The 72,089-nt window shown below is 39.2% G+C and overlaps 5 protein-coding genes across 10 annotated transcripts in view; 2 read left to right on the top strand and 3 right to left on the bottom strand.

The window, feature by feature from the left end:
- Positions 1-673, top strand: part of LOC113152868 (regulator of G-protein signaling 21-like) — a 3,926-nt gene extending 3,253 nt beyond the window's left edge. The window contains exon 5 of one of the 2 annotated variants that reach the window (XM_026346352.1): positions 1-673. This exon is cut by the window's left edge and continues 1,514 nt beyond it. The gene's annotated coding sequence lies outside the window, so the exon portion shown is untranslated. The other variant, XM_026346351.1, reaches the window with a different exon arrangement.
- Positions 674-8,558: 7,885 nt separating this feature from the next.
- On the top strand, positions 8,559-10,857 carry rgs2 (regulator of G protein signaling 2). Its single transcript, XM_026344006.1, has 5 exons — positions 8,559-8,676; positions 8,761-8,850; positions 9,260-9,321; positions 9,538-9,704; positions 9,882-10,857. The coding sequence occupies exons 1-5, from the start codon at positions 8,618-8,620 to the stop codon at positions 10,068-10,070; spliced, it is 567 nt and encodes a 188-aa protein (XP_026199791.1). The 5' UTR covers positions 8,559-8,617; the 3' UTR covers positions 10,071-10,857.
- A 3,907-nt stretch (positions 10,858-14,764) lies between these two features.
- uchl5 (ubiquitin carboxyl-terminal hydrolase L5) lies at positions 14,765-20,358 on the bottom strand. Its single transcript, XM_026342863.1, has 11 exons — positions 20,159-20,358; positions 19,591-19,654; positions 19,404-19,509; positions 18,470-18,595; positions 18,110-18,171; positions 17,683-17,813; positions 17,362-17,425; positions 17,050-17,152; positions 15,956-16,069; positions 15,691-15,789; positions 14,765-15,151 (listed from the first exon to the last, which is right to left on the bottom strand). Exons 1-11 carry the CDS (start codon positions 20,232-20,234, stop codon positions 15,107-15,109), a joined length of 990 nt encoding a protein of 329 aa, XP_026198648.1. The 5' UTR covers positions 20,235-20,358; the 3' UTR covers positions 14,765-15,106.
- Positions 20,359-20,634: 276 nt separating this feature from the next.
- Positions 20,635-23,685, bottom strand: glrx2 (glutaredoxin 2). Of its 4 annotated transcripts, none has more exons than XM_026344469.2 (4): positions 23,670-23,685; positions 22,570-22,633; positions 21,896-22,072; positions 20,635-21,476 (listed from the first exon to the last, which is right to left on the bottom strand). In XM_026344469.2, the coding sequence occupies exons 2-4, from the start codon at positions 22,630-22,632 to the stop codon at positions 21,312-21,314; spliced, it is 405 nt and encodes a 134-aa protein (XP_026200254.1). In that variant the 5' UTR covers position 22,633; positions 23,670-23,685; the 3' UTR covers positions 20,635-21,311. The 4 variants fall into 4 exon arrangements, with proteins under 4 accessions (XP_026200254.1, XP_026200246.1, XP_026200231.1 ...); XM_026344461.2 differs by lacking the exon at positions 23,670-23,685 and adding an exon at positions 23,582-23,669; XM_026344446.2 differs by lacking the exon at positions 23,670-23,685 and adding an exon at positions 23,458-23,586.
- Positions 23,686-52,667: 28,982 nt separating this feature from the next.
- Positions 52,668-63,276, bottom strand: b3galt2 (UDP-Gal:betaGlcNAc beta 1,3-galactosyltransferase, polypeptide 2). 2 transcript variants are annotated; one of them, XM_026345756.1, is made up of 2 exons: positions 62,446-63,276; positions 52,668-55,065 (listed from the first exon to the last, which is right to left on the bottom strand). In XM_026345756.1, the coding sequence occupies exon 2, from the start codon at positions 54,712-54,714 to the stop codon at positions 53,389-53,391; it is 1,326 nt and encodes a 441-aa protein (XP_026201541.1). In that variant the 5' UTR covers positions 54,715-55,065; positions 62,446-63,276; the 3' UTR covers positions 52,668-53,388. The 2 variants fall into 2 exon arrangements, with proteins under 2 accessions (XP_026201541.1, XP_026201540.1); XM_026345755.1 differs by having other exon boundaries at positions 63,008-63,276.
- Between the last annotated feature and the right edge of the window lie 8,813 nt (positions 63,277-72,089).

Below are 72,089 nucleotides of genomic sequence, written 5' to 3'. Positions count from 1 at the left end.
TTTAGCTTTTCTGCTCTCAAGACTTTTTGTACTTTGCGCTGCGATTACAGTCTCATTGTTTAAAGAAGACAACAACACACTTCCAGTGAAATAGATCTTAAAACATTGCATTAGAAAATGAATGTGATGTTTGCATAATTATTGTCTCTTGTATGTTTAAAACAAATACTCCATGTGCATGCATGGAAACATATAGACTGTGCCAAGTTTTTGTGGGCGTATTTACACTGTTATGGAGATACTAGTGCAGTTGTTGGCAAGGTTTTACACTCCATCCTCCTAAGTGACAAAGGATATATACAGTATACCTTCATAAAATAATGCTCCTGGTCTCTTATATTCAAACATTATCTGCATTTTAACTGAGAAACCTTTACTGCCATTGACAAGAAGATGGACAAACTGAGTATGCATTTGCAGCAAATGCAATAGTCGTTGCACGATAACTAAATATTTAAATACTGACAGAATGATTGTTATCTTTTTGGCTTTGAGTTTCAATTTCCGTTGTCTGAGGGTGATTACGTCAATTTAAAAAATTGTTCTTGTGATATCTGACAAAGGACTTTGGGTTGGCTTGCGGTTTTCTGTCACTCTTTTAAATCCCTGAAAGTTATCTGTTAACTTGAAAATTAAGAGCATGCTTGATTGGTGCTCTTTTAAAAACAGGAAGGACAGGACTTCAAGTTTCCTTTGAAATCAGTCATTGTGAGAAACGAGATTTTCTACGAAATGGAGCACACGGCATAATGAAACAGTGTTCTGTTTCACAGAAGCACTGATAAGCTGTGCTTTTTTCTGTTTATTTTACTTACAGTAATTCAAATGTAATGTTGCTGATAAGTTTCTTGTGGGGATTCACATTAATTAATTAATCAACCAAATTGTGTGTGCCTTGTGATGAGTCAAAGTTAACCAAAATTGAAAACCTTTTATTTTGTTTTGTTTTTCATTCCAACATGTTTGTATGCAACCAGGTACTATTTCTTTCATGCTGTAGAGCATGTTTCACATCTTCTATTACTTAATAGTTCAGAGTTTTCTCACAACATTTCATTTAATTTCACTTCATAATCTATTCGTTGGTCCATCTTCCCCTTTCAAAGAGCCAAATTATGTCGTTAGTATTTAAATAAAAATAATGCAGACATAAAATACAGTTAATCAAATCTGTTATAAATAAGAAAGTATATTAAAGCAAATAAATTATTATTTATTTGCTTTAATATACTATTTACTATTATTCTCCAACTGTGAAATGTAACCGGAGAGAGTTTGATTAGGGACAGGTGTCAACCTTCTTATATCACCTACACAATGAACATCCCAAACCAAACTGAATCCATAAAAACTAAAGACTTGTGATTGAACCTATGTTTTTCGTGTATCATTTCTTCCATCTTAATTTTCTGAAACACTCATACTGTACAACACAATATGTGAAGAAGTATTTGAACAAAGCTTGTTGGGTAATGTTTGGTTTTACTCTATGTGAATGTTACTCTCAGTAAAACACACTAACACACAGTGAGACATTTGAAATACGAGTGAAACAGCCTGATTATGCAGTTTCTATGTTCCTTGCTGGAATGCTGTCCAGCTGAACGGACCTCATTTAAATAGAATAAACTCACAAATCCCGCTGGTGTTAAAGTGCTTCAGTCCCACAGTGCTTCCAAATACGATGTCAAGTAACCTGCTGGAGCAAAGACAAGTGTAGCTGCATCAAATGCTACCAAATACAGCAACAGTCCACACACTCACTAATGGACTCGCCATTCACTAGTTATTTGACGTGTCCACAGCTGCTGCGTCATTCATTCTCTGTTTTAGAGAATTCTATAGTTGAAAGAAAAAGTAATGACGATTATGGTGATTATTATTAATAATAATTATTATTAATGGTGATTTTATGGTTTTCTGGACTCCTGGATATTGTGCAGGTCTAATCCACAGCTACAGGAAGCACTTACTTGATGTCACTGTAGCCAAAGGTGGTTTAACTAGTTACTGAAATTCTGCTTGTTAAACAAGCAGAACTGTATGTTTAATGGGTGTGTTCAATAAAGACATGAAAGTTTATTAGACCACTTGTTAAGTAAATGAGACGCTATAGGCTGCAGACCTTGATAGTGTTGACGTAGTTGTCGGCCTAATGTTTATTCATTTCACTGAGAATCTACTGTAACTCCCTACAGCCCAGCTTTATCATTGGCTGTTGTATAAGTTGAATAACAAATCTGCAGAAATATTGACATTTTCAAAATCTGCACCTCTCTACACCTTTCAGCGGCTCAAAGATTACTTCTAAACAAAACCAAGTGTATAATGCACATTGAGTATTTGACGATACAATAAGAGATGAGATCATTCTCCATGAAAACTAACTGTGTTCACACATACAGAGTCAGATGTCCTTTAGTGCATACACCTCCAGATCTACTGTGCCTCTAAATTCCAGTGATGGTCATTACTTCTCCATCTGCGTAATGCAGAATAACAAAATCAGCTTACTTATTTACATTAAGTGTACATTTGGCATTGTGGCAGACACTTTTACCCAAAGTGACTTACAAGTGTACAGTACAAGGCAAGCAAAAAAATCTAAGTCAAGAAACTTGTCCTTTAAAATGTCCTTCAAAAGGACAGAAATGTCTTAACGTATCTGTATGTATGTGACTTTATGTTAAAAAGGTGACAAAATGCATAGCATGAGCAGCCTGTCAGCAGCAGGAGGTGTTTGAGGACTGTACATCATGTAGGTCATTCGCGTTTGATTCAGAGACCTAGTGTCCACTGTATCGCTACCAATGTTGAGACCAAACCTACAGCTGTGTTTGAGTGCACATGAACTCAGTGACTGACACTGGGAATACTAACAATGCTGGCAATCTGTTTCCCTGTTGTTCCTCTTTTTCATGTCTCTATAACTTGACATAGACACGTGACTTTGAATCTAGAAGCTGCATCGATACGTTTCTCACAGTTGTGTCGGAAAAAATCTCACTGAAGCACAGAAGTAAACAACTTTCTTCCCTTTGCATTCCGAACTTCATATTTCCAAAAAAATGCAGAAACAATAGGGTAAGGTAAGCACATAGGCTGCTGCAGCCATCACGACATTTCCTCCTCTCAAACGTGACTGCACTATCACGTGCAATCATGATTAGACCTGGGATGGGCCTGTCAATGTGCCTACTGCAGGTGATTGAATGCTGTACAATCTGTCTCTGATTAAATTGAAACGAATTGAACTACATTGCTCCCTCTTCCTAATTATGTTTTGTGTTATTAATATACTGTTGGACAGAATTCAATTGGCAAAGAACTACCTCACATGGCCAGAATGCTGTAAAACTAGCTTGCTGTATGTATTTATAATTGCTTGAACCTAATTATTTGTGGGGTGTAACGTACATTTCTACAGATAGACCAGTTCTAATAAATTTAATTTTTACTATCAGTTGAATGAGGTGAGAATTCTTCAATGTCAGCTTGTTTTATAAAAGTGGCTCCTCTGCAGTTCATGACCTGTGTACTTTCTGTGTTGACTCCCATTAAATGTACAAATACACACCCTTACAGTTCTGGAATTTTAGCCCATAAATTTGATGATTAAACATAGGTTCTGACTGCAGTTATCTATACAAACACTCAAGCACAGGCAAATAAAACACTTGACTGAACATTGATGGTGTATTCATGACGGCTTGGCACTGTTGGCTGTTTGACAGAAGACAAAAAAAGGCAAACGTATGAATAAAACAGACTATTGTCTTGATGTCACTTTAATTAATGTAATTTTACTGCATCATTCACAGATAAAACCGAGAAGCATTTGGTTTTATCTGTGAGTAGCTTTGCTGATTATTTATTCTGAATGGACTCATCATAACAGAAGTCAGACACTCCCAGAGCTACCAATGACTAAAGAGACAGAGAAAAGCCAGCTAGCCTTGTTTGTAGTTTAATGGAACTAATCAACGTGTAATGATTACTTGAGGTGGCACCAGAGGAGACGACGAATAGCACTGAACAAAAGTGACTGACCTGATTTCTCCCTGTGTTTCAGTTCAGTTTCAGCCTATTTTATTTTCACCATCAAGAAGATAAAGTGATAATGATATTAATAAAATATTTAATGAACAAACAAATAACCAAATAGTGTGCATGTGAGTGATCATAGGACTGCCAAGTTTCCATTCTAGAGCAGCGTGCTGAACTTTGCATATTCTCATGGCCTTCCGGGAAAACGTTTTTCCTGTAGCTGAATCCTCATATGAGATATGCTGCAGCCTGATACTGTCCCCACAGAGTCAGCAGTCAATGTGACATAGATGCTGCTTGTGCTAATAAAACAGGGCCACATGTAGTTTTTCTGTTTCAACTTGAACTCAGTCTGCATAGAAAACTGGCAAAATACAAATACCTGTACTACCTGCAGTGATGTCATGGGTAACACAACGCATCCATCACCATGGTGATGATGTTGTCATCCCAGCACTGCCTAGGATTGGTGGGGGCAGGAAGATTTAATCTGCTTTTCCTGTTGTAGCCTGTCTGATAGCGTAAAATTCAGGAAAGGGTTCAGTCAAGTCCCAACACAACCTTTCACCTATGCTCGTCGTCAAGGACGATAGTATATACAGCAGGTACTGTACACAGGAGAAGACGAGACCACTGCTTTCTGCTGTATCTGCAGTGGAAAAATAAATTAAAACTGTTTTGTTCTAGCAGGAAATGATACAAAACTTGTGATATCAGAAAATCAATTAAACTCTGATTTTGGAATCACGCTGTAACATAATTAAAACAATGAAAGCCTTCCTTTGTTTCTTTTCTGGGAGCAGTTTATCCACACTTTAATTAGTTTTGTTTGTTTGTTTTCTTGTGCATTACATTGGGGGAAGCAGAGTCAATGAAAAGCACACTCAAGCATAGTGACAATAAAAAACAAATCCTGCACAACTGGCACACACCTTGTAAAAATTACTCCAATACAGTGACTGTGCTGACATTATAACTTTCTCACATGTGAATTAGAGACAATTAACATTTTTGCACACAAATAATTATTAATCGAGGCAGATGGCCGCCCACCCTGAGCCTGGTTCTAATGGAGGTTTCATCCTCTAAAGGGAGTTTTTCCTCTCCACTGTCTCCTGGTGCTTCTCAAGTGGGGTTGTTATATTTTATATATATAAATATATACAGTTATATTTTGTAAAACTGTAAAGTGCCTTGAAATGACTTCTGTTATAATTTAATGCTATACCATTTTCCAATCCATATTAACCTTACTAGTAATGACATTTCATAACAATTAGATTATCTCAGCTTTCCACTTAGTTAATGTTAAAAACATAAATCAGATTTAACCAGATGTTTCATAGCAACCCAGCTCTGATCAGCGTGGAAAGAACTGTGTTGGTTTGCAGAATGCGTGGGCAGAGATCAGGTGCAGCTGTCCTGTTGGGATTTTATCCCACCATTATTAGTGAAACTTTAATCCTGAGTTACAGAGTTTGCTGCCAATATTGAAAGTCGCTTTCTTAGTATTTACTGTGCATTATTTATTTGTTTGCTTTTTTTTTTTTTTTACGTTTTTTAACCTTCTAATTGTTTTGATCTGAGATCATGTGCAGCAGCCAAAGTGGTTCATGAGCCTGTTTTCTACTTTTTTATATGTACTATACTGTATATTTACACAGTGTGTGTCAGTGTCCCACTTTATTATGTACAATCTAATCTAATACCAAGCAGCTCTACTTTTACATGGTTCGAGTTTTTGTTGTCACATAATTCTACTACTTGGTTATTATTGAGGTGATAGTGGGTGGTCAGTGGACATCTATAAATAAAATATATTAAAATGTGAATAAACATATAATAAGAACAAAAATAAATAAGGGGCCAAACCATTAAAATGTTAAAAATTCATGCCTGTGACCTTTAACTTCCTTAATATTGATAGAATTAGCCACTTGGGATATGTGCAGCTAAGCCAGAAAGGCCCATGGACAGGTTAAGAGGGCAGCCAGGCTTTCTGAATACCAAAACTTCCACAAAGAGAACAAACTCTGTAAGTCAGTGCTGGGAATCACCTTCTGCGTAAGGCCCTCTGGACAGACCTCATGCCTCAGTGGAAACTTGGCTCTGCTCTTCATCCACTTCTAAACAGACGGCTACTTACACACAGTCTGCACATCATAATAAACACACGAGGCGAACACCATGTTTACCCCCGTAGATCGCCAAACTGGTGCAACGGAGAGAGGGAGGTTAGTGATAGTCACAACACAACACAGCAGGTGACGCAGATGCGTTATAGGGCAGAGCATCTAGAACAAAATGTGATTATTCTTTACATGCCGAATGTGTGTCCTGTTCCTCAACAGAAATACCCTTTTAGTGTTTCTGGGATATGAGGTAGATATCGTCCCATATTGTTCCTGGAATAAGGTCTTCACTTTACTGCTTACTTGCTCTTACAGAGACTTTCAGTATTATGTGATTTTTAGATAAGGTGCAGCTTCTTTAGGTAACGTGTTACTGTGCTGCAAATGCTTTTACACCTATCATATATGTTTGACTCATTACTTTGCAGTTTGCTGATTTAAACATTATAATACATAGTATGCTCTCCTGGCCCCTTGCTATCAAAACATATTATTTTAATCTGTATGTTTCTTTTGCCAATTGAGTGTCATTAAAACTACCTGTAACAAAAGTGATGGAATGGAAACATGAGAGGGATGACGCATAAAAAAACTGCACCTACCGGTTTAGCTGATTACGCATTTGATTCATCTGATACTGTCATACAGTACATCTGCTATGGAAAGCAGTGGAGTGTTTGCCTATTGCACAAATGTCCTGAGCACAAGGCCACATGCATGACATCTGACATGTCTAGGTAATGAAACTGATCACCTCAGATTTAATCAATATGAACTCATCTATGATCAATGCAAGCTGGCAGTTAGTTTTTCTCTTACCTACTGGCTTAGCAAACATTTGCTGATTGAGACTGGATATGAGAGTCATAGTAGCACAGAATTCATTATACAGATGTAGGTGAGGCTAAATGTGCATTATAAACCTTGTTGAGTTATTATTAGCCCTATTTCTATGTCTCTTTCGGTGTTGACACTAAAGCTACCCCTTAGTGTCAGCATAAGATGCATGGGTATGTCAACTGAGTACAGTAATAAACCAGCGGTTTGATACGTATATTAAGACTAAAGTGTGTGCAGGAAGAAGTCGGGGCAGTTCGATGAGTTAACAACAAACAGGACTTTCCCACAGAACATCAAAGTTGGAGTCCAGTTTGGGACATTGTGTGTTGTAACAACAACAACAAATGGTTCCAGGAAGTACTTATTTCATCTATTAGTTTAACCTAACTGGCATCACATTGTGATGCTCCCAGGACATTAATTAATGACGCCAAAGGACGGACAAAGCGTCAGAATTTGATGCAGTGATGGAAGCAACATTACCTGATGCTCTGAAAATGAGAAGAACGTGTTTGAGGAACCTAAGAAGAATCAACCAATCCTGCAGCACAGTGAAGAACAAAACTTGGATTAACCAGGTGTCTGCAGCCTTCCTGTCATAAAACAGCTACAGTATAGCAGAGTCAGCGACATGCTAGTGCTGCTCCGAGCTCGTTTTGTTTGAAAGACACAAAGAAAAAATATTATAGATTTATAATATTAGATGATACAGTTAAAACACTCCACATCAGCTACTGTATACATGAGTATTATTGACCTACAAAACATGATGGTTGTACAGTTGCTACTGTCCAAATGACAAACCGGTTCAAACAAGATTCATTTAGCTTTTAATATAAACTGAAGTTAATTTCAGTGGGGTGGAAAACAATGCGTCTGCCCACAGTGCTATTTTTAAACATCTTATCTAGGAAAGAGACGACTGCACCATCGTCTTTGTGCCAAGCTATCATTTCTTGACGTGCCATCATAACAGAAGTAATAGTTCATTGATCCACACCCTGTGTGAGTAGTTCATTAAATATGAACATTAGAGGAAATGTGTTAAAGTGAAAATGAATCAACTGTACATCACTGAACTGTGCATGTGCAGCTCTTCGGCATGTGCTGCTTTTTTTTTTTTTTTGGCTCAACATGCTGCATGTGATGTTTTGCATTTCTTTCCAAACTGTGAAATACTGAATGCATCTGTATACAAATCATAGCACAGGTGCAATTTAGTTACAGCTACAGAAAAAGAAAAGCTCTGTTACTCCCTGGTAAAATTTTATTTTAAGAATAGGGGCAGTGAGTCTGTCATAAACGTCACATCTTGAACTTACGTTTAAAAATGGAAGCCAACAAGAATACGCAAGGAGGAAATGTTTATGTAGAGAGAGCCTATCGCTGCCTCGGGCTCTTGAAGTCATACCAGGGCAAGTCTGGTGTTTAAACAGGAGGAGCCAATCGCATTAAAGAGCTGTCATTCCAGACCCGCCTCCTGCCTGTCACGCTCTGGATCTCACACACTGGAGAGAAACTATAAAGTTGTATGACAAGTCAAGAGCAGAGCAGATTAAACTATGAGAGGGAGCCTTGCTGGTGTGTCATCCTAAAGCATGGCGTTCACAGACTGCATGACACCCACTGACCTGTCCGGAGAGAGGAAGGGGATGATGTAAGTCCACGTGTTTGGTTCTTTTGTCAGTCCCTTTTTTTAAAGAAGTCATTTTACTGATGACTGAACTCTCCTTTTTAACAGGAGGAAAAATTGGAGAAACAGGATCAGATTTCTGCTGAAGACAAATCCTTCCAAGTCGATATTACACCTAATGCAAAACAGAGCCTACAGGTAAGGTGCTGCCTTTTATTATTATTAAATGTATGGGCATGTCACGATAGTTGATTTAGTATGAAAGTGGGATTACACTGTCTCTATTATACAGAATAATATACATTTAACTTTTTTAATGTAATTGTGGCAGATATAATTCAAACTAATTTATCAACTAACTATAATTAAATAAAACATCTAATTCTAAATGAAATGTCCAAGACTATATGACATGGTCTAACAGCAAATCACCATTATAAGTGAATTAATGGGATCTTAATTCTAGTTTTTGTATCAACACCCGACTTTTGAACATCCACTTGGGGATTTTGTTACTTTTGCTACTTGAAACTCATTCAAATGCAGATTCGTTGTCGTTTTTTGTGCTGAAATCACCTCTAATGTGATCTCTGTTTCTACCCCTCAGGCCAAGTGCTGATGACGTAAACCAATGGGCGCAGTCGCTTGACAAACTACTCAGTCATAAACGTAAGTCTTGTACCATCCCTGTAAAATTACGTAAAGGAGTCTCAAAGGTCACCTGGTAACTATGTACCAAATGAAGGTAGTTTATTGGCCTCAGTAAAATTAAGGCTGCAACAGCCTTACACTTACTTTACCTTAATTTAATGAATGAATGTGTCCCAGTGCTTATTTTACCTGCCTTGTCTATAACACCTCTCTCTCTCTCTTATTGTCCTGCAGATGGCAAAATTGTCTTTTGTGTTTTCCTGAAGTCTGAGTTCTGTGAAGAGAACATTGAGTTTTGGACTGCCTGTGAGGATTTCAAGACCCTGACATCGCACAAACAGCGGGCTTCCAAGGCCGACAGCATTTACGAGGAGTTCATTAAAAGTGAAGCTCCTAAAGAGGTAACAGCAAACACATGCCTTCATAGCAGTTCCAGTAAATTCAAATACACAAGCGACTTTTCTAAGAGCTGATTACATTCACAATTCAGCGACCTTCAGCTTGATGAAAACACAACATAGTCTTTATTAAAAAATGGATGTCAAAGACTCATTCTGGATTTTTCTCTGTGCCCACAGATAAACTTGGATTACCACACTAGAAATGCTATCATCCAGAGCCTCCATGAGCCGACTGCAACTACCTTCGTGGCAGCTCAGAGGAAAGTTTACAGCCTGATGGAGAACAACTCCTACCCGAGGTTTATCCACTCTGACCTCTACAAAGAACTGTGTGCTGCTGCCAGGGGAGAGGGCAAGCACATTTAGTCCTAGTCAAACTAGACACCCACTCCTGGAGTCATTTGTTTACCACTGTGACTGAGTGAATAGAACACTGATAGTGTTTTATTCCAGGCACTGCCTCGGGATAATAGACCTGAATGCAAATCCTGAGCATAAACATTAACGGCAAGTGTGGAAAATGTAAAACTGAAGCCATTTTTAGTCTGGCCTTCTAACTAATCATCCCCATTCCATTGGAGGGATGATTAGGCTGCACGCTATATGCTGCTGCCAGCAGCACACAAAGCAGTTTGACTAAATGGGACCAAGGTTACATTTTCTCCACCGGGCCAGTACCTGAGCTTTCTTTACTGTGCTAATAGAATTTAATGTTATGAGCAATGATGCAGTTTGCTAAAATGCTCTTGAAGTGCAATAGCATTCAAAGCTGAGAGGACTGCTGATGTTACACTGTATATCTTACTGACAATGCTGTCTGAGTGTATATTCTGTGATGCTATCTACTTGAAATTTGTAGAGCTGTATAAATATTTTTTGTTGCTTAAAGTTTGCACAAAGTGTAAATTTGAATTTTAAATAATGTTTTACACATTTTCCACTGTGACAACACTATAATGTAAATGTAAATAGTATATATTACTATGATATTGTATGATGTGTACTGTTAATTTAAATTGGAGGCAGCTGGACTGTTAAGATTATTATTCTTCAATGCAACAGTGTCTGTGATGTGTTTATTTCCAAATTCAATGGAAACATTTTTGAGGTTCACAGTTCAATGGAAACAACATGTGTAAAAGAAATTATACAATTATTAAAATTATTATTATTATTTAAAATTATTATTATTACTATTTTTTAACAGCATCAAAGATACAACTATTAAAGTTACTGTCAATTCACTTTTCGAATGTCTACATCACAGGTGAATACTAAACAAACATTAACTTCAACCAGTGGTCACATGGGGACAACCTGTGAGCATGAATTGACATTTCATCATTTCATCTACTGCAGTCTTCACCAAATGGAGCTAATTAGCTCATTTTTGAGCTGCTAAATGTGTTAGCAACTGCAGAAGCTCTGTGCTGTTTTGAGCACTACAGCAATAGATTTATTGGGGCTGCCAATTGGAGCTGGAAACTATGCTGATGAGAGTGGTGAGAGTAAATCAGAGCAGTAAAGCTGTGGGCCATAAAAACAAAACAATAAGCTGAAAAGCCCTAAAACTCTCAAGTACAACTAAGGACAATGACTGAGTTATGTCATGTCAGTAAGCACTTTTCACATACAGTGGCAAGAAAAAGTATGTGAACCTTCTGGGTTTCATGGTTTTCTGCATTAATTTGTTATCATATATGACAATATATAATGTGCCTAAAATGATAACAAAACAATTCTGATCCTTTAACTCTTTGCTGAGTACAACCATAAAACACTCAAAGTGCTTGTGGAAAAAGTATGTGAACCCTTGGACTTAATAACTGGTTTCGTTTTCTCCCATTCATCCCGGCAGAACTGCTTTAGCTCTGTCATATTCTTTGGACATCTCGTGTGTGGCTCTCTTCAAGTTGTCCCATAGCATCTCTGTTGGGTTGAGGTCTAGGCTCTGATTTGGCCACTCATTTTCTGAGGCCATTCTGTTGTGGACGTTCTCTGGCGTTTTGGGTCATTGTCCTGTAGCATCAGCCAACTTCTATAGAGTTTCAGCTGATGTACAGACATTCTCACATTATACAGAAGAATTTTTTGATACACTTTCATTCATTTCAAATTCATCTCCCCCCCAATCACTGCAAGCCAGCCAGGCCCTGATGTAGCAAAGCACCCTTTGTCTTCTTGTGCAGAGCAAACTCAAAAGGTTTGTGTTTTTTGTCATTTAATGTAGCTCTAGTCCACTCCTCCAAACTAATTTTACCAAGACTCCAGGTCTGCTAGCACCTGATCCCAGTTAGCTTCTTTGAGGTAATTACTCCAAGGGTTCACATATTTTTTCCACTAGCAATATGATGTTGTTGTCAATAAAGACATGAAATATCAGAAATTGTTTTGTGTTATTATGTTAGGTACATTATATTTGTTAATACTTAGATGAAGATCAGATCATGTTTTATGACAAACTAATGCAAAAGGAAGGTCAACATACTTTTGTCTTGCCACTTTACATGGAATCGTTCAAATGTTTTGAAAAATATTATATTTATATATTTTGAGCAGGCACCACAGAAGTGTCTAATGCCTAAGATAGTTTGCTATGGTGTGGCTCAGACAATCCAAAGATTCCTCATTTATAAGGTATACTTTACAACTCACGTGTATTTTCTACTCTTTAGTACTTATCTGCGTCGAAGTGTGAAATGGTTTAAGATGAATGATATGTATTTCCGGTATGCAATTTAGCAAAAGGATATGATAACTGCTGTACATCCTGAGGGCAAACTCATTTTCAGAGCCAATATGATGCATGCTAAGTTGCAGATCAAAAACAACATTCCTCATCTTATTACATTCCTCTGAGCAGCTGATGGGATCAAATAATAATACTACGAAGGCTCACATTTCTAGTTTTAAGCGCAGAAAAAGAGAGAACTCCTGCGACTGACAGCAGAGAGTGTCCTCTGTCGGCTGTATGTCTGCTCTCTGATACAGAGCCTGCTTCCAGCCGTGAACTCATGGCTGAGCTGACAGTGGCCAGACACCCGGACGTTGCTCCTGTCAGGCTGACAGCTCTGGCTCTCTCCACAGATCTACTGTCGAGGTGTAATGAGATCATCTTTTACACCAAAAGCTTGCAACAACCATATACTCAGCTGGCCTAGAGGTTGGACAAATAGATCTGTGATCTGAACATGAATGGGTTCTTTTGTTAGCATAATAATGCCATTTTAGTCCACACGGCTCAGTGGATGGTCATGTTGGTTTGAGTTCCACCACTCTGATCCAGACTGAGACAACTATTAACGCTGAACTTTTAATGTAAAGTAGTGTTATTGCCTCAAAATTTGCATTTGTCCAATGCCTGCAAAGCTAGTGTCACCCCTATCAGCCATCTGTAGCTTTGTGTTTACTGCTAATTAGCAAATATTTAAATGCTAAAGAGCTCAATCAAAATAGGGACCAAGGTAACTATTCCTCCAAATCTTTCATATCTTAGCATCAATGTGAGCACTCCAGCGTTAGCATTTAGCTCTGAAATACGCTGTGCCTATAGGTGGAGCCTCACAGAGCTTCTGACATGGCTGCAGACTCCAGGTTCTGTTTGGATTCTCAAGCCCTCATAGGCTCATTATATATGAACTGTTTACTTTTGAAACGGTCCCTTCTGCACCTACTGCATCTCTGCTAGTTGGACGAGGTGGAATTTAATTTATTGGCTCCAGCTTTTAAGCTTTGTCACTTTTCAGTTTTATACGCTGTAATTGTGAAATTGTTTACTCTGGGTTCTGGACTACTGGCCAAACAAAAAACAATTTCAAGACATCTAGGGTTCTTTTCCCAGACATTTTTCGTAGACTAAATGATTAATAAGAGAAAAATAATTGCCAGCAAACACAATTATTAATTTCAGCCTGAATGCTTTCAAGAACTGCTCCTTGTCTAGGTAAGGAACCGCTGCTTTTATGGGCCTCTAAATCCCTTTCAGACACTGCGTGTGATAACAAGCTGTACAAATAAACTTTCCTTGACCTTCAAAGTAAGCCTGCGCAGCACACATTCCATTACACAGCAATCTTTTGACTATTTTTAAGACTCTTTTGTAGATTGTTTTTGTAGCATCTGCACTGCAGATCAAATGAGCATGATCCTATGATGAGTGGCACATGTGGACACAAAGCAGTATTTAGTATGTTCGATGACACGTATGTAAACTGAGTTATTCATGAACGCTCTGTAGATCTGGAGCACTGTCGCTCTGAAAACTTTGTTTGCTCATCCAAGGGTCCTGACATCACACGGGTCAATAAAACAGACATTATTCTCTCTCTATGAACGGGCAGTATATCTTCTGGGTTTTTATTTGTTGCCATGAAGGATCTTGGCAACAGACGACTGGGATCAGATCCAAAGAGTACTTAAGGTGTGTATGTAAACACTGGAGCTAAAAATAGAAAGGGCCACATTCTACTTTGCTTGGCAAACTGCAGATAACATCAGACAACACAGGTCTTTAGACACACATCGTGTTCAAGCCTAACCAGTAAGTCAGCTAAGTACGGCTTCTTTGTGTAGTGCAAGACTTAAATTGATTTACACGACAAATCGCTTCACATTCCCGTGTTTGAAACATCAATATATTGCTACAGAAAGTTATCCAAAAAATACACGCGCCACTAAATTAATGGCAGTCCTTTCTTAATATTACACTTATAAGGGCTTGGCAGCTTTTCAGTTGCTCTCATCAGGTCAACAGTTCAACGCACAGAAATAAATGTTAGATTGTGGAATGGGTTTTTAAAGACTCAGTATTAATCTTGCCAAACTGTTTTTGCAGCTTCACTAATAATTCATGATGCTCAAAAATTGCTTAGCAGGTGGAGTTTTGTAAGGTACTATAAATAATCTTCATAATTCCTCTGCTTCCCCAGTAGGTGGAGGCAAACGTCCACAACAAAGTCTGACAATTAAATAAGTTTACGTGAGTGAAATAGAATGAAATAGCATAAACTTGACTAACACACTGAATAAAAGTTCATTTGCAAATTTCACAGTGACACCAATCCATTCACAAACATCTAAATATTTTATTATGAAAATAAGAGAACATACTTTGAGCACATCTTTCCTTCTATCATGCATTAGAGCTGATGGACACACATGGGTAGGGTATTTTGGCCGGACAGTCCCTCTGCTACACTTGCAGTGCAGTTCTTAATGTCTCAATGGTTCACAGGATGCCACAGTGAGGAAGTGCTGAAGACCATCCATGGTCATTAATATGAATATGACAGATGATGTACAGTATCTGTGTGTGGCTCACTGATGAAAGACTGACTGTGGGTTTCAGGATGTGTTGTGTGTGTGATTAGAGGCTTCTCTTTTGAAGTGTTTGTTGTTGTCGTTCACTTGGTCTCCTGGGCTTTTTTGGCGCTCTGTTTCTCCTTTGCCTGGTGAAACAATCCCAGAGTCAATGTCGATAGTGTCTGGAGTTCAGACATTTGTACAGAACATTACAGCTTCTGACATGTTCTCAACTACTCTATTATTCGATCCTGAAACTATTTTGTTTTAATATTGATCATTAGCAGATTTACACACAACTAAAGTATTCTAAAACAAAATTAACTTGACATACAGTCATATTCCTCGACTAGGCAACATGCCAGCAAGACAGTTTGCCATCTAGTGGAGAGAACAAACATTGAACTTCTGTTTTCCATCAACAGCATTTTATTAGAATTATATATATAATTATGTTTAATTACTTTGCTTCACATTGACCAACGCCTATCTTTATTTATCCTTCAATATTTAAATGTCTAGCTGGTAGCACATAAATATCTAATTAAAAATAAAAGGAATGTATACAGGAGGTAGAACAAGGTTTCAAAAAGGTATTTAAATATGCCCAGACCCGTGTTCAGTGCAAGTAAATAGTGCTGTGGAATTTCACAGAAAAAATAAATAAATAAATAAATAAAAATACCTTCTCCACCAAAGGTATTAACTGCTGGTACTCTGCCAGAGTCTTCAGTAGCTCCATGATGAAAGGAAGATAGTTGTGCTTTCGCCGAATGTTTTCAATCTGTAAGAACACACATAAAGCCAAGAAGTGACAGGAAAAACTGGTTTAGATTAATGTGGTGGTCGGGAGGAAATGTACTAAACCTCTAGGACTGAACTGCATTTAATGGGAACATATGTCTCAAGAAATACAGCAACAGAGAATCCAGTGCTGAGGAAAAACCCACCTTATATCTTTTAAGTTTCTGATTTTCCTCTTCAATAAGGAGCTGGTACTTGGCAATTTCTGACTGGATGGAGCTGAGAAACGTGCTGCTCTGGTCTGTGTCCATTGGTTCATCCTAGCAACAAAAAGGAAAAACAGCTTTTTATATATCAAGAATAAATCCTAACCAGTTTGCAGCAATTTCCTCTAAAAAAAAAAAAAAAAAAAAAGCCAGTGTTGATTTAAATGCTAGCTGTGTTGCATGACACTATGGAGAAATTCAAGTTGTTTTCACTGTTGACTTAATGTAAAATTTTGATTTTTAATATTATTTTATTGAATTTTTAATTTAAATATTTTTAAAAGTAAAATCTTTTTATTAAAAAGTGCTTCTTAAACAGTGATAATCACTTACATTTTTTAAAGGCAGGATGCATGTTCTTGTTTTTGCTGACCTCCAGTGGTTGACGATTTTACTACAACAATGCAGATGTGTACTCAAGGTGTGACTAGTGTACAGTACCATGAAAGTACTGTTAGGTGTGGTTGTTACTAATTACATGCCTGACAGCTCACACTAATGATGCTTTCATATGTGGCAACAGACTAAATTTTGAACCAGCCTGACTTGAAGTTACTTTTGAAGTCACTGCTTGAGGAATAGAAGATGAGATAAAACCTACCATTCAATGTTCTATTTCTGTAAAACATTCACAGACCTACTGTATATTTTTATATACTCCTGAAAACCTGTGAAACTTCTAAATATAAGTCATTCTCTCATTTGTTTTAAATATGACAATAACTTGTATAATCCCGGTCTGTTCCCTGTTCATATAGCTGAGCAACCTCTCGAGAATATTCCAACTCAGTGTCATTTTCTAAGTGTTCCAACTCGATGCATGATTCATTCCGTCATATTTCACCAAAAATGAAGCATGTATCCGACACATTATGTACTCGACAAATATGACAGACATGATAAATAGATCAGTAAATGTCTCAAACCACACCATTGTTATTTTTTATACTTGCACTCACCATAGCCATCTCTCACTTACAAAAGCAAAATAATAAATTATTCTTTCATGTCTGCACTCTTCTGCTGCCACTCACCTCAGTAAGCTGAGTCTGGAGCTCTGAGATTTTCCTCTCATATATCATCTTTCTGTCTGAGACAATCGCCATTAGGTTGAAGCGGATCTCTCCTTCACTATACCTGAAGAGAGAAACAATACAAGTTAAGTGACTACAGATACGCTGTGTTAGCAAATCAGATATAGTTCAGCTAGAATAACATGTACACAGTACACAGATAGAAAATACCTGCATAATAAACCTCAACATACAGAGAACAGACTGTGTTTTTAAGAAAAGTAAAGGGTTAAATTGAAAGTGTGTAATAAATGTAGAAAAAAAATTCTGTACTTCTGTATCCTCTTCTCAATAACTGGGCGCACAGCACTGATCCAGTCATCCTGGTTGCATGCACCTGGTGGAAAAAAACAAATACACACACACAAAAAAAAAAAAAACACAACACAATATTTAAAAATACTGTAGCTGTCCATGTATACACCTAGTCCAAACACGCAACACAAAACAACCAGTTTTAATGGAAATGGGCCGTGGCCAAAAAGACAAAACCCAGTTGCGCACAAAACGGCCTCACAGTGAGAAACTATAAACAGCAAAACTTTGTGCTGAAATAAATAATAATAAAAAATCTAATTGCATTTTTCCGTTTACCCAGATCAATTGGTCCCTCTCGAAGTCCATCCAGCTCGTATAGTCTGCCATTTACAGGAACATAGCTCACAAAGTGAAAGGCATCTTCGTCCTTTGCTGATGATTTTGCATCAAATTCAAACATCTGTTGTCTGCATATGTAAATACACAATTAAAAGATTGGAATTAAAAATAAATACCATTTATCACACTGAAAATAAATATGTTAGTGTTCATACTGTATTAAAACAGAGTAACTATGCAAGATGCCGAAGTGCTACACATTGGCGCATTTGCCATATATGAAATTAATCAGAATGAATGAAAAAATTAACCAGAATGACATGTGCCTAATCCACAAAAGCAGAGTGAAATGAGGAGTTAAAAATAGCATAGAGCCAATCAAACAGAGCTTCTGCAGATGGATATAATATGAGCAGGGGCTTACCTTGCAAAGCTGTTGTGAACTTGTCGGATCACTTCAGAGTTGCTGAGAGCCAAACCTTTCATCTGAGGAGAGCAGGAGATGCAGAATCGTAATACTGACTGTATAATCCCTCGACAAATGAGCAGCAATATCATGAATGGCTAAATGAACCGAATACTAACTATCCTACAAACCTTAGCGAACTATCAGCATTTCATAAAGTACAGTCCATAATATTACAGTTACTAAACAGAAGGATTTTATTGGTGCAGCTACATCTTGACAAACTACAGAAAAATAACCAGGGGAATAGACAGGTAAATTCACAAACTAATACACACCATCTAAAATAGAATAAATTAAAAAATACCACGAACTTACAGCAGCGTCAAAACTCTGTGAAAACTCTCTGAACTCTGTCAGTGTGTCTCCAAGCAACAAGTCAGAATGGGAGCAGTTGAGCAGAACACTGACTATCGCTTGGGTAGCACAGGCATTGTTAATGACCTAAAAATACAGGGAAGAAAAGTAATTAATAATACTGTTATGTGTGTAAGAGCAAGCACCACACAACACAACTGTTTAGTGACCAATGAGATTTCAGACGTTGCAACCAATTTGTAACCACAGATTTGTAGTTCTGTGTAATTGCAAATAGCATTTAAAATCTAAAGTCAGTACACTTAAACCTAATATATAATATATAACATACAATATTATAATATCCTTTATGTCATAGCCCAGTCAATAAATGACCACAGCAACTCATTATCTACTTAATTATTCAACTTGGCCAAACAACTCTGCCTTAGATATTAATTATTTGTAGGTAGTTGGGTCTCTCTTTTTATTATGGGCTGTAAAGTTACCATGTCATGTTCCCATAGTTGATAAAATACAGTGAGAAAACAATTAAAGCCGATTAACTGATTAGTCGACCAACAGAAAAATAACTTGCAACTATTTGCTAACAGATTAACTTGAAACAAATTCATTTTTCATTTATAATTTCAACAGAATATTTCATAAATTCAGGAGACTGTTACGCAGCTGTCCTGTAAACATTTAGCTACCAAGGCACCCCTTCTTTTAAAAAATAAACAACAATTAAAATAAATTAAGTTAAATGCATCAGGAAAGACATGCATGCATAAAGGAGCCAACTTTAAACTGAGGTGCAGATAGAGGTTGAAACCAATTCTGGCAATTCATTGTCAGTGCCATTTATACCAATGTTGTTGGGCAAAAATATGGTAGTGTCCTACTACTATTAAATATTCCATGTTGCAGACTTGCATAAAAACAACAAACTTACTTGTTTTGCAAAAAAGATGTGATCAAGTCTTGAATCCTGGACAATTGATCCTGCTGGCTCTTCACCTGGCTGCCACTTGAACAGGAAAATCAACCCATGCACTGGTCTGAAATAGAACAGATCAATTAAAAAATGTCTGTCTTTGGAGGAAGCATGGGAGGTAATGAAGTCGGATTTATGCACATACTTCAAGTTGTCAAAGTTCTCTGGCTCCATGCTCCATATCTCCTCAACCTGGGCTCCTTTGCAGCCTGACAATGACAAGTAAAGCATCAAATATCCATTCACACTTGTAATAACTGTGTCAGTAAGGTCTGTCTGGACCGTAATCAATGCTACCCATGTGAGCAGCTACTTGTAGGTAAGAATGCAGAATAAAACATATCAAATGTCTTCATCAGTAGTAGTCGTAGTAATGTTTGTTTACACGCGCCGTTGTTTTGAACGCTGAGTAATGCTAGCTAGTTAGCATGTCTAATTAAGTTAGCTATGACTGCTCAATTACTAGCTGCATATAAACTTTTTTTTTAATACAACGTGTGGGTGGCTGTTGACACAGCATAACCTTCCTTATATCTTTGGTTTAATCCCCATAGCATGTTTTCTGTTTGCACAGGATGTCAATACCTGCTAATCGTTTGCTAATTTGGTTAGAAGTTACCGTTAGCTTGGAGCAGCTAGCTAGCTCCGTGTAGCCGCATTAACGTTACATTGAATGAGCAGCTAGCGTTAAGCTATCGCTACGAGCCACTCACCAAACCCTTTTATCAGCTCCGTGAACACTCCAGGGTCGCTCTCCATCAGACACCATTCTCCTGCGCTTCCGGCCATTGTCTGCAATGTTGTTTATTCAATCTACTGTGAACATATACAAGATGCTAATATCCTAGCTTAGCAGCACGCCCGCTAGTCTGGCTAATTTAACTGGAGTGACCTCATCGTGATGCGGTGCGATGTGGACAGAGTGAGTGCGTAGTTTCCTTCGCAGCGCACACCGCAGGGAGGCAGCGCACATGGGACAATTCATAAAAACCCAAACTTTAGCCAACACACTACACACCAACACTATACACATCGACCTCATCTAAGACATTCATGACAATCAGAGTTCTCATTACGAAGGATTGCGTCTTACGGTTTTAAACTAATACCCGCCCTGCTGGGAAAAAGAGGGACACGAGCGGGATAAAAAACGAAGCACCCTTCTATAAACACTTGCAGACAGCGGACGTTCATTCATATTCATTCATTTTAATCATTATAAATATACATTCAAGGCATTAACAACAACTTAAGATGGCTTTGGCATTAAACATACGTCCATCAATCTGAATATTGATAACACTGATTCCTCATCCATTCATTCATTTAGAAACCACCTTCCTAATATAACAGAAATTCAAACATAACTACTGATAAACTCTAGATATGCTGCAATAAAAATGCTTTAGCAAGTAAAAAAAAATACAAAATAATGATATCTTTCACATACAGTCTATGCAAATAATGTAAGATTCCTCAATAAGGTATACCATTCAAACAAAACATGCTAGTCATACAAAAATCTGTCCTTGGTCTAAACTTACAAGATATGGAAAATGAATAAAGGTAAATACAATATTCTACAGGGATATACAGTTTCATGATGTGAACATCAGTGTCATGAGAACTCTTACTTATCCACCATACAGAAATATGAGAAGTAGTTCCACTATTGACCGGTTTTGTTTAAAAGACAACAGCTTTAATAAAGCATCATCCCTGGATAAAATGTCTGTATCCCAAACATCAGGTATCCAATGCACATTCATAAATAAACAACATATCTGCACAATGTATAAATTGCCTCATGAGATCAAGAAAATATTTAATAAATACAGGGTTTAAAAAAACTAAAAGAACGGTTAGTCATTTGGCAGATTCAAACTGTCCGCTGCCAGAGCCTTCAGAGCTGGTCGCAGCACAGCAGGAGGCACACTGTTCGATAAGGGGCACCAACTTGCCCTGCTGATGTAACTGCTTGGTATCAGAGCCACCCCCAATGCAGTTTCCGTTAATGAAGACTCTCGGCACCTGAACACACAAATCACATAACAATAATAGCAAAGTTAGCATGAGTCAGGGAAGAAAAATCTTCTTTTATGGTAGTGTTTTTGAAAGTGCTCTTTTTTCAGTGCAGTTGTCTATTTTACTAACAGTGTGTCTGTAATGAAATTAAATGCCATATTTTTACCGGTAAAAGAGATTAGAGATTACAGTCCAGTTCTCTGGTCTTTATCTTGATTCAGATTTAGCTATTTTGAGTTAACACAAAGACATAATTCTTGGCTGCAGCCCTAACAATAACACAAGTCAAGTCAAACTAAATTTAACTGCAAAGCAGGGCTGCCAGAACAAACAAGCTGTCAGACATCCTTGTATTGATTCTTTTTTATCAGATGCTAAAATTACAGACTGCAAAGTTACTTCTGATCCCAATATACAACACTTACTGTTCTGGCACCGGTCATCTGAGCTAAAGCCTCTTGCAGTCTCCTTCCATCAGTGTGTTCATCCAGTTCAATAACTTTGTAGGTTGCACCAATTTCATTGAACACATTCTTGGCCATTTTGCAGTAAGGGCAGGTGGTCTTGGAAAATATCACCACACAGTTCTGTGACACCACCTCCTGCAAGGTGAGGTAACAATAAGATTAAAATTAATATCAGTAGAACACATAAACAGCCTGAACAGACTGTATAGCTCTCAAATGGCATGCTCGACAAACTGACTGAAGATGCATAAAATATAACAACTGACAGAGTCATATACTACATACTTTCTACATTATATATTTTCTAAAAGCTACAATTTAATGTTAATCTTTATCTCTTTAAATAGAAAATGTAGACTTGCTAAATAATCACATTGTGCTAAGGGTCAATATTATTCAACCCCCTGAATAGAATTTCTCTTAAGAGTATAAGACCATACATTTTGAGGACTGTAGTAAACACTGGGAAGTCAAAACGTGGATTTAGACATACTTGAGATTTTTAATTTTGATAACAAATAGAAAATTTATAAGAAAGAAAGGTGTAACTACATTATAAAGGCATCCACAGCACGCTAGTGGAGAGTCTGACACACTGACTGCGAGTAACTGACCTTTACATCTCTGCTTACCTGAACATACTGTACACAGGCTGTGCTCGACAGACCTCCAGTGGACGATGTATAATTCCCCATTCTGAAAAAAGAAATATTTTAAGGAGCATGAAGCAGATGAACCTTTACATTAAGATCTACTAACTGTAATCTGACACACACAACAAGGATTAAAATGTCTAGGCACAAAAATTAACCTTCGAAACGTGGAGATATAGCAGGAAGAGACGACTTGAAGATTAATAAGTAGAATCAGAACAATATCTAACTGAACGACTACTGCTGGTCTGAAAATAACGTTAGCGTTGCACATTTTGACATCCATTGTTATAATGTTAGTCCTCACTGCTTCTTTTTGTAAATAGCGTCTTTTCGTTCCTTGTAACGTCGGGTGTACAAGTCAACAAAGGCGTATGTGCTCGGTAATCCGGGATTAGGATTGGGAGTACACACGCTCTGCACTGCCACTGCTAATTAGCTTCACCAAACTCCATTGAAGATTTCCGGCAATATCAACATGGCGGGCTAATGGGAAACCACACAATGATTCGTATCAGAGCGGGTACAGTTAATAAACCCTGATCAATGTATTGTAAATTCGGTGTGCATTAAAAAAACCTGCCACTGCGTGTCTCGATTTAATTTTGTTTACTGTAATTGCTTCACTACAGCCAAACAGTGATGATTTGGTGACATGCAAAGGTAACGTTAACCTTTCCCTTTTTCAACATATTGGAAAGAAATGATGTCCAGTGATACTGCATTATTTACTGCCACTAACGAAACCACTGGGGGTTTGTTTCATAACGGTGTGTGACTGACTGACTGACTGATTGATTGATTGACTAGCTAGCCTGCTGTGCTGTTAGAGTTTACAGTCAAGCTAGCGGGAAGGTGTAGAATGACCTTCGGTAGCCGGTCCATGCCACCCGGGGAAGACATCCAGCTCGGGAAAACATAGAGAAGAAAGAATATACAGCCAAGAAGGTAAACGAGCTTTTATCCCGAATGAAACATGAGGTTAACCTACAAGTCATTCTGAAGTTCCACTGCGCCCTGCCTGTTACTGTTCGTTTGCTTTAGTCCCTCATTTCCACTGTTTATGCCTGAAAACCTACCTTGTGACAACCGGAAGTAGATCTGACGCAAGTTACGGAGTGAACGTACCGTTCACGTCAACACGTACTGCCCACAAGAACGTGTCAACGTGATTACGTCTTGGATGCGTCCACAGCCTGAGTTACACAGATTGGTGGATTCCAGGAAGGGGAGGAGCCTAACAAGAGGCGTGAATTGACAGCAAAATTAAAAATATTGATAAATGTTGTTGACTTAAGCAGAAAACAACCTGCTCTGATTTCATTTCTTTTATTACTAGAAGCTAAAATCTATTCTAATCAATAGCGTTGTATGATTTCAATATATATTTTCATTGTTGACTTGGTGAATGTCTTTAAATGCACAGGAACTGCTACAGACTAAAACTGGTACTTATCACAAATACATCTGTGCAGTACTGAGGAGGTGTATACTACATTCCACATATTTCAAATAAGATAAGATTATTAAGTTGTCCCTGATTTATTTATATATGTATGAATTTTGACAATGCTCAGAAGTGTGTTCCAAGAGATACCAGTGGAACTCCAGTAATCAGTATAGATAGCATTCTTCTTGCACCATACTCACAGCACAGACACAAATGTGGTACAAATGCTAAATATTTCTTTCGTCATCCTCCAAAGGGTTTTGTTTCTCCTCCCTCTGCAAATGCAAGTGAAAATGCAGTTAGGTTCAAAATTAGCTGTTTCCAGTATACTATGTTAGCCCAGAATAGGCTCACAGGGTAGGGAATCAATCACAAATCAAAATACATGTGATGAGGCAGCATAAGAGTGCTTCACTTCAAATACTTTTTGTTTTGTTTTTTAAAGCTAAGAGGAGAAATGCATCATTTCAGAATTGATTCACACCATCAAAAAGATCTGCAGTTTTGCCCTGGAGTGGGTAATACAAAGCCAGAAATGTTACAAAAGACTGGAAAATAGTGTTAGGATTCAAATACCTCCTCATAACAGATAACAATCAAGAAGGATTTGAGAAGTCAGCGTGACTGCCCAGATGATCTCTACAACCTCAGTAATAATGGTTAGATTGACCTTTGGTCACACCTTTCTTTCTTTTTACTTCAAATAAAATGTAAGTGCTTCCCTCTGGGAAAACGTATTATCCATAACCTGCACGTGTTTAGATTGCACTTCTCCTCGTGCACATATTATTATCAAACATTTCCAATGGATGGATAGGGGGAAAGGGGAAAAACAAATTTTAACTGGCTGCTGAAATGGTTGCTATAACAATGGACATCACTTCTTACTCACAGGCATACAATCTGAATAGATTCATGTTGTCCTGTTGGACTAATTACTCACCACAGAGGCTCATATTTTAGCTCACATTGGTTTAATAGCTGACATTTATTTATTCATTGTATTTTCAGATGCAAACACAGGAATAGCAGCTAAAAATACTTTTTTGACGTTGTTAGACAAAGGATACAGTAATTGGAATTTTAAAAAGCATAATTCATGTCCCATTTCAGGCCCAGTTAGGAAAATGTGTCCATCTCCCCTCATGTAAAACATGTTGGTAATGAGGCATGGAAAAACATTTCAGGCTGCAGTGAAATTCTGACATGTGGAACTGGCAATTGTTGACAAACTGTTGGTGGATGTATTCACTCTACTGAGTTCCACAGAGCCATCAGATAAATGCCACAGCTGCAGCTTCCTGACATAGATGTATGTACTTCATATGCTGTGAGAAACAAATTTACATAGGTTCATGTAATGTGCCTCTCCTCTTATCTAATTGTGTGATAATGGTGAATGTGCTTTGTTCATTTAACATGAAGGACACGGTGTACATACACAATTATCAGTTCCTGCATCAGTAGAACAGGATCATTAACTTAAGAAACAGGACATTATTTAGAAAATGGACTCTGTATTGTTTGCTGTGTATAATTTGTCTTTAGAGAAGAATGAGCAGCCATTAGTGTGATCTATGTCACACATCTCAATGACATTAGGCGTCTGATGCTTCACTTTGACAAATTAGAGCCAGCGTGGGGTGAGTTGTTGACATTAGCGTTTCTGGTTTAACATTTGTCTGTGACACAAATCTGCAAGACATAAATAAATTAAGTCGATGAACATATTGTGAATGTTTTAGGGTTTTTTTCATCATGGTGAAGTGAAAATCGAACTTATCCCAGCTCTATATTGCAGAACACAGATCAGTAATTCAGTGATTTTGCCAGTTATCCAGTAGAACTGTGATGTGTCAATGTGAGCAGCAATGTTAACCAGTTTAGCTGTTGAGGGTACTTGAAGCGTTTTGGAATCACTGTACTGATACTCATAGGGTAAGTGTGTATTTTAGAAGTTAGAGTAGATCTAACTCACATCTCATATCTAACACTTGACTCCAGTTAGCATTTATTAATGTTATTAATCGCAGTTCACAATATGGACAAGAACAATACAGTGATTTGTGTGTTTATATATAAAGAGTTCACTCGCAGTACTTTTCCTCTTCCGTTGGATTTCACACAACAGAGTTTTAGTTTTTGTATAGTTCTCTGCAAAGTAAAATGCCAACCATCACAGAGAGGGGAGGAAGCAGGCGTAACAGTGTATGTTTTCAGATAAATTCCCTTGGAAGGCTCTCACAGTGTTGCACTCCTCTCTCACTTCCACCCAGCTGTCCAATCTCAGCAGGAAGTGAGTGTGATTCCAGAAAGTTACAGAAATTGTCAGACTCTGTGCTTCCTAATTTAGAGAGGAAGAGGGATTTCTGGAGCTTTTCCATCAGATTTAATGAGTATGCAAATGTCTTCTAATGTGTGAGAAGTCAGCATTATAATAAAGATTTCCCACCACTGTCTGACACGTTCCTGCTGTCCTTCTTTTCATTCCTGTCGACTGTACAAGCATTAACATATTTATCTTTTGATTGACAAGCTGATTAGGATTTTCTTTTTAGGCAGAATGAAAGTCACATTCTTTCATGAGTCACACCTATTGTTTGCAAAATGATGATCTTTTGATTAAATTTTACCTGCTTTGAAAAATGTCAAATTGTAATCATTGGCTTAGATTTATTTCTGTCATCCCAACGTTCAAGCGGAGAAAGTGAGGGGATTTCTCAGTTGTTTGCTTCCCCAGATACCCCGCACATGATTGTATTTTCTCTACAGTTTACAGTTGCTTCAGGCCAAGCAGCCTGATACTAAAGAAAAATCTAAATTGTGCTCTCAATTGATCAAAGCGTAGCTCTTGGCTGTAGCTTGATTGAGTGTTGTGGAGTTTCTGCTTAACAGGCAATTGGCAAAGTGTATAATAACTCATTTTTAGTCAGTTCATCAATAAACTAACACTAAAATCTATACCACTTACCATGCGGATAAGTAAAGTGTGTGTGTGTCACTGTGATTTTTCACTCCATGTGAAATTCAGTCTGGAAAGGAGCTGGAGCTGAAGCCAGGTTTCCTATTTTTATTTATTGAGAAAACTGTCAGTCAGAGGTTGTTGCAGTCAGAATGGCCTGGGTTGATTCCAAGTCTCCTTAAGACAAGGTCCAGAGGGGTCGAGACAGAGCCAACGCCGTCGCCCGAGAAATTAAGGGCTTAATTTTCAAGAGAGCTCATAAAAAGTGTGCTGAACGTTTGTATTTTCCTCCAGATATAAAGATCCTAATCAACTCTACATTGATTTTTGTTCATAGACTCTGAATTGTATTCTCCATAGCTAATTTGTTTTAGTTTTATGGCCACTATTGTACTCTGTGGTTGATGTATTTAAAAATAAATAGTGAGATAAACATACTTCCTGCCTAGAACCTTAACCCCTACATAGTAAAAACTCCAGTTTATACCTGGATAAATGTGTCTGCCAAATGACTAAATGTAAAAGAAGTCTTGATATGTGATGGGTCTTTTTTTCTCTAGTGACCAAAAATCAATTCAAGTGTCCAAACATGGACATTTTTATTAAAGATAGGAGCTTTTGAATGGTTTATGTTCAAAAGCATGGATCCATTAAAATACTAAACTAATTTAACCAACATACTTAACTCAAAAAACCTTTAATGAACAAATTAAGTACAGATTAAAATGAGTAAGCTCAACCGACCCCTATCCACTCACCACCAGTTAATACATTAATTACAAAGATCTGGAAACCTTCAGCTATCAGTTTATTATAAAGATATATAAGATGCAAAAACTGGACATCTTAAAATCAACTTTGCAAATACACTAATCAGCAAAATATTTATGCCTTTTCCTTGTGTGTATTGTTACTGTGAGTCATGTAGCCAAATTAAGTTACAGGATCATTCACATAATGCAGGTCAATAAAGATTTTTATCTACTCAAATTGAACTGTAATCATAGAAACTCTTGTTCGGTGACAGTAAGGATGTTGTCAGAGCCAACAGGGTTCAAGTAACAAACTGAGATCATGTTTCCTGATTTCTCTTTGATTTGTTTGCTCTCAGACAGTTTAATTTCACATCAAACAGCTTAAAGAACTAAAGAAAAAAAAATCTATGTATCAGTTTTGATGGACCAAGCCTAATTCTGCTGCAGGCCAAGGGCATTTTTCTGGCTCTGCACTATTGTTGACTGCTTATCCAACCACTGCCCTCGGAGGCAGAGTCGCCTCCCAGTGCAAAACAACAGATACTATGGCTGCAATATATTTCTCAGACAGAACAATTTATGGCACCATCACTATTAATCATTGCCGTGGAAAGAACGATTGCCTAACTCATCCGGAGCCCCCATAGAAATGTAATTCTCCCTCTGCCTCGAGTGCTTATAGGGGTTAGCTGCAGATGCATTTTGCCCAAGCTCGGGCTCGGTCCTACACTGGCATGGCAATAAGCTGTGTTGATTTAATATCCGTTTGCTGCATGCATTTTCTTGGACATGTAATCAGTCCACAAGGTTCTGCAAGAGGCCATCATGAATCTCGTCGGCTGTACTGTTACCCTCCACCCCTCCATCCACCCTCTCTACCCCCCCAGCAGACAATCACTAGCTCACCAGCAGGACATGGCAGATCCAGCAGCCATTTCTGATTATACTCATGGCTCAGGTTGCTGATTGGCTGTCAGGATGCATGCCGTTTGTTTTCTTTGTTTAGTTTTTTCTCTTTGGTTTTCATGGGTTTCTGTGGTGAGGCATTGTTTTCAGACGTTCTGTCAAAATGATTGAGTTGATGATGGTTTGACATAAAATAAAAAATGTGCTCAAAAAGTATTTGGATGGAAGTGCGAGGGTATCGAAAAGAAGGAAACATATGTGGCATTTACTTAGGTGACAGGCAGATGTTATGATCTAAAGTGGCAGAATTTGTCTTTCGTCTCACAAGCCTGAAGCTCACATGTTGCTGTGTGTTTAGACTGATCATGTAATTCATACAGTTAGCGCTAAGTGGCCAGTTTCATCACATGGCTGAGTCTTTAATGTTCCATCCACACATTATCCAAACTGCTTGTCCTCTTGTGGACAAACTGGAGCTTATCCTAGCTGTCACTGGGCAAAAGGCAGGGACAAATAACCATTCACAACGATGGGCACTTCAACCTTAACCCCCTAATCCAACCTGCATGTCTTTGGATCGTGGGAGGAAGCTGAAGTACCCGAGAAAACCCGCGCAGACACTTTGCTCAGTTTGTCCATGCTAGGTTGGGAATTATGGGGAATCACTAAAATAAATGTAACAATAGGAATAACTTCAACAGGCTTAAAAATGCTAAATGTTATGACTGATGGTTTTATGTGCTTATGTTCTTTCTTTTAAACTCTAATAAGAATCAGTCAGTCTCATCAGACGTGGTTTTCAAAAACACCTTATTAATTATGAATAGCAGGTAATAACCTCAAAACAGAGACAAGGTGAAATTTGTTTCAATGAGCGTGTGCTCTCAGTAGCTTCAGTTACAGTTTTACAGCCAACCGATAGCATAGCATTAAGAAAGTAAAGCTGAGCACTTGTGCAAAATAACAGTTCAAAGTTCGATTTTCATTTTAAAGAAATCCACCATGTTGTCATCGAGATGAAGGATTACACCGAAGAACATCAGAAAGGTTTGTCTTCAGTTCTATTTGTAGGCTTTAAATGAATTCTGTGCTCTTCACCTTCTCATGTGTCATGTGTAGTTTTTAAAATTTATCTGTTGAAAGATTGGACATGGTTCATGTCAGCAGAGACGGGAGGTACTATTGACGGTGACATTTGTTTTAGGGAAGGTTACGACAACGTGTCAAGCCAGTACTCTCCTGGCTGCTGTCAACATGAATTGCTGTTTTTGTTGTTGTCGAGGGGACGGATGGAGGGACCGCGGTTGACACAAATTGGATTGGTGACATGTCAGGTTAGTGTTTAGAAGTCTAAGAAGGACAGGTCCCAATGCTTTTAACTGTTTGTATGTATGGGAGAGAGAGGCTGTGTGTGTGTAGCTGGTGTGTAAGGGGTTGGGGGTGTCTCCTTGTTATTCAGGATGGCCAGTCTGTGTTTCTGTGATAGGAGAGGCGGACACCAGTTGTTTCAGTGGCTCGAGGTGTCGGAAGAGATTTCACAGCTCCTTGAGCACAGTAATCCTGGAGCTCTTGATACAAGATGGCAAATAAAATGGCCCCCTGGAAGATGCTGAAACACTTAGTGAACCCTGCTCCCACTGATCTATGTCGCTCCGCAACGTGAGGCGCTCGTGTTTCCTACAAATAAGGTCAACAACACCAAACTACAGAGTGTTATTTTCTCTCAACTGATGAAAAACATTCACATTTTTAATCACACACTGCTACAAGCTGCGCATTAAAATGCTAATGCATGAATACAATAATTAAATGTTAAATTAGCTTGATGTGCTGCAATTTCTCACTTTGCTGCTTTTATGTTTAATTGACAAATCAAAGTGTTGGGTATCAAAAACACATTATTCAGGTCTGACATACGTATTTGTTTTAAGGTGAGTGAAAACATTAAAAGGTATTAAAGCTTTACAACCTTTTCTTTTCCTACACTTGATTGATATTTTAATAATGTACAGACCGAGTACGTGTTATAAAAATCTTAATGGCTTTGAGAAATGTTTGACAGACTAATTCATTCCTTTGATATGTTACACACATTTCCATTCAAATTAAACAGCTCTGATGTTCCTTGGTAGAACCAGTGTTTTTGACCTCTGTGCTATCAGACCAGAGAACACAAGCTGTATTGTGTAATTCCGAGTTTACACTGAAGAGGGCAGAGTTGCTTTGTTGTACTGCTTAACAGCAGGAATGCAGCGACAAACCTGACACAGAACCTTTAAGTCGTGGAGGGATCTAAACCAATGAGAGGTGAAAGATGTTTGCAGCACAAACACCTGACTCTTCTGTTGCATTTGTAGAAAACAGTCCTGTTCCTACAATCAGCAGTAATTCATATCGGATTAATATTACAATACATGTCTCCTGCATAGTTCAGATCTAACCTCAGAGTTGTACGTACAAACTCAGAATTAACAAGACAATTACTGATACAATCATGTAGTGCAGAGTATTACCACTCAGTGGGGGGAAATGCAACATTTATCTCTAATAATCCTCAACCCAGAGGCTCAGTAGGCCAAGGTAGATAAGTAAACGGCCTGTCGCCGCTGCAGTTCCCATGTGGGTGGCCTGCAGCAATCACAGACGACGTCCTGTTGGCTGTGGAAGCTGGCGATCCATCTTCCCCCCAACTCTCCCTTCTTCTCCTTCTTCTTCTTCTTTTTCTCTTGGTCTCTATCTTTTTAAAGAATCCTTCCAGTCCAGTTTTATCAGCTGACTTCAGAGCCCCCGAGCAGAGTGCCAGGTCTCTATGTGTTGCTTTATCTGGAGCAGGAATTACGTTGACCTTGCGGCAACTTAAACACTTTATCAGAAGCACAATAATCTTCTTCAGGGGGAAGCGAATCAGCGAAAAATAAAATAAAATAAATAAATAGAGGAGTTATGGGCCAGTGGGTTTCCATGTTGGCCCTGTGGGGGTTTTAGTGCAATGAGGCGGCAAGTATAAAATATGCTCTTTCTAGCAGCCATTTTATTCATCCAACACATTAATAATTAGTATGTTACATATAGGAGAAGTTAAGTACTGGAAAATAATGGTTATGTCATTATTATGCATGTTATTTATTCCTTTTGAAGAGACGATGTGTGACTGACAGCGGAGCCTTTCATGTTGCCACAGAACTGTGCCTGTGTTATTTTTACATGTGGTGTTGAGAGAGGCAGTTTTTTTTTTTTACAGCAGGATTACAAGCATTTGATCAGAACGAGTGGTCGACAGTGTCTGTTCCTAGACTGTAAAATTTATTTTCACTTTTCAAAAAGATTTTGTTTTGTTACATGTCCTCTGATAATAAGCCGCTCCCTGATTCATCTCTGAGACAGAGCTGCTCAACAGCATTTCATTAATCACTATCTTCACTATCTGTCCGTCCTGATGTTGCACTGACAGTTTTTGTTTCCGTTTGGGCTACAAAATTAAATGATTCTGGATTCGATGGAGGACACAGTGTGGAAAAGACTACGGCTGAAACAAGCAATACAACTGAATATTCAACAATCTAAAATACATCTCTAAAGTGAAACAGTGCCTTCATCTTTTTTCCTCAAATGACTTTTACCCACTGTAGACGTAGGGGACACCAGGTGCTTTCCAGGAATCTTTTCTGTAGTTTTCTTTGAGGAAAATAATTAGTTCCAAGCTCCAACTAATTATTTACATGATTTAAACAGTGAAACACAGGCAGCACCGTAGCACTGCGGAGCTTCTGAGTTCCTGCAAATGAAAGTCTATATGTAGAACCGGGTTAAACTTGTGATGTGCTCACCTGTGTATCTGCCACCTCTAGTCCAATTTGAGCTCCAACAGATGCAAGCACCCAGCCCAGGATACACAGACAGAGAGTATTGTTATGGTTGGACACATGGAAATAGGAAACATTTTCTGCTGCTTTACAATTGCAGTTTCAAAAAAATGTAACTTCAGTCTCATAGCTGCAGACTAGACTTTTTATGTTAAGTCTCTGCTAACTCAATTAAGAGCAGTCCTCGTAGTCTAGAGATTAACTGATTTAGTAAAAATGACAAATTATAAAGGAGAACATAAAATAATTTGAAGCTACATCATGATTGTAGTATTAAGTGTTTGTGGTTGGATTGGGCCTAAATAATGTAAAATGTAGCTTAGAAAAATGTTCTGATCCTTACAGACATCTGGATAACAGAAGAACTGAATAGTAAGACATTCTAGTGGTTTCTGATGCCTGGTTACAGGCGGTACTTTCAAGCTGATTTAAAACAATGGAATAAATGTTGGTACAGAAGGCAACATATTCTGGGTTTTAGTCCTTAGTTCTCAACAATGTTTGATCCCACACCTCCCACAATGTAACTGAGAGGCTTTTGAATCCTCCCATCCTGGTAAATGCCCGTGAATTTTAAAGTTAAAGCAGGTAAAATCAATATATTTATAACCACAATGTATCAAACAATGCTATAAAAATAATAATGTCAAATAGGTTTGCTTTTTGATGAGCCCATAAAGAACGTTTCCCTCCAACTACGCAGCTCCTCTAGGGTTTACAAAGATATTCATGAATAAACTCTTCAAAGAGGCTGGTAAACAGTTAGACTGTGTGCTGGCTCTCCACCACACACACTGAGGAGCTTCCAGCTGGACAGTGGTGCACGTTCAGCCAGAGCACGGAGATCATTTCTTCCAGAAGGTACTGAACTTCACAAGGTCTTAAATATTACGAGTGGGGGACTGAAACTGAAACTGACTGTCTGTCACTCAAAAACTAATAATTCAGCATCAATGTCTAATACACAGCTGTGTGATCTATCATTACTATTATTTGCATTGTTAACTTACTGTTTTTCATCGTTATCACATCTTGTATATATCAATATATCCAACTTTCTGGCCATCATCATCATCATCATCATCATCATCATCACCACTGCTGTTCATCATATGCTGTATCTTCTCACAGATTTCTTTATTCATCTAGTGGATGGGTTCCATAGTTGTATTTATGTTTATGTGCGTTTTTATTTCCTTTTTTCTTTCTTTTCGAGCAGAGAGCAGCTGTAACAAGGCAAAGCAATTTCCCCTTGGGATTAATACAATTCTGTGAATCTTGAATTCCACACAGTGACTCTGTAAGAGGGGCATAAATATGCTTCTAATTACTGTCAAAGCTCTGCCAGACTCCCCGACTTTCCAGAGGACAGAGCACAAGAGTAGACTTAGTAGCCACCAGAGACATTATGCATCCTCATGGCAAGTAAACTAGTCTTTAATAATGTAAAATCTGTGAAGTGATCCTTTAGCAAAGAAACAGGTTGCACATTTTATGTAATTGATTTTTATTCTATATCTATGTGGGTTACAACCGATAGTTCATACACTGTGAACATCCACACAATCATCAGTGAGCAGCCGTTCGAAATTGAGCATGAAAGTGTGCAGTGCGACAGTGTCGCCTCGCAGACGTGGCCAAAGACAAATCATTCTTCATGCTGTTTTCTTTGATCCTTCCTTCTGCATATTAGTGTGAGCCCCTGTGTGTGTATATGAACTGTTTTCTCACCCACCACGCCGTCACTTTCCATCCTCTGCTGCTGCTTCTTCTCCATCATTAATATTCTCTTTCTCTCACAGCATAACTTAGGAAATCAATCACCGGTTGCCATGGCAATGAAACCACCCATGCAGGTGTATGCGTTAGCGCGACACTTCCACCGTGTGCAGTGTGTGTTTGTCGTACACTGGCTGTACCTGCTTCTCACCAGTCAGAGGGCTGAGGCCTCCGCTGGTGATGCCGCTCCCCTGCACTGCCCTTGCATTCGGAGTGGCTTTGACAGCTGTCTAGTTGAGATGCTCTCACCTGCCACACTTGGCTTCCTCTCAGCTCTGTGCAGAATAATGACCAAATTCAAAGGAAAAAGAAAATACACATAGAGCTGTCAGCTTTGTTTTGTTTCTCTCTAGTTAAAGGCACTCTTTGTGTGAAGGCTATTTACTGAAATAGCTCTAAAATGTTCGCAAGACTTGAATAAAAGATGCTTCTCAGTGGAAGAGTGTGTCATTGTAAAACAAGGTTTTTGCTGATGTCACTCCTTCAGTCTGTGGAGTTTAAAGTGAACACTGCAAAAAGAAGCTGGGAGGTTATACGTCTCTCTCCCAGAGGCATGATGCTAATTGTAGTCACACAGCTCCTGTGTGGCCGTATTGTTTACACAATATAATCTGTTTTTCAGCCGAACTAATTCAGTTGAGAAGAAATTGGAATCTTAACGTATTCCATGTTTGTGTGATTCTTCCTCTTTCTTTCATCTCGACTCTCCGTTTGTTCTCCTCCTCTGTCATTCTTCCTCCAGATTTCACACGTTTACTTATCTCTCTCCCGTCCCATTTAATTTTTTTCCTGCTACCTTTGCCTTTCTCTACAACGCCACTAACCTCCAACCCCCCCTCCACTTCCCTTCTGTCCTTTGCAGCTCCTTGATTTCTCTGTTTTCCCCTCCCTTCGACTTTCCCAGTGACGACTGATTATAAAAAGACAGAGTGGATAATTAGAATAAACAATGAACAGCGGTGCTCCCTCTTCCAAACAGTTGCCTTTATTATCTCTCCAGAGTGGGAATGGTGAACAGTAGTTAACAGTTGTGCATCACATGCATAAGTTGACCTTGTGAGAGAAAGGTTGCTGTGGTAATGAGAATGAGTGTCCAGTGAGAAAGAAAGAGGCCTGGCAAAGACGGACTGCATCATATTCATCAGGCCTCAGGATGTATTACACCGACTGGCTTCCAACTAAATTAATCATGTTTTCTAATTGCAGGGGGCACCAGAGGAAGGTGATCATCGGGAAATATGAGCCAAACACCAAGTAACACCAGGAACTGATGTGAGTGAAAACAGAATGGAAAATGGGCAGTGAAATGAAACGGCAAAATTGGCAGCATGACCCAATTTTATTGTTTGAAATCTTTGGGTCAATTAACTTAATTGGAGAAAATTGAGCATGTGAAGCAGCTTGTTGGTAGATAAATTAGAGATTAAAATCCCACCAGTTCTTTTCTTGATGCTTGCGGCTCTGCGATTAGTTATTAATCTGCTGAAATCCTCATGGATTTATTCAGAAGTAGAGTCCAGCAGAGTTTTCAAAGAGGACAATTTAACTTCCCATTGACTTTTGCATGTTTTTAATATGACTTGGAAACGTAGAGAACCCTGTAACATTCTCAGAGGCAGCTTGGGGAAAGGAGGAAGTGAAAAAAAGGAAATATAAATAAATAAAAACAAAAAACTCCTAGACGGCAGACACAGTCTTTTGTTCCTCAAGACAAGCAAGATTGATGCTCCAACCCTCCAGAGGGTAATATCGCCCAGACCAGGAACCAGCCAACCTTGAATTCCTGCATCACTTTTGAAAGTTGTGCCTTTGGTGTAGCAGAAGCAGCAGCTGCAGTTGCACTTCATAAAATGTTACAGTGGATGGATCGCCAGTGAAGGATGTACTGAATAAAGAGTCTTTAGAGGCTGAACAGGCTGTTCGCCGACACATCAAAATCTCTCAAAACTCACAGAAAATGAGCACAAATCGTTGGGTCTGTTTACTTGAACACTTTGTGTCTTTTATTTTGTGAATTCTAAACCTGAAGACGCTTCTCTACACGTGTCTAATAGTCACAAATGAGCCACAGATTTAAATACACATTACACACTTTTTTATCATGTAAAATAGGAGCGAGTGCAAAAAAAAAAAACTGCCAGCAGAATGAGATCACTTCTTATTTTTTTCTGTTTTCCAGCCCTTTTAGAGAGATTTCTTGAATTAATCTTGCTGATAATGAAAAGTGCAGCTCTGTCCACGAGCCATTTCTTGAGTTCAAGAGGAACAGGATATGGATCTTAATTTTAAGAAGTGCTATGTGGTGTGTACTGTATTAAACAGTCTGTTCGGTCTGTGACCTTGAGGGTTATTCTCACTCCTCTGTTCACAAGGTCCATTTTCAGAGCTATGAACCACATTGTATGGTCTTAAAGGAGGAAACCACTATATTAATTCCAGTTAAGAAGTGAATATAGTGAAAACATAATAGTGATTTTTTTATTTAGATTATAGAAGTTCATTTAGTGAGAAAATAATTTAATATGTGAAACTTGGATCAGAGAATAGCTGGGCATTGTAACTTGATAAATTACATAAATCACCGTCCTAAATTTATACCATGAAGTAACCGTCACATCTGGTAACAAGACAAGGCTAAACATAAGTTACCTACAGTATGTGTAATTGCTGATGTATTTCAAATATACTCAGAGTCTTTACTTTGAGTGATGCCCTCCTTCAACCTATCTTCATGACCTTTTATCTACAAAGTCATGTGGCTGGCCTCAGGATGCTTGCCATCTATAAAAGCAACTGGGTGAATATTCCTCTTCCTCGTTGCCTTACACACCTCAGCCGAGACTGTAAGTGCCATAAAACATGTTTAAAGACTCCATTTATCAATTTGCTGCTACAGTGCAGGAGCCTGGTGTCCCTGAAGATTGTATGTAGTTTTCTCTCTGTGTGTTAATTTAGGGCATTTATTAACAAGCGTGGTCACATTGTTGGTGACCGCGTCTACATTTCAGGTTGCTAATACTTGTTGAATAAACCGGCTAAATCAGGTGACCTCATTTCCTCACAGTGTCTTCCCAGCAACTCCCTGTTCACAGTGCATCATTGGCCCAGGTAGGGGCGATGTCCAGCATACGTGCATTGTGGTTCACATGCACGTTTGTTATGAACACCTTTGCATTGAAATATTAAATAGTGCCACACTAATATTCTGTGTAGAAGACTTTCAGGTACGTTTGAGATAAAAGTAAATGATCATATTCTGGGAATGTTTTTGTTCTTTATGACCTACAGAATGTTTTTGGAGGATATAGAAAGTAGAATTCATCTCAAACTGTTTCTATTAAGACATATGCTCACCACAGCCATACATCTACCTGTATGACTGTGTTGCAGAGGTCTGATTGTATTGAAAAGACGATCATGATGCACGCAGCTGTTTCATGTGTACAAGGAGTTTTGGATGGAGATACCAGCATTTAAATAAATGGGAAAAATGTATATAACATTTCTTCTGTCAGGCTGGGTCTCACTTTCAGGATCAAGTTAGTAATTCTGGATGTTCTAATCCAGGATAAGGTTTTGTCGATTCTCCAAACCCACTTGAATTAGAAAAGCTGGATTTTATCATCTTTAAATATCGATTATCTTTAATAAATCGTAATCAGCAAGTAAAGGGGCAAAGAGAGAGAGAGAGAGATCAAGCAAAACAGCAATACTGAAACCAAATTTTTCTATCTGTTCAAACATCAACACAAAAGTCTGTGCAAAAGAATGTGCACAATATTGGTTATGTTTTGTAACCTCAGTTCCACGAGAATCATTTAAAGATTGTGTTTTTACATACATTGACTCCAAAAGTAAAGACAAGTACAAACACAAACAATAAGAACCTGGTAACAAGGTAAATGTAGACTTAGTTGTGGAGAACAGTTGCTGCCAATATCATACTAAACCTGGGCTCGAGAGTTTGTGGATATGCTGCCATGATAATATGCTCAACTTGGCTTTGGAAGCACCAACACATCTGGGATCATGTGAAATCATCAATAATATTATCCAGTTAACCAGCAGCAGGACAATAACTGGGATATAATTGCTTTTTGTGCGATTACCTTTTGGCAGATTAGTTGTTGTAAAATGAAAATAGAAAGAAAAGCAAAACACAAATAAAGGAATTTTTGTGATTTCAGCAAATAAAGCAGCCAAAATATTGTGGAATGTAAGTGTGCTGAACTGGAAACCTGCTCTTATCACAACTGCAAGAATCACCCTGGGGTGTACAGTACGTTACCAAAATGAAGAAACAATCTCAGTGGGCCAGACAGATACAAGTTCACAACACAGTTGTACAAGTTTGTATAACAGTGTTCTCCACCGTGCACTAACACACACACAAACCCTGTCATTCCTCCTCAGCAAAATCAAAAAACATTCAGCAGCATAAACATTAGTATGAATTGAGTAAAATGAACAGATGATGTGCTTCTTCCATAGATTCTACTCTACACAATACAGTAGGTGAATTAATAGCAATATAACAGCTATGTGGCTGATCTGTGCCCCATCACACAGTCAGGTCTTGATTGATATTAAAGAGGTAATCGCTCACATAGCAGTCCTGGAATTCAAGATAAATATGAGGAAGAGCAACTTCATAAAATGGCATAGCATGTAGTACTTTTGGTATTGCTGCTCATTATATCAGTGTCTCTCACATCTGACAGGATAATGAAGTTCCTGACTCTATCATCAGCGCATTTCACATAGGCAGGCGGGCAGAATTAGCCCAGATTCAGAGGTTGTTGGGTATAATTTCAGCAGCAGTACCTGTTATTCCCTTGGGTCTTTTCCATGCTGAACCACTGTAGAGGTGCTGAATGATTTTAATCTCCATCCAAAACTGAAGCTTTGGGTGACACAATCATGAGAGCATGTTCTCCTCCCCCAACTTTGCTTCGGAAAGGGTTCTTGATGTCAGTAGTGAGACGGGTCAAGTAGGAAACCGCATTGTATGACAGTGTGTGTTGTAAGAAGATCATTCCAGGAAGTGGTAATGCAATAATTTAACTAAAACTTACCCTGAAAATGTTGATGTTTGACGTGTGACTGTTTTTACAAAGGATCAGACAGGCAGCTGACATTGAGAAGTGACGCTTCCCGAAGCATCAACTGGCGACGCCAAAGGCCACCTTTGTGTCTGTACTTGGACAAAGCGTCATTATTTAACATTGAGGGACAAGAACATGTCGGTCTTGCTGTGATTTCAAAGTCGCTGGATCCTGTAAAATGCTTTATTCAACTTGTTCTTTTCTTCAGTCACTACTGGACTTTCACTTCCATCATAGAGTAGCAAGACGGCCTCCTGGTGTCTCAGTTCATTAAGGGTGCATTGACCAACACCACCAAGGCAGACCTCTGGTCCACCACACTAGCATACTGAGGGTGTGGCACATAATGGTTGTCAGAATTGCAATATGTAGCACAGAACAGTTGAAAATGAGCACAAACACCTGTTTTGGCTCGTTATCTTACTTTACTGTGTTTACATATTTCACTTCCTGCTACTAAATCCAATCTATTTCTCATTTACAGAACATGCATGTATCTGTGAACTACAATCTTCGCAATAATAATGACTGAAATAAAATATACAACTAAACCAATCAACTAAATCAAAAATCTGGATAAGACGGAGAGGTAGTTTGCAGCATTTTATAGGTTTAAAGCTAATAGTCACACAAGGCAATTTGCATTGCAAAATGGCATCCAGAGGAAGCTGTTAAGAAATTTTCATCCTCATTACCCAGAAATGAAGTGAGGTGATAAGTCAGTCAGTAAACTGCACACAGCGCACAGATAATTACTAAAGCAGCTGGTCTGTGATGCCTGATTATAAAAAGATAACTTGAGCATGATTACAGAAATATCCAATGTTGTGACAGTCCCACTTTTTTTTTTTTTTTTAGGAGGAAGCATATTGTCGTCACTGTTGAGTAGAAAGTTTAGTTTCTTTCTGTCATTTACATAAATTTTCCTGCCAGTGAATGTATTTTAAGTGAATTTGTCTAAATCTAAGTTTTTTATTCACTTCACCTAAACATACATGTGACTATGCAGTTCGCCCTGAAGTATAAACATCACTCTATATTACTTGCTGGTGAGTGATACAGGTTTGGAGCCTGGGTTGATTGATGTCCAGGCCACCATAGGGAAGGGAAGCTGCCAGGAAGAAGAGAGTGGGTGTGTGAGGCCTGTAAAACCTGGACAATACAAGGTTACACTTCCATTAGCACCAGAGTTTTGAATTTGATATGACCAGCCAGAGGGAAACAGCAGATAGAGCTGAAGACGGAATCACACTGTACAGAGAAAGCAGAGCTACTTATTCTTACAGCAGCCACTTTGAGGACTTTTAATCATAAATGTAAAACACTCATTTAAACGCTGCCTGTTTATGTTTGAGTTTAAAGCACTTGTTCTTTAGTTGAATATTTAATTATGTTTCTACCACATCAAATTTGTGTAAAATTATATTTGTCTACTTTAAACATTACATTTAAATGTATTAAATGTACATACAAAACGTATCAGTTTGATCAAACTTGACACATTATTAGGCTAAAACTAGTTATAACCACTATTTGAACTAATACAAAAAATTAGTTCCTCAGAGCTAAATTAGTTTAATGCAGATTAAACATTACTTCAGTGTAATGATATAACATAAATAATAGTATGTTACTGCTATACAGTGAGTAATTAAAACTCTAGGTCTCAGCTACACATTGCAAAAAACTGGAAAAAGATGTGGATGTGAGAGGAAGTTGGTCAGTTTGACATCCCCTGACCAGAGAAAAATAAAGAGTGACACACCTATTTCACAAAAGGCTCTTTTGAGGTGTAGGAGCAGGCAGTGTGGTGGAGGATGATGGAGGTCCCCACCATTTTAATTTGAGCTGTTGGCTCCAGTCCCAGTGATGACCGAAGCTGAAGCTCACAGAGACGTTTAGTTACTCATTAAAGTGAGCTGTACGGTGATCAGCCTCTCTCTAGTATCTAAAACCAATTTATTAGCATGAAACATATTTAGATCAATTTATTTATTCATGTTGCATCAAATCAGAACTAAAATAACCATTGCGGTACCAAAAGTGAGGGCTGAGAGGCAGCACCTTAACTAGCTCTGTTAATAGATCTTGTCCTAATGTACTAGTGATGAGAAGCCAGACTTCCTATTTCTGTGCCCAATTTGTTTAAGTGTTGTGTAAAGTTGATTTGATTTGTTTTTGCTGGATAATATGTGAAATGAGATCTGTGATTTAAATGATACACAACAAAGCACATTTGAGCATCTGTGTCGCAAATGCATCTAAATAAGCAAACCGCATCATGATATCCACGTCCCCCCTTAACATAATTCTCTTATTCCTGTTGAACTCACTTTGCCAGGTGACTAGCAACTTCCAGAACGTATTTGTGAGTTTGTTTCTGCTGTTTCTTTCTTTGTTTTTGTTTTTTTAATCAGGGATAATCATTATAAATGAGACTGCTCAAAAAGTATTTGCATTTGTTTCTATAGAAAACAGAGGCAAGAAAACTCTATGTCTCGGTCAGGCCATTTAGAAAAACGGGTAACATTTTCTAATGTATATCCTAATGTGTTTTTGATGTTCCAATTTTTAATTTTAGTTAATTTAAGTTTTATTCTGCAGTTTTGTTTTCATTGATCCAGCCACTGTTGGATCTTCTCTCACTGTGATTGTTGTAAAATCAATAACCACTTTGGTATTTTTCTCAACAGTGGATGATTTTATTGTCATATCTGCCTTAATATAGAAAAATAGAGTGAAATACTTAGTGTTTCTTTAAACTGTAATGGAAAACAGACTGAAAAACAAGTGCCTGACATGTATCTCATTGACGTAGGTTATTTTATGGTGATCATTAGAGGGAGTTCCAATGATCTTAGTTCTAAAATGGAAACCAACACTGCCATTTGGTCCGAGGGTGTTTACTTTACCAGCCCAGTGCAAAGTATTGGAAAATACAATAATTACTGCTTATCTGTGTTGCACGGTGATCTGAGTTAAATAGGTGTTGAATTTTACCTTACATCATACTAGGTATTTACACGAGTTGTACCAGCCAGATAACTCTGTGTCCATGACACTGGAAAGTTGCATGTTAGGTTTATTGGTGACTCCACCTTTCGCACAAAGATAACTAGGATAGGCTCCAGCACTCCTGTGACCCTTAAGAGGAAATACGGTGATGATTTTTTGTTTAGTTTCTTTCTTTCACTTTTTTCAAACCATTTTCAACAGGTTTATCTTCTCAGCTCTTTGTGCCAGAGTGTTTGTTCCTGTATTTAAACCTCCTGAATGCACAAGTACCACTTCCTGTTCTCCAACAGGTCCCATGGGGTTGGCTAATCTAACAGCTTGTCCAAATGTGTGTTTATTTACTCAATACACACCGGTTCAGTGGCTTTGTCAGGTTTCTCATTTATTTACATGCTGCAGTCCCTAGACCATTTTTAAATATTTGTTTATGTGTGTGTTTTGACCCAAATCTGCCCTTGTTTAAGCTTAATCAAGCTCAATTATCTCCTGAGGATTTCTTCGTACTGTGGTCAAATGAGAATAGACCTTTCTTACTGCAGACATTTGACAAATACAGGTGTAGCAAATAAAAATATATTTTTTTTCCAGTTGGTGCACCTTGTGTTTACTTTTCCTCCAAATGAAGGGCACATTTTAACCTCATTTCCAAAAGCGTAGCAAAAGAAAATGCAAATTAGGAGACGTACACTACTCTACTACGACATTACTAAAGTTGGGCACTTTGAGATAAATGTGTTGGCCACAGGTGTCATTCAGTCATTGCAGGATGGCAGGAGCTGACAAGAAGACTATAACATTTTTAATGTTAGGTGAAACAAAAGATTGATATAATTCTGTCTATCAGAACAATTGACTTTATTTCATTGGTCAATCACCACAAGTCTCACTCAGAATCATGGACCCATGACCAGAAACGTGACCTCTACTCTGTCAGAGAGAATAGCATGCTAATTAAAACCAGAAAGCAAGAAAAGCCTCAGATATGTTGTTTGTATCAAACTGTCCATTTTAGGAGGTGAGAAGTGGGACTTATAACTGCTTCAATTTCAAGGCTGCCACTTTTATTTACCCCCCCTGTGCTGTTATCTTGATTCCTGCATTTTGTTTTAATGAAACGCTGGATGTTCCAAGTTAGTGCACAGCATCAATCACCTCAATTAGGCAAGAGGGAGCTGCAGTTACAGACTGCCTTCTTTATTCTTCTGTGTGCATAGGGGATGCTTAGAGATTCCTTTAAAATAACGTGAACTTGAAAATGCTCTCTATCTTGGTGCCGTATAGCCAGTTATTTTGCATATATATTCTCATTTTTATAGTTTATTCACTTGCAAGGTTGGAGCTGTTAAATTCCTTCTTTTCTCTTTTGCTACTGTTAACCAAGGCCACTCAGCAGATATGAGCCCAATGTAAGATTGTCAGACCTGTCGGCCATCTGTAAAGAGCCTTGTCACATCCTCTTCTCTCAGCCATATATCTAGCACTGCTTCAAATGGCTGCATACTCTCCTGTGTTCCATCCAGCCGTCAGTATTCAGTAACAAGGTTTCATGAAGGTCTCATGAAGGAGACAGCAGAGATTCTACTGTAGGGTTTCTGGATGAAATGTGAGAGTAAATGAGGATTGAGGTGTGTGTGTGTGTGTGTGTGTGTGTGTGTGTTGAAAGACATGAAAAATGCTGCCAAGCTGTTGTCAGGATTAGGAGAGAGTCTTGCAGCCTATTGGCAGTGTTGGCTGCCAACACTTTTGATCACTGGATCATTTGACACAGATACGCTGTATAATGTTATAAATGTGAAATGCAGAAGAGGTGATTTAAATGACACGTTCTTTTCAGTTGTTATCTTAATCTTGGATTACATTCATGTGTTGAGACACAGATGCATACAAAGAAAAGGCTTAAGATTTTTGGAAAATACAAGTATGTACATTGTTGCCAAGAGTTAGGATGAGAAGATCATTACTACTTGTAAACCATGAGACGGTAGCTTAGCTTAGCATAAAGGCACAAAGTAGGAAGGCCTACATTTGCAAAGGTAACAAACTGTGCCAAACTGCAGCTTATAGCTCACATAACTACCAAGTTATCTATTGTTTATTTAAACTGTAACCAAACAACCGTTGACAACCAAAGTGCATAAGTGACAACTGACTGTATTGTTGCCTGGCAACCAATGGGAAATTGAAGTCTGCCTTATATTTAATTGACAGATATGAACTAATGCGAATCTTTTTATCTACCCCTCATCATGAAAGATGATAGGCATGTTTTTCCAAACTCTTTCTTCGCATCATCAGTGAAGTATTTCTACTGAAGTACTTAAAGGTACACTGTGTAAAATGTGAAATAGTATATTTTTATGTATTTAAATATATATTTTTTACTTAAATAGTATATTTCACAATCTACAATTTGCTTTAATATAACATAGATGCACAATTAGGTCTGCATCCTCCAGACTTCTGCATGTCCACATTGTTCTTTTTCTCTTTTTCATCTAGTGTCATTGTAGAATCACATAAATAATGCCATGTGTCCCTTATTCATCAACACTGAGGATACAGCCATCTTGTTTAAAAAACCTTTATTAGAACACTGCACAAACCAACCAGGGGCTCTGTGCCAACGTTCAGTGCGAGCTCTCTACACATGTATGAACTCCCTACCCGTAAGGCTGAGCCCAGCCACCCTACAGAGGAAACTCATTTATTATTTGTGTATTCTGTATTATTGTGTTATCACTGTGTTATTGTGTAGTCTTGGTGATTACAGTTAAGCTGTATAGAAAGATAATAATAGGCTGAACATTCTGGCAGTCCAAGCTTTGACCAGACTTCAGTACCGTTTGCCAAAATCATAGAAAATTGTAGTAGAAGTATCACCAGATGTTAATCAAACTACGATTTTTGGAATAAGGCTGAGTATAATTTGAAAAACTAATTTTGCGTTTGTCTTATACAATGTTGCTGGACATGATGTAATTCATCCCCAGCTCAGAATAGGCTCTGTATTTCCCATCATTGTGTTGCATCCACTCAATAATCAGGCAGATTTCAGAAGTGTGCTGGTGTTGTTGAATATTAATTCTAGTTAGATTTTATGTATATCAAATTCAGACACATCTGCATGCTGTATACTCCAGGTCCCACACTGAAAAGGTTTAGGGAAAAACACTGCTAGATCTGGCTAATTGAAATGGGACCCATGCCACAGTTCCCAAATGTGTATCACTAGAAATTTGCCTGAAGCATCAAGAAGGACTGTTACAAAGCAGGACTTCTGTTTTCCACTTTACTGGATGACACCTCTGAAAGTCTCCAGGAAAAAGCATTTTGTCAGGCTTATATTTTACTGGCACATAACCCTGTAACCCTACTAATGCACTCTTGGCCTGCGATTTGTTCTCGTTTGTCATCACTGAGAGTGCAAGAGTAAACACCACACTGAAACATGAGCCCAGCAGAGGTGGAGAAGCTGCTGTGGCTGCTGCCCTCCACAACCTCCACTGAAGGAGAGGGCCAACAGCACTGAGGAGAGACAATTAGTACCAACCTCATTGATTTGTGCAGATGAATGCACTTTTTAAAATAAGAGCCTTCATTTTATTTTTGTTTGCGAGCAGCAGTACACCCTTGAAAGGTGTTTAACCATCCCCAGTGTAAAAGCCGTACTTTCCAGTGGCCAGCAGGATTTGCTTCTACACTAATATAATAAAGAGCACTCAGTTGCTTATAGAAGCTTGGAAAGGAAAAAGCCTGAGTCTATATCATCTTATCATGGTAATACTGCACCACCTTTTTCACTTGTCACCATCTGTGGTGCGAATCATTTATTGCTGTGGTGTTTCTGCACTACTTCTGGCAGCCAGAGATCACCTGTCAATCAATATGCGCTACTGCACTGTGAGCTTTCTTTTTCTAGATGCTCACTTTTGACGAAGTATAACTTTTATTTGCCAACGCTGTTATTATGCAAGAGCTCTGTTTATTTTGAACAAAAAAGAGACATTAAACCTGCCACTGCACGTACACAGAAGAATTATTCTCCAGGGGATTACAGGATGGATCATATCATATTCTATAGTATTAGAAACTCCAGCATATTTAAAATGAAACAATGACATTTGGGTTCTGATTTTCAGCTTCAATTTCACTGCATTTCTAATCAAAATATTATTATTAATAAATTATGTATAAAGTGTAGTTATTTTGAACAGGTGTAGGCCTTTTTTCAAAGATCCAGAAGTGTACTAAAAATGTATAGATTCAACGTAATGGAAAAATGTGCCTAAGTACCCATCATCCCCTTCACTCAGACTGATGTGGGGACATTGATGTTAATGGGCATAAATGAAGACGGCTCCAAATTTCAGCAGGATTGTCTAATTTTTCTAGAAACAAAGACATCTGCAATCAGCATGATTTTAAATATTTCATAGCCACATTAATATTCCATACATGCTTTAAATAAATTCATGTTTAATATCGTGTCAAATGCTTTGCAGTAAGGGACTGTTTGAAGTCTCCATCCTGCAGACATCAGCAGACTCTACTACATCAGTGCAGCATTTGCTTGTACTGCAACTGTCTTTATTTTCTATTGTACTTGTTTCTGGTTCTTTTGGCCTTTAGTGCATGATTCATTTAACTGAGATCAAATAAGTAACCTGGATAGTTGAAAACTTTCCACTGTTCAGACCTAAAAAAAATCCTCTTTGCAAACTTTCGATTGTGTTCAGGATCGTCTGCTGCATTGTCCTGCAAAGGGCCCACAAGTCCCCAAAGCTGAGCATCAGCACTTTGGCACCAGCTGGTGTTGTAATGTGCCACTGCCCTCATACTTTCAGTTCATACTGCACTGTAAGCGAGTGTAGCTGCGAACTTGTATGATTTAGCCCATATGAAATTCTGCATTTTGCTTCCCTAATGATAAACATTTAAAATTAAAATGGACGTCTAGATGTGCCCATGCCCACACACAGTGAAGAAATCCGACCTCACAATATTGTACTGCATTGTTGTGACCCTCACAGCCTGTATATGGGTTATCCATTATATAACAAGAGCCAGCTTCCCTTGTAACTGCTCTGTGTGGCTAGTGGCCAGAGTGCCATACAAATAGCACCGCACACCATCAGAGGGCCCTTCAAAGTGCTAACAGGGTTGGATTTGTTTATCTGAGCCCTGGCAGGTTGGATGTCCAGCAGTTCTTCTGCATTGTGGAGTGTCACTGTCAAATTACATTTATAAATAGACTTTGGCTCAATGCTGGCACCACCCCATCATTGAGTCCTTGAGTCTTGGCTGGAATCTGCCATCTGTCTGAAAGTGTTAGGGAGTTGTGCTTCAGCTGGTAGGACACAGAAGATGTTGCCCGCTTCCTGTAGTAATGACTGAAAGGGATTTGTGTTATGATGTAAGTGGAATCTTAAACCCTTGCAAAACAAGTTCTCTCTTTTAATGATAAAGGATGGACTGCTGTTTGCTTCAGTTGGGCAGTAACAGTCGAAACGAGTGAGGGATTTAGAGTTTTTGATTTCACAGCCAAACTGTGTAAGAAATTCTCCAGATTTGAACTATTTTACCACCAAATTATTCTATAATCCCTGAATTCTTGCTGCTGCTCATTTGTTTTGAAACGTGATGTTGATTTTGATTATGGACCAGAGCTCAGAGCTGGAGCTGCAGCTTCTCTGTCTCCTGTAGGTCACGTTTAACAGATGGTTCAAGTCCTGTTTAGTCAGAGGCAGAGTTGGAGGTTACTCTTAAGCTAGGATTTAGTTAGCAGGTGTTACGTAAATCATATCAATATGTTCTGAAAACATTTTAACATGATGTAGAGCTAACACACATGTTATTTCTAGCTGAGCTGTAGCAGTTTTTACTTTTACTAAGCTAATGTTACCTTTTAGCCTTGTTTAGTCTGCTGATTGGATTTATCTGTTGCTGTGTGGGATACCAAATTAAATTACCAAGATGTCAGTTCATCTAAATTACATTCATTTTCAATCACAGGAGACAGTAGGGGGGTTGGTAAGTCAATTTAGTTGCTAATCAAGGTTAGCCTAACGCCACTCATCTCTTACTTTACAGGACCAGAGTTGTTACTGTGGCTTAGTTTTAAAAAGTCTTGAAGTTAGACGCGTTTTAATCATGGAAACTGTGGGCCAGTGTTTTCAAATACCAAACAAATACATACAAATCTGATTCTGGCCTGGCATTTTCTGTGCTCTAAAATATTTATTTCCCTGGTGCAGAAATAAACTGATGTTTTTCGAGTTATTTATCATTTTCTTTGTCACATTCAGTCACCTAAAACGTCCATTAGTATTCATCAGTTATTCTCAGAGAAATATATTAGTCAGGTTCCAGGCCTGGCAGTTATGGAAAGGTCAGGAGATTTGTCTCTTCCTCAAGTGTATTTTCTCTTCTCTGGCGTCTGAGGAACAGAGAGCTGTGATGTTAAAACTGGGCCACAGCATCTACTCCATCACGGCAGACATCTCAATCCGTTTCCACTGTTAGCCTTTTATACCACATTTACAGCAGCACAGGTTTTCAATACTGATCAGTCACTGCTCCTTTTCTGTTCATTCATCACGAGCTCCTTCCTGCTATTTTTCTCTTTGTACTTCATCCTTTTCTCTTTCACCTGTACAGCCGCCTGGCCTCACTCCCTGCTTTCTTACACTTCATCCTGCAATGCTTCTTCCTCTCCCCAGTAGCAGACTAGTCTATCTATCTCCTGCTCCGCTTTTTCCCCTCACCTCTTTTTTCCCCCCGCTCTGTTTTCCTCCCCCACCTTCCTTCGTTTTCATCATTTGTTGAAGGGTTGAGTGCGGCCGGATGCTGGTAATCTGCTGGGCTGATTGCATAGGGCATGCATGAGTGATACCAAACCTTGTTCCCAATATCCTCTCACTTTGAGTCATGACTTTAATCATTACTAATGGAGGGTGATGAATATCTGGGAGCAGCTGAGAATTTCATGAATTGCACCAGGCTACAGTATAAGGGCCTTTGAGAAGGGAGTTGGATTTCTTTTTTTTTTCTGTGTGGTTACTACCCATGTACCAGGTAGTACTATATCAAATATTTCTTGTAACTGTTCATTAAAACTAATAAGTTACTTTCTAAGGTGGTCACTGTTCTTTTACTTTTGCATTACTCTTTATTAGTGTCCCAATAAACTAAGATGAAATTTTAAGCATAGTCACCAAAATACACATCTATACATTTATAATTTAAAGAAAAGTATGTACTCCTGCACAGCTCGGTAGATGAAGGAGTTATTGTTACATGTAATGGCCACACTACTGCTGCTTCACCTTCCTGTTCTGTTTTTCTGTGGGTGTCCAGCACCTGTTAGTGTAACATGTGGGATGTTGAGATTGTCCAGAATGAAATAATGTGTCAAAAACTGTGATTAATATCACAGATATCCTAGAGTCTTCATAAAATATGAATTATATATGATGATATGGCAGCAACATGGATCAAATAATGCAAAACTGAGGTTGAATTATTGACTTAAATTGACAAAGTCTATGGGCTTTGTCAAGGTCTATGTTAGCTCAGATACGAAAGGTTCAGTTTAATTTAGTAGGTTGAACTGTGAGCCCACTGCGATGTTTCATAAAATTCAGTTTCATTCCATTCAATTGTGTGTTTTTGGTCATAGGAAAAGATATGAAAACCTTAGTGCTCTGCAATGTGCACTGAGCATATTCCAACTGCACAATAAAATTGTCGAATAAAATCATTGTTGACTCAGTTTGTAACTGTGTTGTATTTCACAGGTTTACTTAGTGGTGATGAAGAGTGCTTGTAATTTGAGTTTCCCACTGAGAGTCTGTCTTTGGTAAGACATCATGTTCAGGCTGTTGAAGGATGCCCTGTGCCCTGAAACAGGTGGCGTTGCATAAAAAAATAAAAAAATAAATCCTGAATGACAGACTAGACTGTTTTGAATTCAGTGTAAAGCAGACACTGGCCCTTTTTTACCTTTTTGTACTTCAGCACTAACACTGCCACAAATGAATGAACAACAGTTAATTGGTGAATTAAGAATGTTCAAAATGTTTCCACCCACAAATAACACAGGAGCTTGTCCAACCAACACCACCTTCTGTCTTTCATTCCCACCTCTTCTATATAACATCTCATCCTTTTACTTAATTTGATTAAATTTGCACCGTACTCTCAGAATGTACTTTTCACCATCACTGTAAATCAAAAGATGCGTGCTTTTGGGGCTGCTGGGTATGTCTGTGAAAAATGTACTTTTCAGTTTGACAGCATGCTTCTCCTGCATCTCTGTTTTTGTATGTGTACCACAGTAGTTCTACACCGTCACACCGCTCTCCAAGGGACCGGGGGAAATATACCAACACTGTAGGGATTTCTTTCAACAATATTTTTGACATTTAAAGAATAATATTCTCAAGACTCAACCAAGAGTTGCTGAAGGTCATGTCATTGACAAAGACTGTGACAGAAATAATATACAACTAGATCCTTTAGTTGTTTCCATAGGTAGATCTAACAGAAAAGAAGAAACATCTTAGCTATTTGCGTTATCTTGCAGGAGACAGTTTGCTTCCATACTTAGCATAGTGGTAAATATGGGAAGTTGAACTGTTGAACTGAGCTTGATATTATGGCCTACATTCTTACAGGAGTAAGCACAAAGTAACAAAGCTGTTGTCTCTGTGGCACCAGCATCAAATAATCTCTATGCCACTATGCAGTTTATCTGAGATGAACATCTAGATATTCTCTCTGTCCGCTGTCTTCACCATTTCAGATTCCTCCTCCCTTATGATGTTTCTGTTTAGTGATTAGCAGCTTAAAAGGCGCCATTGTGTGAACAATACCTATTTTACAGCTCCCTAAACAGAATCGCTCTAACGTACACCGTGCATGATTAAAATGAGACTGACAGATGTGTAGTGAAGCCTGTGAAAAAAAAAAAAAGTGCAGCAGCCCCTGCTCTCCATTAGTTTAATTACATTACCTTAATCTGATATAGGCTATTTCAAGTCATCACCCAATTTTATGTGCTCTTTTTGTTGGTGGCCCAGAGCAATGGAGTGTGTATTTATTTATTACCTCTCTCCACCCCAGCATGCACACACACACACACACACACACACACACACACACACACACACACACACACACACTCTCTTGTGCAGGTTGAAGGTTCAGTTCCATCTGGAGTAACACTGGCAGCCTTTCAAATCATATGCATTCATTTTTAATTAAAATCTAAATTTAGGTATTTTGCTGCAGAATATTTTATATTCCCTGGGGACACTGAAGGGTTTACGATGTTTAATTCATTCCTCATCACTCAGCCTTGAGATTGCTTGTCTTCATTGTTTCTACCTCACCTGAACTTATCTGAATGTTTTTACTTTTTTCTATTTGAATGTTAATGCTTTTCTCCAAGGTCCATTAAATACAATATTACCTTTTATTAAGTCTCAGTGGTTATGGTTGTAGAAAATATACATTATTTGCCTGGATCGTTCAGAGTTATGTTTTTAGATGGTATGATTGTTGAGTAACACCACAACCACCGGTGGTCATACATGGGAAATTATAAAGAAAAGGAGTTTCAGAATAAGAGAGTTCCACAAAGGTGTTTGTCATGTCATGAAAGCACCCTGCACTGGGTTGCAATAATTAATACTTATTAACTTGAATACATACTTGGAGAAATATTGTGTTTCTGTGTCAATCAAAGTATCAGTTAACCAAAAGGTAGCATTACACTTCTAAATGTATATGTGTTATGTGTTATTTTTATGAATTATAATTTAAAATCTTCCCAGTTTACATTATTTTAAACTTTCAGGTCAGACATGTCGACCATTTATTATTATTACCTTTACTTCTCAGTCAACATGAGTAAGTCTGTGCAACATTAATACCTGCCAGTTAGTGGGTGTAAATATTTAGAATCACCTAATTTATCTATAACTAGTTTAGGAACACATATTTCAGATATGATGTTTTGTGATTACTGTTCACTGCACCCTGAATTGTGCACAAACAAAAGATTTCATCATAACAACTTTATAAAATGGAATATTTTTTAATAATTAAAGTATAAGTCCACTGAGCTTCCGCAGACGTACTGAAATACCTCCGATTCCTACAAGCTGCCAATGATCAACTGTTCTATATCATGTTTAATGAAAGATCACCAAAAGAATACACACACCACTACAAACAAAATGAATTTAGCACATTTAATTGTTAATTGATTCAAGTGCAGAGTCATACTCAATGTAAAGCTTTAAAAAATACAATCTCAGTCAACTCTGGAGTGATTCTGAGTGGTTTCATGTTGATTTTTTTAAAAATAAAATACAGAATATGACAGATAAACCTTTTCTTCTGCTGTATTGTAATCAGTTATGTTTGATAAATCTAAAGTAAACGCTGAGAAACAGGGCAGCATAACTGGTCAACGTCAAAGATACTTTCATTCATATTTAGGTAGTGTAACTTTTGACATAATACATGTACATTTCCCGTTATTAGTGTAAACACAATTGTGTCTTTTTTTCCCTTTTTAGATTTGTAGAGTGCGACATACTGTACTATCCTTTAGAGGACTACCCTCATATTAACTGTAGCATAAATTACCACCTTTCCATTGTCACCTGAATGATCATAAACACCACTCTTAGCTAGCAGCACTTCATGTGCATGCCTTACATCACACAGACACGTCCTCTGCTCTCCCATTTAGAAATAGCTCGACGAGTTTACAATACATAACATTTTTTTCTCAAATTAAAAAAATAGTTTGGATCATCAACTGTACACAATACCAAAATCAATGTGCTTTTTTCCATATAGTGTTTAGTGCTGAGTTCAACATGCCTCCACCAGCTGTAGTTACAGTGTGCCCATCGCCCCTTTTTGAGGTGGGTGGTAGTCACAGGATGCATCACGGAGGCCTCTCTCCATGAAACCTTCGGTGTCTGTACCTGCCGTTCTTTTCCTTGGTCATGTTGATACAGGCATTGTGCTTGTTGCTCTGTAAGTGATTCCAATATTTGATAAGTTCATTAGGGTGGAACTGATGTGATGTGATCAGGTGACTGTACTTACAACTAGAGTAAGACACCCGCCAGTGGTTGAAAAGGAACTCGTTGGGCGGGGGCACTGGGTCGATGCGCAGCTTTGCCAGGCAGATCCCCACATATACATCCTCCAAATGCAGCCTGCGTATGCTGAGAGAGGCCTGGTAGATCAGCTCAGCCATGTCCCCTGAGAACACATACCCAGTGCCTGAGCAAAATATTGGGTAGCGCTCACTTGGGTACAGCTCTGGAGGCATGTACCACTTACTGTCCTTGTTTCGGTTTGGTGCATAGCCACGCATCAGGTAGCCAGTGAAGTACCGTTGCTTGGGAGGCAGCTCGGGCTTCAGAAGCTTTTGGATGAGATACTCGGTGTTGACAAACATGTCGCTATCTGTCTTCATCACATAGGAGGTGTGTGGGCAATAAGTGGCCACCCAGTTCATGCCCATCAGAGTTTTGATGGTCAAGTTGTAGTAAGTGTCCTGATAGTCCTGTTGGATGATGTCGTGGTGAACTCGACTCTCTTCTTCTATGCTGTTCTGGAGGAAGGTGTCTGAGCTTTTTCCTGTGCCGAGCAGGAAAAGACGAACAAACCCCAGGCCCATTGCAACGCTCTCATTGCCCCATGTTTGACGAATGGCGTTGCGTGCCTCTGCCTGTCCAGGTTCTGCAGCGATGAGAAGAATGAGGAATGGGGTGCCGTCCCTGCACTTGAAGGGCTCATTCAAGATGTAGCGGTATGGCTGAGCGCTAAGACGCCCTCCCACACCCATCTCCTTTTGTAAACTGTTGTTAGTGCTCATGGAATCCCCGAGTCCCATTACACCCATCCTGCCTCCTCCTACACCACCCCCTCCTACTGCTTCTCCTGCTGCCCCTTCCACTTGCTGAGAGCTGAGATTGAGCAGTGGCTTTGGTGCTACATACCCCGTCTCCCTCCACAGGCTCCTCAGGGAGCTGTTCTGGCTGGTTTCTCCCTTGGGGCTGCGAAAGCCCCTTATTGTGTAGGTCAGCGGGTTTTCCCGAGGCCCACTGCGTCCTGGCAACCAGTCCTGATGGCTGAAAAATAAGAACAGGGTGAAGAGCACAGCCAGTGAGAGGAGGCCAGCCACATGGGTCCGAAAGAGCGAACGCTTGACGGTCCAGGTCATCTTGATGGGACAGTAATGCCGCCGTCTCCACTGCATGGTGCAGATCGGGGTCGCAGGAGGGTGCTGCTGCTGCTCGAGAATGGGCGGCGGCGGTCACACACAGTCACCTCAAACATGTGGTTGCCAACAATCAGAGGGTTATCTGAGCTGGCAGATGGGTTGGAGTGAGCCTCCTGGTGGAGTGAGGGGGACGTTTGTGCCCCCCAGTGCAGCTTTGAGCAGGGTTAAAAGGGCTCCTGGTAGAGCTAGGAAGGCGATGATTCTCTAGCCATGGAGGCTTCCCCTGGCTGTTCTTTGGCACTGTAGACAAAGACTGGGTTGTGCTCTATGTCTTGTCTTCTTCAGGATATAATAAGGGTCACCTCCTCTGTGTTTACTCTCTCTAATCTGAAAAAGAGAAAATAGAAATAGAGAAAACATTCTTGGCAGAGATCCAAAAAGCACCTCCTATTCCTTGGCACTGAGCCACCTGTCAATTGTCTGAGTTGCAGATGTGGTTTTTCATCCTACTTGTGGGAAGAACTGAACTTATTTCTTAATCATTTTGTTTACAGTTGGCTTTGACACAAAATAACTATGAATTAATTTCTTCCAGATGCAAAAATAACAATTAGACTTTACTGTCAATGCAGTGGTTACTGTGGTAAATTACTCTTTTGGTAAGGTGACTTAACATTTTGAAAACGAGAAGCTGAATCGATATGACAGCATTGTAGCCTTTTTGATTGGACAGGGTGCTAGAACACAGCAGGCTCTGGGGATCTGGCCATTTGAGAAAAGAAAATGGGAAGGAATAGCGTTGCAAGCATGTCAGTGGCAGAAGGGAAGACTAGTGCTGTAATAATTACTGTGCATACAGTGCATCTGTGTGGCTGGAAAAAAAGGTACATCCAGATGTACATCTAGTTGATGAGATACACCACATTTATACACAGAATATATCAAGCTCACCACTGAATTAATAAACAAACTTTCTTATCAATTCCTAAAACATTTCGTAGATAATTACAACCTCATACCCCAGTTAAAACTATCTACAAATAGGAAAGGAGACAAAATAAATACATTCTATAAAGTTAATCGTGGAAGTTATGAGCTGGCACTGGCATGGTGAGATGGTGGTTGCCTCTTGCGTGTCATTATTCAGCTTAATGCCTGGGGCACAAGTATAAATTGCAGGTTTGCCCAACGTGGTGCCGACTAACACTACTCTGAGCTGCTTGGACGAGCGAGTGTCATCAGCCCCCCATCGCGCGTCGACAGCTAGGGAGGAGATGCATCTGTCAAAATGAGTTTTCAGGGTCCAGCAGGCAGTGGTGCCGAAGTCTGAGCCAGCCTCAAGCGATAACAGCCTTCACCCACCATTCACCTTCCACCTTCAGCTTATCAATGCTGCTTACTGTCTAACCACCCAAGCTGCTTGATCCCCTAACACAAACAGGCGTAAATACAGAGCACACAAGGGAACATTCCCATAAACGAACACACAAATATGCAACAACACAGGCAAACCGTGACATAAATGATTGCATCTATTGCCCACAGGGAATTGTGCACCAAATGAGGCACAAAGGTGATCACATATGCACACATTGATTCGGTGATTTACCAAAGCAAACAATCAGTTTGCATGAGCGCAAAATTTACTGTGAATTGTACATAATTATATGCACACCCAGTATTGCAAAAATAACACATCACATTTGTGTTCACAGGCTCACACGAAAACACAAGATATAAGAACAATAACAAAATAAAGTGTAGACAGACATGCTAGATATAAGTGCAAGTGACCCAGTTATAGCTACACTGGATACATACATCATGGTTGCTGCTGCTGTGCATGTTAATTCACAAATAAACAGCCTCAAATCACTAGAGGACAGAATATGGCAGCGCAAATTTCCAGGTTTTACTAGACACTAGTGAATACTAATGTAGCCGCAGTGCCAGTCTTGAACCCTCCATCCTGATGTTTATTATTGTATTGTTCTTGAATACTAGTGATGCCTTTTTTTGTGTATTTGAATGATTTTGAATCATTTAGAGATACAAACTAACAGCATTATTTCAGCAGCTAAGTGTGGGGTAGATTTTTTTAAACCTCCAATTTTAATTTCCTGCTATGTTTGCTCATTTATCGTGACGACTGGCAAGGAACACGATAACCTTTTCAGGCGAGTATGCTTACCCAGCGCAAGCAATTACAGGAAAATGAGAAGGGCCAGGCCCGGCTTTGTTTTAAAGGTTAACATACTTTACATCGAAGCATATCCAGCGCTTGAGAGATTTCTGCTGTCAACTAAATGAACATCTAGTTACGTGGGTTCTGATGAAGTGTGCACACACAGGCACATAATACACATTAATACAAAAGAACAGTGATACACACACATAATGGATGCCCACACACACCCACATCCACCCACCCACTCACTCACAAGCGGATGACCATGAACGGTTGAGTGTATGACTTTGTTTTTCGTTTTCGTGTAAATGTCGATTCCACTGCGAGATCCGGCATCAATTTTTACTTTTTAGCAGTACCATTTAATCTGCCAATGCTTCTCCTCATTAATTCATTTTCTTGCCTCCCATCAATGTCAATTTTATGCAAGCCAATTAGTTACACTAGCACTAATTAAAGCCCCAGCGATTCTGCAGCGATCAGGAATCAGAACGAAGGCTGGGGGAGTGACACAGTGGTGACATACTGGGCATACATTATAACCTTGTTTCTGTCAACATGTCAGCTTCAAACCTTGAACCATTTTCTGACGTACGCACAGCATTTTATCTGTTTTCCGTGTTTTCACGACTGCATGAACAGCTTTGGTAATGTCAGTGAGGACATGACCTTCATTCAGTGAGGCAGCGCTCTTTGTGATAGTGACACATTTTCCTCAGGAAAAGTACAGCTCCCAGTTGTGAGCCGTTTAGAGAGGCTGTTCACTGAAGTTAGAGGTTAAATTCGACTTTATTGAAATATGTTTGAGTGATTATATGGCTGACTGAGGTTCTCGTTTCGTTTAATAACACTGCCTTGAAGCAACAGTGCTTATTCAACCACTACATTTATGATTTATTTTAATGTTAAAGTTGTGTTAAGGCTCATGGCCGTCATCAGGGAGAGGAAGGTAATAGGACAAACAGTACTTTACTAACAAGTACAACATGAATATTGTGACTGAGTGCTGAAGTGTGTCTTGTTTGTCCTGTAGATCTGCTTTATGTTCGTCTCTCTTCATGTGCAATTGATGTGCTTGCGTGCTGCCAGGGTTTGTGTAGCCTGTCTTTTCAGGTCTTCATGCTGCATTCTTGTCTGTTTGTGCCACCTGGAAGTTGTTCAGCACTTCCCCGGTCCTATTTTTCTTCTTATGTTTACATTCTATGGTGTTGTAACATGGCATGCTGTATCCATTATGATTGCTCTGTTCTGTTCACTTAACATCTATTGCACGTCTGTTCATCCTGGAAATAGGATCCCTCCTCTGTTGCCCTTCTCAAGGTTTCTTCCATCTTTCCTTTTAAGTGTTTTTTTGGGCATTTTGTAGTAACTTCACGCTGCAAAGTTTCAGATCTGCTGTCAAAATCAGCTAATAAAAACAGAACAAATACAGCTGAGTCACAGTTTTGTGAGTGAAGTTTTTTTTTTTTTTTTTTTGGGGGGGGGGGGGTATGTAGCATGTTTAGAATTTTTACTATTGTTGTTATTATTATTATTATATTACATTTCTCTCATAGTTTTAGTTCCAGCTTCTATTCTCTAGAAAACCCTGGAGGGCTGAGGTCACCAACGAACCAGTGCTGGGTTCACATTCCACAGATAAAAATGAAAGAGTTCACATTCATGTTAGCGGCTTTTGTGGTTGATATAGACCATTGGGCCTTCGGCAAGTCACACATATCGGATCTGTCTGTTGAGAATACAATTATTATGCCCATTAAATAGGACCAGTACTGCAGGGAAACAACCACACCTGTTTAAGTTTGGTTTCATCTGCGACAGAGAGCTGGCTCTTTTCTCTATTTTCATTATTACAGTTGGGTGTTAATAAAGAAGTACCTGAGAGACCAGTCTTTCCATTGTTTTTACAGGAAACTATCATCTAAATTATTGTTTCCATGTTTTAACTGCACAGGAATAACAGGAATATCTGCTTCTTCTCATCTATCATGACTGACTGAATTCAGTCCCGGACTTGGTTCAGAACAGATACTTGGAAGAACGTAGTCCACACTTCTCCCCTTGGTGCTGATGTGGTCTCATCTTATCACCTCCTTGTCCTGGTCACTTTCCTAGCACCTGTCTAGTTGCACTCCTCAACAACCTGTCATTTTCTGACAGTTGTTTACCACCTGATCGCAAGGAAGAGTTGGCAAAGACTGCAGAGAAAACAAGTGAAATCGATCACTGGTCTTGTCTCTCTTCCTCCACCTAACGTCTCTCTCTGTCTGACTCAGTTTGAGGTTTTTGACCAGCTGTGTTCTTCTTGACCAAATCGACGTAGAGAATGGAGTTTTAAACGTGCTCAGCAAATTTAAATGTTTCATTAAAGGCTGAATTTGACAAATTAATTCACTAATTACAGCAGCTATTTTAGTTTAAGCCAACTTTTAGACTCAGAGGTGTTACAGGCTCATGCTGACAACACCTGGATATACTGTACAGACAGTGTGGCTTTGACTATGGCTTCGATCTAACTGATGGTCAAACTTTCCATAGATGTAGATTAAGTAGGACTAATTTGCATAAGTAAATTAAAATTCAAACTGAAGAACATGGCTGAAAAAACAATAGCAATGAGCTTGTTTCAGTCCAGCAGAAAACATGCCGCTCCTGGAAAATATGAACTATTACTATGATAATTTACCTTCTTCTGCCCATTAAAAAAGTTAACTACTGAAACATAAGCTGCTCTGGCAAAATATCCCAATGAAAATACTTAAATCAAAAAGACCTCAGTAAACCATTATGATGATATGTAAGTTACTGTGAGAGGCTGATAACATAATATTATATAAAGACGCAACAATTAGACGCCACCTTGATGCAGGTAAGACGGTTTGTGAGTGAAGTTTGTTTTTTATGGCTGTGTAGCATGTTTTGAATTTTTACTTGATTATTATCAGTTAGATGCTCACGCTGTGGTGCATTTCTCTCATAGCTTTTGTTCCAGCTGCTCTTCTCTAGAAAACCCTGGAGGGCTGAGGTCACCAACGAACCAGTGCTGAGTTCACATTCATGTTAGCGGCTTTTGTGGTTGATATAGACCATTGGGCCTTTGGCAAGTCACACATATCGGATCTGTCTGTTGAGAATACAATTATTATGCCCATTAAATAGGACCAGTACAGCAGGGAAACAACCACACCTGTTTAGGTTTGGTTTCATCTGCGACAGAGAGCTGGCTCTTTTCTCTATTTTCATTATTACAGTTGGGTGTTAATAAAGAAGTACCTGAGAGACCAGTCTTTCCATTGTTTTTACAGGAAACTATCATCTAAATTATTGTTTCCATGTTTTAACTGCACAGGAATAACAGGAATATCTGCTTCTTCTCATCTATCATGACTGACTGAATTCAGTCCCGGACTTGGTTCAGAACAGATACTTGGAAGAACGTAGTCCACACTTCTCCCCTTGGTGCTGATGTGGTCTCATCTTATCACCTCCTTGTCCTGGTCACTTTCCTAGCACCTGTCTAGTTGCACTCCTCAACAACCTGTCATTTTCTGACAGTTGTTTACCACCTGATCGCAAGGAAGAGTTGGCAAAGACTGCAGAGAAAACAAGTGAAATCGATCACTGGTCTTGTCTCTCTTCCTCCACCTAACGTCTCTCTCTGTCTGACTCAGTTTGAGGTTTTTGACCAGCTGTGTTCTTCTTGACCAAATCGACGTAGAGAATGGAGTTTTAAACGTGCTCAGCAAATTTAAATGTTTCATTAAAGGCTGAATTTGACAAATTAATTCACTAATTACAGCAGCTATTTTAGTTTAAGCCAACTTTTAGACTCAGAGGTGTTACAGACTCATGCTGACAACACGTGGATATACTGTACAGACAGTGTGGCTTTGACTATGGCTCCGATCTAACTGATGGTCAAACTTTCCATAGATGTAGATTAAGTAGGACTAATTTGCATAAGTACATTAAAATTCAAACTAAAGAACATGTATAAATATTTGTGAAAGCAATGACGTGTTGTTCGGACCATTTGTATAAAGTGACCATTTGAAACTGCTCAACTAGGATAGGTCCGCTGGGAGAGGGAGGGCTGCGTTCGCGATAAGTGTTTGAGAGCAGATGAGAGGCACTGGATGACCAGCTGTGTGTGAGTTTTTAATCACTAGAGACTGGTCAGATCTGTACCAGGCCACTGGAGTCTCCCCTCACATAACACGACCATATCTGATGCTTATGAAGTCAGGTCACCCAAATTACAACAACTTGACAACTGAAGAGTTTTATTTGCTCTGGTTTGAAGGGAATCATAACTCTGGAAAGTTCTGCATCCGTGTGAGGGAAGTGCTTTGTTTAAACAGCAAGCAGGAAGAGACCTGTTCTGTTCTGTTCCTTGACATCTGACATCCCTGAAAAGAATGACAGGAAGTTTTTCATTGTTTGTTTTTTTTCTCAGATTAGTTGAAAAGTAAACTAAGATTGTTGAAGTTCATCTTTTCAGGTAAAAATACCAAACATGCTCCAGTTTCAGCTTCTAGATTTGAGCTGATTCGGGGCTTTTTTTGTTTTTCATCACCTCAAATAAAACTACAGTGAATTTCGTCTCAACTTTTTAAAGGTGCCAGCATGAGCAGGGAAAATATAGAAATATTTTGTTTTCTGATTTGTCAGTCTGCAAAATAATAAAAATAATATTAATAAGAATCGAGCAGCCTCTTAAAATGTGACTAAAAAAGACAGCACCTCTGGGAAATAAAGCTTTGGCACCTCCGAGCCACTGTAGCTGTTGTAAATGTGAAATGACAGCGAGTGATATCCAGTGATCATTGTGCTGCTGCCACCGTTTACCACAGGATTTTATTATTTGTTCATAAAGCCCCGCACTAGTCTCTTTACTTTGAGTCGACATTGTTGGAAAGAGTCAGACGCCACAGCAATAAATTTTATGAAGTGGTTTGAAAATTAGACTCTTTTAAAGTTTCATAGAGCGAGTATCCATATGTTGAGCTAAGTTGCTGTTTTTATTTATTTATTTTATGTCTCGGGAGCTTTTCCTAAACATGCACAGGCTTCAGTGCCAAATACCTCAGGCAGCTGGATGTGCTGAGGAGGATAAAAAAAAACACTGTTAATTGCACTGGATCAATGGAAACTCTTCCTTCTTGGCAGGTCCAAGGAGGGATTTCCTAAACTCAAATTTATGAGGTGCAAACAAATGCAAGATGGACTACTGACCTCCATTTGTTTGCACTCCCTGCTAGGAGGAACATCACTGCTTTGGGCAAAGATGAATCAAAGCTTTTATCAATATTCATTCTTGGGTAAAGTAATAGTATTCTTAATTTTGCTGAGATGCACCTGCTCTAAAACACATGCCTGAGGTGGCTCTGGAACATTTTGCCTGATGGAGAGGAGGTGCAGCATGCTGGGACACAGAGGAAGGACAGAGAGATGCACTGCTGGATGGAAGGCTGCTAGTCAAGAGGGCTCGGGAAGGTGGATGTAATGTTGGGGAGAGGAGGGCGTGGAGGGCTAAATGAATAATGAGGACGTGTGGGACTGATGGACGTGCTGCGTACCTCCTCCTCATGCTGACGGGTCTGCGATCAGCTGGAGTGCGAGAACCCCTGCGCCCCTACCCGCCATCGCCGCCTCCTTGGATCGGAAACAACCTGGGCTTTGACGCCTGCTCCTCTAATCACACTGGCACCTCGGATATGTTCCGTCCCTCCTCGTCCTCATCCCCACCGGCTCAACAAACCTGCGGGCTTCTTGGTTCTTGTGCTGCTGCGACTCCTCCTCTCCTCCTCTCCTCCTCTCCTGCTCCTTGTGTCCGTTATACACCGCAGCTCCCCTCAACCTCACCACTTCATATTCTCTAGGCTTTTGCTTCCCCTCGCTGTTTCACTGCTGTTTTGCGATCATGTGCAAGTTCACCCCCCCCCCCTCTCCGGAGGTGTTATTACGCATAAAAGCATTAAGAGAAAACAACAGAGCATCCGCGCGCGTTCATCCCGTTCGTCCCGGAGAGCAGCGGGGGCACTGGAGCTGGTGCTGCGCTCTGCTCGGCTGGTGGATGTCGGCTACAGCAGAGGCGCAGTGAAAGCAATAAATAAATGTGAATTCAAAATTATATCCCACCTCTGAGTCCAGTCACTGCCAAAACACCTTCCCCGAGTCCAGAAGGAAAAACAGAAGCAGTAACAGGTCTACTACATTCAGCCCCCGCCTCGGTTTGTCACTGCGCTCCTTCTTGTTTTTCTTCTCCTGGATCTTCCCTCTGCTCCGCCCTGGACCGACCCCTGCTGGATCTCTCTGCCGGGCAAGGCGGCTGCTGGCCCGGCAGGCTGAACTGTCAGACACCGCTCCACTGACGGAGCTCCACCACGTCACTGGACTCTTACAGAGCAGCTCACGTGACCCAGTAAGACGTTCATGTTGCGTTCAGGGGGTGTGGGTGAAAAGCACTCCCCAGCTTCAACATGTTCCACCTACTGCTATAATTTAAACTTGCTAAAAGGTGCAGACCGTACAAGGAACCTATTATTATTATTATTATTATTATTATTATTATTATTATTATTATTATTATTATTATGTTATGTTTATTTTTTTGTTGTTTGTTATGATATTACAGTTCTATCACATGCCTGCATGTACACCATTACCAAGACCTCATTTTACATGCAAAAGAGATAAAACCTGATCAGACGTTGTCGCCGATATTATCAACAAACTTACTGGTGCTCTTCTGCCTGAATGGAGCCAAATTCCTGTGACCAGGTTTTAAGATCTGGAGACCTGAAGCCACAACAGTGGAGGTTGTTGTAGCAGCAAAGATAAACATCCATTGTTTAGACATAAAAAAAACAAAAATGAAACTCTACTTGTGTGTTTTTGTTCAGGTTGCACGCAGGTGTTCACATACTTTCGGTCTTACAGCATTCCTGAATTGAATTGAATTGAAATGTTATGATGAGATAACGAATTCTTACGTTTTTTAGAAACAAAAGAAAAATATATGCATATTATGGAAACTGACAAAGATCTTACTGTATGTCATAAGACTGAAAGGCTGTTATTGATCCATCATTATTCTTTTATCATTATTTAAGTGGAATCTGACCGTCCTTTTACTTGTATAGCGCCAAATCACAACAGAAGTCTCAAGGCACTTTACAGTGTTTAAAGAATTGTATAGGAAACCCAACAAACCCCACTGAACAGCACCAGGAGACAGTGAAGAGGAAGAACTCCAGCAGAACCAGGCTCAGGGTGGGCGGCCATCTGCCTCGACCGGCTGAGGTGAGTGGAAAGAGGAGAGAGAAAAGAGCAGCAGACAACAAACACAACAACAAGCAGCCAAAACGCTGGACAGGTTTGTAGAACCTTTAACTGCAGAGGAGAACAGAGAGAGGGAGACAGACAGGAGGAGGCACAACTACAGGAGAGAGAAGACACAAACGTAATGACATGAAATGGTATTTGAATGGAAAGAGGAGAGGAGCTCAAAACACAAACATAACAAAACAAAGAGCCAGACAATCCCAATAGGTAAATATCCATTTCTAGCAACAGCACCGTTTTCCTAGTGACTGCATATCTGCTTTTAGTCATGGGAGATTTATTTAACAAAACATTTCACTGCAGTTTAGGGATGCTAACGGTGGGATTCAGAAGCAGCTATTAGAGTCCAGTGAGTATCTATCACCTGAAAGGTAAAGTGGCCGTTAAGTCTGAATAGGAAACCCAGTATTCCCAGCTTTCCCACATTCAGTGAATGCAGCATCACCCCCTTCGTTCACTCCTCTCTCCCTCTCCTGCTAAGCCCACCACCCTGCTTCCCCTCAGTGGCTTTAACTCAGCAGGAGCATGGTGGCCAGTGGTTGTCTGGTAACAGCTGGATTTGTCCTCATTGTGCTCTTTGTTGAACTTCGCTCGCCGTTCAGAACCATTTTAAAATATTCTTAATTTAAAAAGAAAAAATGTCTTTTGCCCTGTTTGCTACATTATTAATGCATCATTATGCACACATGATTACTAACTATATTTAGCGCATGCCTTCACATCTGACAGAAATAAAAAGAAAACATCACGTGCTTTGTGCCGTTTACAGACACTGACTCCCCCTCACACTACAGCATGATAACAAAACTCTCCCAGCCTCATTAATTACTCAAACACAATGCAGACCTTTCATCACCCTTCAGTCATGTTTACACTCTGCAGCTCCAAAGTCCGGCAAGATCATCTCTTTCTCGGCAAGAGATGAAAGCAGCTTGTCTCGTTCTCCTCTCGCCGTCGAAGTGGAGCACATGGAATTACAGCTCATGGAAAATCAGCTCACCACTTCAGGGACAGTAAGCCAGTGGGAGAGCAGCCCCTTACACTGTAAATATTGTAAGGTAGCACCACAGCATAGGAGCACAAGTGACTGAATAATTAATAGGAGCTGTGTCTTTGACAGAAATGCTTTGGAGGCCATTAGCTCTGCTACCAGGGCAGTGAGAGCATATTTGTCAAAAGAAAGTAACGCCAGGGTGGTGATTGATTTCCTGTGGCTGCCAGGTTAGAGGCAGCGCACCTCTGTACATTAATATCGTGTGGCATGTATGAGATAGGTGACTTGCTCATCTCATCTAGTCGGGTTGCCTCAGCAAAGACCAGCGTATTGAAGTTTCAGGCGCCATCATTAATTGGAGGTGTTTGGAGAGCACCTTGGAACACGGCGTCAGCTTCTCCTACTGTCACTCAGAGAAACGCTGTCTCCGCTGCACTGGCTCATGTACATACATAAAGATATCCTTTTTTGGTTATTGTTGTCGCAGTTGTTCCTCTGCAGGCATCTTTTTTAAAAGCATGGCCCAGCTCCTCTAACGTGATCTTCATTTATCACACAAACGTTAAACACCCATGCCTTGAAGTGCTAATTCAATGCATGTGTGCGCTTTGGCACCGAGTGAGGCAGTACTGACGAAAGACAGGAGAGACAGGTTTTCGTTGTTTCCAACAATTCAAAACAGTGGAAGCGTACAGTTACAGTTTCTTTCCTATGAAAAACTTAAATGGTTCATCATTTGCGGAACTACTTGGAAACACTTTCATATTTGAATAATTTCTCATTTCTATGCTTTCAGTCAGTCAATTCATTCTTTTGGCAAATTCTGAGAATGAAGGTTAAATGACCGAGCCAAACATGCTGTCATATCTACCTATTCACATTGTGGGTTTACTCATTTGATAAGTTGTTTTTCTTTGTTCTACTGCTTCCTCACATTTCTTCTGTGCTTTACTTTCTCTTTAACTTGCAGACCCTTCTGGGAGAAGGAAAGGTTGGTTATCTCTGTGCTACGCCTTTTAAGAAATGCAGTCTCAGATGAAATGTGAGCTGTTATTGCTTCTCTTAAAGAGAGCAGTCACAATATCCTGTGGCAGAGTCAGGCAGCAATGTCTCTGTGAATATATTTGCCTTCACTCAGACTCCAGCTTCTGTTCAACGGACAGAACTCGGGTCAGCTCTCTTTTGCTTTAGCAGAGAACCTAATTTGCTTTATTTCATAATATAATGGAAACCAATGACAGGAAAGGAAAACTCAGAGAATCTCATCTTTGTCTAGATAGTTTCTTCTAGATATGAGATGTCAGTTTCTCATGAGCGATAAAAAAATTATCCAAAACTTTGCTCAGCCTTCATCTGGAGGATCTCAGCTTATAAAATACCACTAAGTAGTTCAACTACTGACTTGACATATCAGGTTTTGGTAATAGAAATCACAACATGGGCTCAGGAACACCAGACCTACTCCCAGGGAACACATTACTTCTTAGAAACATGTGAAGTTAAAACCCTACCATGCAAAGAAAAGAACATGTTGTATACTCTACTAACACGACCTGCCTCTAGCCCCAAGTTTGTTTAAGAGTTTGTTTAAGAGGAAAACTGTCCAGTGGGCTGATGAGTCAAATTTGAAATTAGGGATAGACCCTGCTTCAAAATCCAGAATCAATAATGACACACATACAGTAACATAAAGAAGTTCACCATCTGGGAAGGCTTGATAGGGCACACGGCCATCCAATGTGTTTATCATGGAAGGCCTTGCTCATTTCAGAAGGACAATAGCATATTACAGTAGGATTTCTCTGTTAGTAAAAGAGCCTGGGAGCTAAACTGGATTGTAAGATCTGCCACCCACTAAAACCACTTGCCACATTATGAGGAAGAAAAATATGACAAAAGAGGAGAATCAGGAAAGAATGGGAATAATTTACTTTACAAACTAAAGCAAGTGGCTTCTCAATTTCCAAACACTTACAGAGTGTTGTTACATGAAGAGTATGAATATGATCCAGTCTGATTTTTTTTTTTGTTTCTGACATCAAGTTTCTCAGTTCATACAATTTTCTGAGCTCAACGAATTAGAAATCAACCTGCTGGCAGTCATGCTGGTCAGAATGTGTTGTGTTCTCACAGATGGACAGAAAACAATGCACGTTTTACTGTCTATATATAAAAAGAGAATAATGCATTTATAGTTCTGTATTCTTTCACAATAAAGAGATATCTGAATTAAAATATGAGAACATGAGATACTAAAGAAAGCTAGAGCTGTTTGATCCTTACTGCCAGACACAGATGTGGTCAGAGAATCTGTGCACAATCTGTAAACAACAAAAGTTGTGGAAGTGAAAGCAGGAAGTCACGTGGACGGACACATCGAATGGATAACATTTATTTTTGGCTCACAGGATACTGCGACGCAACCTCATAAATAAAAATCTTTGCAATCAAATATAAAAGACCACAGTAGCAGGGAAGCTACAAGTCAAAGAGACAGGGAGTGTCTTGAAATAGAGTTTATTGAATTAATCTTTTATAGAAAAGTTACATCCGTACTGGTCCCTTCCTAACTGTGCTATTCTACAGCACTGTTCATGGCATTAACACAGCTTGTTTCAGTCGAAGGTCTATTGACGTAGGGCAGCACAGCAGCCTAGTTATGGTCCATTCCACATCACCACAGCCCGCTTTCTTTACCTACATTTATTGTCTGTAACTACTGTACAACTTGGTGGCACTATCCACTGAATATCAGTGTGTCACTCTATTCTAGCACAGTAATTGCTGAAAATGATAATAGAACCTATGTAACATTATAAAATGAACAATTAACCACATGTGAATATGACTAACAAACACAAATCGGTAATTATCCCATCCATAAACACATGCTTCAGATTACAATGTGGTACACCATTATCCAATTAGTTTTATATTAATATGCTTTAAAGGGATGCAGGGTGTAGGAGGAAGGCAGGGAGGCAGTGTTATTAGAGTGGCTGTCCATCAACCACACAACTCAGCTTCAAGGCACTGTGTGGGCCACCAGACACCTGCATCAAATGTCCTCAGCCAAGAGACTGACTGGATACCAGCTGCTGTGAAATGACCTCGGACCTCCCCATGAAAAAGTAAATAAAACTATAAAAAAAAACATCATTATTAGCAGGAGAGTGGTCTTTAGAAACACAGTGGGTGTTTTGCTTTAGACCCATCAAAGAAGAAGTGAACAGAAATAGATGAGAACTATCTGCGACAGTGAAATGGTCCTGTAAAAGGAAACGTGTCTGAAACAGGTGCTAATAAATGGATTTAGGCTCCCTTCTTATTAGCACTAATCAATCTATGTAATTATATAGAGAGTGACAGTGACAGCTGAGGAATACTCTGTATGTTTTTAGTGAAAACAAACAAACAAACAAACAGCACAGACTACCTGCTGGTACCAAAACATATCGACAAATCTGACAACTAGCTCGTAAACTGAGCATTCAGCAGCTATAGTCACCACTGGTGTAGTGCCAGTATGCAATACGCAGGTAGCAGCATTAAACCAACCACACACACACACACACACACACACACACACACCACACCACAGTATGACAGTGTGTGGTTATCTGGCTGCTGAGTCTGTTACACACCTGCAGAAAACACATCCACTGCAGGTTCAGAGACACAGCAGCGGCAAATTTGTGCCTGTATACACAATAAACTAAAACTGGCAACACAGCAGGGATAATGATGACTGCAATGTTAGAACTGAAGCGATTTCACTGTGGTCCAATTTAGTCAGTTCTGTTTCAGGCAAAGCCTGAATACGGCTCAGTCTGCGTGTCACCAGCCACGCTGTGATCTCAGGTTTTATCCGACTGACACTGAAGTGTGACATCACTGTACAACTTGTCATCGAGGGTGACCAGGCCCTGTAGGACACCATTCATCTTGGAAAGTATGTCAGTGCAGCTTAACATAATGCCCAGTAAGATACTTAAAGTCTTCCCACTGGAGAAAAGTATCTGTTGGCAGGTTTGGGCTGAATTAGCATTCACATCTGACTACATTCTGTCAAATAGGGGAAATAGTTCTGGTCATGATACAGCTTTGAATGACTTAACTTTTTCTCTTCCTCACGGCACTGATAGAGAAGGAGGATGCCCAAACGTAGTCTATAACAGTTTATAATAGTTTGCAGATCTTCTAATGTGATAAACAATCATCACATTTAGTAATGACTTTAAAAGGTTGTTGGAGATTTCAGTTTGGTGGCATTCAGCACTCTTTCCACCAGCTGATGCTAAATCTTTATTACATAATTTAAAACTTTGATTACGTTTACTACAAAAACAGACATACACCAACTGCATTGTGGTTGTAGTTTAGTTGCACAGAAACATATTTTTCAGGACACAGTGTTGACAATGCACATCTGATGTGTGCAGCCAGCTGTGTTGTGTAACACTGAAAGTGGGAAGCAATGTGCGATCTGCAAACTGTGTAATATATAAAAGAGACAAGCTGTGCATGAGGGGTGTGGAACAGAAAAGTAAATAAATGACAAAACAGTGGAGGTGGAAGGCAGCTGGGCAGCGTAAAGTCCAGTGTGAGCGTAATATTTTAGAAGTTCTGCAACTGCTTCTAGAGGGAAGAAAGCAACGTGCCAGATGAGAGTTAAATGTTTATAAGTAATAACAGTAACTGCACAGCAGTGGTTATGCTTAAGGTCATTCGGTAGGCTTACTGCTATCAACAGACACGGACAAGTTTTTTCAGTGGTGGAAAAAGATCTTAATTGCAAATAGCACACTGACACTACTCAACTTTTTATGTACTCAGAAAAATGCAGTGCCCACGAGGGTTTTAAATAGTTTAGCTTATGAAATGGACCATTTTTTTCTCAACCAGTTTTCTAGAGGATTATTAAATCTGTCAACTTCTCCAAAAAATAAAAATAAAAAAAATAAATGAAAACACAAAAAATCAAAGTCAATTTTAGAAATTGAAAGAAAATGGACAGAAATTGCACTTAAAGTAGAAAGTAGCATTAAGCAAGTACAGCACTTGACTAAATGAACCTGGGGTTACATTCAACCACACAGTGTTTCCTGTAGTCATGGCTGTGAGGGACAATTGGGCGTTCATAGTTAATATTCTAAATTTGTCTAAAAATTAATTGGAGCCTTCAGGGTCACCTTGGGTCCACGACCAGTGAGGAAACCAAAATTGTGCCACGATAAAGCTGAGCTCCTGATGTACAGCACCAGATAGATAAGACATCACAGGGTACTGTGGTCGTATCATTAGTGAAATTCTGATGAAATGTTTGTGGTACCAAATGGTATTCAGCTGACAGAGCTGGGCTGGTGTGGGGAGATACTGCAGCCTCTTTAGATCTTCAGGGATAGTGGGAATGGAAGTATCCATGAAGTTGTACTGTGCACCTGTATGTGTCAGATAACATGAACACAACTGACATGGCTGAAACACAGCTCTAGCATTTTCAATCCCAAACTCACTTTCCTTAAACTGTGAAATGCCCGAAAATATTTGTACAGTGCATATAGTGATAGTAAAATGGCTGACACTGCTGTTCTCTAAAGGTTTCAGGTTGAAGAACTTAAACAGTTGTTGTCTTTTAACAGAATTGGAAAATGTGTCCTCTACACTGTATATTCTGAAAATAATTAGGCTTAAAAAGGTCAGTCCACCCAAATTCTAATTTACACCTAGAGGTCTTCCTAAAAAACAATCCTGTTTTTTTTTAGGAACATCCACAGACAATTTTATGGACTGTTAGGGTTTTTATTTAGGAGGAGAAACACTTCCAGTGAAAACTGTTGTGTGGTTCATCCAGGGGAACTGGAAAGGACACACTTTGCTGTTCTGTGGCTTCACAAATGAGACGCCTCCAGCACACTGGAATGGGAATCTTCACTTATAAAACCAAAAACCACCTCCCTGATTTACGTTTAGCAGATGCTTTTATTCAAAGTGACTTACAAATAGGGTACAATGGTAGGCAGTGTGAGCGTGAGGAGGTCTTGCGTAAGGATTAAGGTTAGGAAATGTTGGTGCTTTTGTTTAAAGTGGCTTTATTTTTATGTAAAATCCTAATCTTAAAATAAATAAAGACCTGGATAAATACACTCCACTCTAGGTTAGTGTTAGATGCAACAATCACCAAAACACAACACAAGTGACCAATGGAGAAACTGAACAGATCTGTCCTTAATAAATCCTTTTAAGACTTTCTTCTGTATAGTGATCACTTTAAATTGAAGAGTTGATTATTAGGGAACGTGAGCTGGGATTAGACCGTCGTGAGACAGGTTACTTTTGCCCTACTGATGATGTGTTGTTGCAATAGTAATCTCTATCCTAATTTACTGGTTTACTAAAATACACGGAGTTTAAATTTTTTGTAGCCCCAGAAATAACACATTACAGCAATTGGTACTGAAAACAATGCTAATTAGCTAGCTAACCGAGACATTTGACAGCTTCTGCATGACACTTTTTGTGACTCCAATTATTGTTTCGACAGCAATTTTACTAACACATTTTAACCTCAATGTGGTGCAGAACAACTCTGGCTCTCACTTTTGTACTCTCTTGGCATGAAACTACCCTGTAAAACATTAATACTGCAGTTTAAAACTTTACTACTGTCCTCCAAAACTTATAGTCCAGGCTTATGGCTCCTGGCTTATAACAATTCTGCTACTAAACAAAAAGAAAAACACTAACACTAAAGTTAACTGAATGTGTTTATGTAATAATCATTGAACAGGGGTTCAAGTCCAGTAGCAGGCACTGTCAGAAACACATTTGTGCCATTCCTTTTGGATTGCATGAAAGGTTTTTCTCCTTTTTAGGTTTTTT

Source organism: Anabas testudineus, chromosome 4 (assembly GCF_900324465.2).
Source record: "Anabas testudineus chromosome 4, fAnaTes1.2, whole genome shotgun sequence".
Lineage (NCBI taxonomy): Eukaryota > Metazoa > Chordata > Actinopteri > Anabantiformes > Anabantidae > Anabas > Anabas testudineus.
This window is presented reverse-complemented; position numbering and strand designations above follow the sequence as displayed.

Coding starts and splice junctions, on each gene's coding strand:
- rgs2 (XM_026344006.1), top strand. CDS start 8,618: ATGGCGTTCACAGACTGCATGACACCCACTGACCTGTCCGGAGAGAGG. Junction 9,322..9,537: donor CAAACTACTCAGTCATAAAC/GTAAGTCTTGTA, acceptor ATTGTCCTGCAG/ATGGCAAAATTGTCTTTTGT. Junction 9,705..9,881: donor AAAGTGAAGCTCCTAAAGAG/GTAACAGCAAAC, acceptor CTGTGCCCACAG/ATAAACTTGGATTACCACAC.
- uchl5 (XM_026342863.1), bottom strand. CDS start 20,234: ATGGCCGGAAGCGCAGGAGAATGGTGTCTGATGGAGAGCGACCCTGGA. Junction 19,655..20,158: donor GGAGCTGATAAAAGGGTTTG/GTGAGTGGCTCG, acceptor TGTCATTGTCAG/GCTGCAAAGGAGCCCAGGTT. Junction 15,152..15,690: donor TAATACCTTTGGTGGAGAAG/GTATTTTTATTT, acceptor TTGTTTCACCAG/GCAAAGGAGAAACAGAGCGC.
- glrx2 (XM_026344455.2), bottom strand. CDS start 22,876: ATGGATGTCAAAATGTGCAACGCTAACGTTATTTTCAGACCAGCAGTA. Junction 22,073..22,569: donor CCTGTGTACAGTATGTTCAG/GTAAGCAGAGAT, acceptor CTCACCTTGCAG/GAGGTGGTGTCACAGAACTG. Junction 21,477..21,895: donor AGATGACCGGTGCCAGAACA/GTAAGTGTTGTA, acceptor TTGTGTGTTCAG/GTGCCGAGAGTCTTCATTAA.
- b3galt2 (XM_026345756.1), bottom strand. CDS start 54,714: ATGCAGTGGAGACGGCGGCATTACTGTCCCATCAAGATGACCTGGACC.